Here is a 66,591-nt window from a genome sequence, read left to right on the forward strand (position 1 = left end):
GAGCTCTCTGGGTTGTCCAGTGGGCAGGAGGACACTTGTCCCCAGGGAGTCCCAGTCCCGCCGGGCCCATGGCCTCGTGGGTTGTGATCTCAGGAAGGGGGCGCCTGGGAGGGGCGCTGGGGCTCCGCTCAAGTCCCAGGCAAGGTCGGCGCTCACGGGAGGGAGAGCTGGGGGAGCGGCGTGGGCAGGTCGTGGGCACAAGACTCCACTGGCGGCAGCATCCCTGCCCCTCCTCCGAAGCCGGCCATGGTGCCCCCGGGGAGCAGGCTCGGGCCCTGAGCTCCTTCTCTGCACTCAGAAGCCCTGCCCTGCACAAGGTGGGGCGCAAGTTCTCTCCGGGGAACGTGGGGAGACTCGGTGAGATAGCCAGAGGGGGGGAAACAAGGCGGCCGCACTCCGGAAGCTGAGGGCGCTGTGAGGACGGTTAGTCCGAAGGCTGGTAATGGGGGTCTCAGCCCAGAGGCCTGTGTCCCCCGGAAGGGCTGGGCCGCCTCTCTCAGGACTGAGGAGAAGAGGGTCATCCGGGTCTCTCAGTGCCACGGCTGCTCGTGTGCTTTGGGAGGGTGGGGAGGAGGGGAGCGATGGTGCTTCTGGTGCTAAAGATAAACAGCGGTTTCCCTGGGCCTCCCGAACCCAGTCTCAAGGGACACCTTCACCACAGCGCCGCCACAGCCAAAGCCGCCTCTCTGGGACCGTCGGAAAGAGTTGATTTGTGCGCATGCGCGAGCCTCGAGCCTCCTCCATTTCCCGCCTTTTCCGAGGCTGGCGCCACGCCCTCTCTCCCTCCAGCGAGGCGATGCGCAGCTCGGGACCAATGCGCAGTCATTGATCACTCTTAGGTCCACCATCCACTCACTTCCATTCTCGCCAGAAAGGAGAGGGCAGAGAAAAGAACCCTGAGAAAGAGAATAGGAGAACTAGAGGACAGAAGGCGGAGGAAAGGGCGGGACTTCCCCCTCCAATGGCTCACAGACAGAGCTTTGCCTCAGGCACTGTCGCCCCGCCCGGTTTCCAACTGCCTGAGGACCTGGCGGGCCCCTCGCCCCTAGAAGGAGGCTCAGCAGCAGCCTTGTCTCCTGCTCCAGCGGGTGGGCCGGATGCGTTCTAGATGATTCCTATGTGGCAAGTGCAGTGGGGAAACGACGCTGACAGCCAACACGTGAAAAGACCCAGGCTTCCCCGCTGGAGAGACCCCCGCGGGACTCCCCACTAGTTTGGCCAGAAAGACGCTTTTGCCGCCTCCAGGGCTGCATTTGTTGTTGGTCCGTGGTCTGTTCGATGCGCGTAAGGGGGCGGGGCCAGGCCTCAGTCCTTAGCCATGGGGGGCGGGGCCCCGCAATGGAGTGAAGCCCGGATTGCTCTTGGGGCGCGACCCAGAGAGGAGCAAGTCCGGGACTGGGTGGTGTTGGGGGCCCGATAGCAAGGATTGGCCCTAGGGGCCGGGACTGGCGACTGGATTCGGCCCTGGCCTCTGGAATTAGCCCCGGGATCGGGGACCACATAGGATTGATGGAGTAAGCTAGGGGGACAGAACCGCCTTGGTCCGTGGGGCCCCGACCGCGAAAAGGGCCCAAGAGGGGTCCAAGAGCCGTAGGCGCCGACGGTGGCTAAAAGACAAAGCCAGAGGTGAGCGGGCGGGGGTGGGCAGCAGCCCTGAAGGTACTTTAGACATCCTATGGGAAACTGGGGACCGAGTGGACTGACGTCCTGCCACAGGAAGTAGGGGAGCCCGTAGACTGGCTCATTGCCGCCCTGTGGGGCGGGCGTGCGGGGATAATCCACTGAGAGAAGCGGGTGATGTGAGAGGGAAATACCACACCCAGCAGAGAGACTATCAGACATCCCAGTACCATCTTGGGAGGGGAGTCCAGAATGTGAGTGTCCCGGACCAGGATTCCTCTTCCGGCTCCGGACTCACTGTGTGACCGTGGGCAACTCCTGCCCTCGGTGTTTCTAAGGTGGGAAATGGTTCAAGCGCGATTTTCAGGTATGAGTCACCTTTTTTTTTTGGCCACACTGGGGCATGAGGGAATCTTAGTTCCCCGACCAGGGATCGAACCTGTTCCCCCTGCAGTGGAAGCGCAGAGTCTTACCCACTGGGATGCGTTAAGAAGTCCCAAGTCTCTGACACTCTTGCGACGGTAATGAGGAAAAGGTTTAGAAGCTGTTGTCCAAAAAGGAAGTTTAGGGGTGAGTCAGGGAAAGGAAGGAGGAAGGGGTGCCCCATAGTGGGGAATGCCTGGAGGAGGGGTGCAGTACAGCTCCAAACAGCCCTGTCCCACCATCCTTCATTCAATCCGCTCATCCATTTGTTGTCAGTCCACCTGCCTCAGCCTGACTGCCCTAGGACCTAACTTCTTGACTCCTACTCCTAGGACTAAGGGGCCCTGGGTTGGCTTTGGACAGCCTAACCTTCACTTGGGAGAAGGAAGTGCTGTCACCTGGGTTCCCTAGGGGGTCACATTATTTGCAGATCTCATCAGGCTGGAGAAACACTGACAGACCAACAGAGATGCTACAAGCCTCAGGCAGAGGCACACACGCAGTTCTTTCTGGATTAGGAGTATGTGTCAATCCAAGTGAGGACCTTTGGGAATTTCCTGTGCAGAAAAGAAACTGACATAGCCCCCAGGCCCAGAGACCCCCAAACTCATCATCTTCTCTGCCATAGACATCATCATTAGCCAAGGTTAGAACTGGAGTTGGCTCCAGACACACACAGGAAGGCTCAGACAGGCTCAGAGCTCAGACTGGGCCCAAGACCATTCCCTGTCACACGGCAAGACACAGCCTCACCAACAGGACAGTGTGCCCAGAGGCAGCACACACCATGGTCAAGAACGGGCCTTGGAGGGCTTCCCTGGTGGCGCAGTGGTTGAGAGTCCGCCTGCCGATGCAGGGGACACGGGTTCGTGCCCCTGTCCGGGAAGATCCCACATGCCGCGGAGCGGCTGGGCCCACGAGCCATGGCCGCTGAACCTGCGCGTCCGGAGCCTGTGCTCTGCAACGGGAGAGGCCACAACAGTGAGAGGCCCGCATACCACAAAAAAAAAAAAAAAAAAGTTGAACTCATAGAAACAGAGATTCAAAAAATAGTTGCCAGGGGCTACGGTTGGGGGAAAATAGGGAAAAGTTGGTAAAAGAGTACAAACTTTCAGTTATAAGATGAATAGGGTCTGAGGATCTAATGTATAACATGTTGACTATAGTTGATAATACTGTATTATATAACTGCAATTTGCTAAGAGAATAGAACTTGTGTTCTCATCAGAAGAAAGAAAAGGGTACGTATGTGAGGTGACGAATGTGTTAGCTAACTCAGTGGTAGGAATCCTTTTACGATGTATACATATATCACATCATCATGCTGTACACTTTAACTATATTGCAATTTTGTCAATTATACCTCAGTAAAGCTGGAAAAAAAGTGGCCTTGCAACCTTGAGTCTGGCTGGCTCAGAACATGTCTCACTCACGTACCACATGCCCTTTGTATCCACGTCCATTTTCATTTAATAAATTTTTTGCACCAAAAGCAAAACACAACAAACAAAAAAACCCTAGCCAGATACTACCACAGTATCTGACTCATACCAATGAGCCACGCTTCTAATTCATAAGGCCTTCATTTTATTTTTTTTAATGGAAACAAGTCTTCATTAAGTAACTTTTAATATCAGAAAAATAAAACTCTCATAATTCTCTTTACAGCAAATATATCATATCAGTGTCAGTGCTCTGGCCATCTTAAGTTAAAGGTGCTTTATCATAAAATATATGGTTTTAAACTTCACTCAAATTGAATTTATAATCCCTATGACTTCCCTACAAGGCCTTCATGTTAAAGGGGAGGAAATGGAAGCCCAAAAAGGGAGAAGGTTTGGCCAGGATCTCCAAGTCAATGGCTGAACCCAGGCTAGAACTCACGTCCTCAGGAGGCGGCGGCGAAGGGGAGTGTTTAGGTTTCTCCTGCTTGCTGGGCATGATTCTGTCACTTTGCCAATGATCCTCCTCCCCAAGCCCCCTGCGCACTTCACAGTGAGCACTGCCCATTACCTGCCCCTCCCCTCCGCCTCCCTGGACACGTCTGGCCCTCCTCAGACCTTTCACGCCTCCACAACCCTCATGGACCACAGGACAAGGCAGAAAGGCAACTCCGTAACTTTATTTCACTATGTGAAGGGGTAGGGGTGTTTGGTCCAGCTAGATCGTCAGTCCCTGAAGGCAAACAGAAGGCCTAAGAGGATGCCCCAAGCAGGTCTCCCACTAGAGGGCTCTGCACCAGCAAACTGGGCCTTCTCTAAGATGTTGATGGCCTCAGTCACTCTGATGCTGCCAATATGGTGAAAGTGGGATAAAATATCGGTGTTTTCACGAGCACAGCCCATGAGGAGGAAGGTGGTATTGAGATTCCCTGTAAGGAAGAGAGCAAGGAGTCAGAGACACTTTCAAGACTCAAACATCCTACCCCTCCTTCCAGACACCCCTCACAAACCAGGACCCCTGCTCTCCCACCAAACACTCAGGTACCAGGCACCTTCTCCCCTCCTCCTTGGAATTATGTGCCACAACCCCCATCCCCCAGGACCCAGACACAGGACCATGGGACCTCAGTCCCACCCACCTCCCTCAGAGACGGGAAGGCAGCAGGCCTAGAGCAGGCATCTGAGAAAGAAAGTTTCTCTTCTCTCACCTGCCTGAAATTTTAAGGTGGAACTGTAACACTCAGTAGCATTGTTGGGGCAAGCCTCGGTGGTGACAAAATTTGGGAGGCAGTCCTTGGAGTGCTCGCCCACACAGGTTGGGCAACTATGGGAAGAAGATGCTAAAGTCTTAGGAGCCTTGGCCTTGAGTTTCACAAAAGGATCCATGTTGGTGAGGTTATTGCAGAGGTATGTCCGGCAGACACGGCTATAGGAGGCAATGGACAATCCGGGCGGCGAAACGAGGTAGGAGACTTGCGGGGGGTAAGATGAAGCTGGGCTGCAGCCTTTAAAACCCACAATTCCCCTTCTGGTCCCTGTGGGGCAGAAGATTGGAGAGCTCTGATCAGTGTCGCTGGCCACACTCAGTTCAAGCTCCCAGCCCACGCCCTGCTCTTCCTGCTGCCCCATCACCAACTTTGCCCCTCCCCCACTGTCCTCTCACCACTCAGATTTCCCACGTCTCATCTGTCTCTCCTCACTCTGCTCCCCACAGGAGCCCGTCTGCGCCTCTCTCCCTTGTATCCCAAACTTGTCTTCTCTCCCAGAGTCCCCCTCTCCTCCTGGGATCTGTCCACCTCCATTGTGTCCTCTTATCCAGTCCACACCACAACCAGCTGGGTCCTGCCCCTCTCCTCCCAAACATATAATGGGGTAGATATCTGGAACTCAAGTCCAGAGTCCCTGGGTGCTAGGAATGGAGGTGGGGTCAGAAGACCAAGCAAACAAAATGTCGCAAAGTCACCCCTGTTCACCTGTCTCGATGAACACCAGCGTCTCCTCACAGCCCTCATTCAGTTTACACACCATGCTCCTCATCAGAAGCCATTGCCAGCTATGGAGATCAACAGCTCTGAAGAGGGAAGATGTTGCTTCATAACACAAAAGAGCTCCAGCCCCTAAAGAGAGAATGTTCTTCCAGTCACCTGCCCCTCACATTGCCTTCTCAGCCCCGAACCGCCAATCAAGAGCTCAGCCTCCACAGACCCTGTCTCCCGAGGGACCCAGATATGCAGCTTTCCTTCCCCCAGTGACATGAATCCAGTCCTCCCATCCCAGCCAAGAGGGTCCCTAAGGGTCCAGCCACAAAGGACATACAAGGCAGAGTGGAAATGGCCCCTAGGAGACAGAGCAGCTGCACGGGGCTCAAATGCTGAGGTCCCATGGTCCTGTGTCTGGGTCCTGGATGCTGGGCCTCGGTCTGGAACCAATTTCAATCTAGGTCTCAAGCTCAGTTCTTGTCAGCCTCTGGGTCACTGTTTCTGGAGCAGAAAGTTGATTATCATTTTCATTAACATAGGCTCCCTGAGCCCTTCAGGGACACAGGTCTTCCCATCTCCATAGTCTCTCTTCCAACCTAACCCGAACCCACATTAGCTTCTCAAATCCTGACTCTTCACTCTCCTGCTTAGGTTCTGCCACTGGACATGGTGCTGAGCAGAGGACGCTGGCTTATTCAAAGGATCACTATCATACAGGCTATTCTCCATCCAGAGACAATGAGGTCAGAACAACAAATGTGTGTGTAGGAGTTAACCAACATATTACTAAATAACCCTTGACTCGAGAAAGAAATTAAAAAGTATTTAGAACTGAATAATAGCAAACATACTACATGTCACACACACACACGTGCATGTAAAATCTGATGAAAACTGAATAAGGCCTGTAAGTTAGTTAAGAGTAATATACCAATGTCAATTTCCTGCTCATATACTACAGTTATACAGAATGTCCCTATGGGGAACTGGAAGAAGGGTTTAAGGGACTCTAAAATTTTTGCAACTTCTTGTAAGCCAATAATCATTTCAACATCAAAAGTTTTTTAAAATACACATCAAAATTTGGGACTCTGATTTCTAAATCAATATTCAGAAGTAAATTTATAATTTAAATACATTTATCAGGAAACAAGAAGAATTACAAAATGTTTATGAATTAACTCAAGAAGTTATATGAGACCACAAAGCATCCCCCAAAAAGGGACAGAAATAAAGATGATGACAGAAATCAATGGAATAGAAAACAACAAAAAAGTATTACAAAAGACTAATATTCATTCTTTGACAATATTACTAAGATAATTCTCTGGCAACTCTAATCAAGAAAAAAAGATGCAAATAAAATACAGAATGAAAAATAAAAATTAACAGGCATCACATGTTCTAAGAATAATAAAAGTGTCATTAACAACTCTACATTTATAAACTTGAAAACCCAGATGAAGTGGATAAGTTTCTAAAATAATATGAAGTGCCAAAATTGGCATAAGAGCGCATACAAAGTCTTAAAACGAGAATGGTCAAGGATCTCAGGCAAATTGACAAGAAAAAGAGAGCAACCCCAGCAGGGGAATGGACCAAGCATATGAAGAAGCAATCTCAAAAACAAACCAGGGGGCTTCCCTGGTGGCACAGTGGTTGAGAGTCCGCCTGCCGATGCAGGGGACACGGGTTCGTGCCCCGGTCCGGGAAGATCCCACATACCGCGGAGCGGCTAGGCCCGTGAGCCATGGCTGCTGAGCCTGTGCGTCCGGAGCCTGTGCTCCGCAACAGGAGAGGCCACAACAGTGAGAGGCCTGCGTACCGCAAAACAAAACAAAACAAACAACAACAAAAAAAAAACAAAGTCTAATAAGCATACGAAGAAACACCCCAGCTCGACAATAATCAGAGAAATACAGTGTATCCAAATGTGCATCTATCAGACTGGCGAGGGATCAGAAAGCTGGAAAACTATGAGCATTGGTAGGACTGTGGGGCTACAGAGACCCTTGTGCACTGCTGCTCATGGGGTAGTCGGGGCCAGGGATAGGGTCCTCTTCTGGACCCTGAGGAAGGGAGGAGTTCTGAACAGTGTCTCAGACCCAAAGCATCATTCATTGTGGGGAGGAGTCTGGCAATACTTAGTCAAATTAGGCTTACAAAGAGCCATCTCTGGTATATCCTAGGTACACATAACAGAGATTTCCACCTTCAACTACAAAGGAACACATGAGAATGTAGCATTATTATGGTGACAGTGAGCTGAAGGCAATGTGGGCGTCCCTCCCTGAGACCTAGTGAACATGCGACACGCAGGGGATGCACACCATGGAATAGCATGCAGCAGTTAGAAGCAACTGGTTAGATGTACGCATCACATGCACTGGATGGATCATAAAAACAGTGCTGATTATTTTAAATACTAAATAATGTCATTCGCATAAATTGAAGCATCATGCACATAAAACACCGCACATCTTGCAAGAACACACACAAACTAAAAGATATGCATTAACCACCTGAAATGAGTGCCTATGCAACAGTTAGAGAATAAAAGTGGGGAACTGGGGATTACTGGAAATAACTAAAACACTGTAGGTTGTACAAAGTTGATAGACTTTGGACTCAAAGACAGACCAACGCTGGAATCTTTACCTCTCCATTGTCTAGCTGTGTAATCTTGTGCATCTTATTGAACTCATTTATAAAATATATTAGTAATATATCCCATAGAGTCATTGTTGAAAATTAATAAGATTATTAGTATAAAGTGCCAGGCAAGAGCTAAGCTCTCCAAAAATGTTGGTCCCCCATCTCTCTCTCCACTACCTAAAGGTTTAATGTCAATTGCTTCAGCTGGCATTAAAGCATTCCACACATCCTCACCCTTCCTCCCCCAGACTGGCCCCCAACAATCTTTCCAACTTCGTCTAGTACTGCCCCCCTGCACAGCAGTCCAGCTAGAGGTCACTTCTGCCACACTTCTCTGTCCAGAATACCTGACACAGGATCCGTAATCCAGAAATCTGCGGCAAACTAAGAGGCCAAGACCAGCAGAAAAGATGGGACACAGGAAGGGGAAATGAAGGCTGACAAAGGATCAAACAAAGGAGTTGGACCAAGCAGAGAAGATGGCACACACCTGCCTGGGAACGCAAAACAACGGGACCCAGCAATCTGAGAACAAGCACAGACACAACCAGAAAAGAGTGGAATGAAATCCTCAAGGAAAAAGGGATGGAGTGGTGGTCAGAGGCGATGCTATCCCTACAAAAGAGAAACCACACAGACAAGGAGGAGCAAACTGTTGGAATGGAACTTTGCAGGGAGCAGAGAAAGCACAATCGGGAGCGGCAGAAAAATGAGGAGTGGGGCACAAGGACCGGGTTCTCAGGGGAGAGAGGAGACAATCTTAGAGGCTCAAAGAGAGAAAAGGAGACAGGGCAGAATGCATAGAGAAAAGGGGACACCACAGAGAATGGGGAGGGAAACCGTGAGATGGGTCTAGTAGAGATGCACAGAGAAGGCTACAATTAGAGAGTGGAGCACCGAGAATGGGGTGCAATCCGGGAGGAAGATGAACACAGACGGTGGAAAAGGCTAAAAAGACAGAAAAACCACAGAAGCGTCTCGGGAAGCGAAGAGGAGGATGGGAGGGGCAGGGGTCCAGGCTATGAGGGAATGAGGCACGTGGAGAAAGAGGTTCCGAAAATCAGCAGGATGAACAGGCAGAGAGAGAGAGGCTCTCAGAGACGGAAAATGTCAGAGTTAGGAAAATCAGCACCAGCGCGGACGATAAGAGACACAAGGAATGGGGCTCAGCGTGAGAAGGTGGGACCCAGGAAGGAAACAGGGATATCACAGCACAGGGAACATAAAAGGAGAAAGGTAGATCGGGAGTTGGGCAGCGGGAGAGAAGTGCGAAAGCACGGGCATCCACACAGCAAAGAGTAACCGCCCGCGCAGAGTCGAAGACAAACGCTCAAGAGGCGCCGTCCCTGCAGTGCTGGCCGGAGGGCGAGACTGCGCGTGCGCGGGAGGGCGGGCCGGGCAGCCGTTCCTGGGGGGGCAGGGCCAGCCTCGTCCTGGAAGCGTTACTCGACGCCCCATTGGCCACCTCCCCAAAAAGGGAAAGAACAGTCTGGGAAGGCAAATCACACAAGGAGGGAGAAGTGTCGCGAGACTCAACTCGACGCTCTATTGGCTGGCCTGATAGTCTGGCGCGAGGAGAAGCGGGCCGGAGGTAAAGGGGCGGGCCGTCAGTGAAGGATCTTGAAGCGCACTGGTCGCTCGCCTCGGCGGCAGAAGGCGCCGCTTGAAGCTCATTGGTCCTTGTAAGAAGGGGCGGGAAAAGTGGCGCGAGCGAGGCCATTCCTCACCCCACTGCCCCACCACCTTCTTTCGCCTCATCCTGAGTCTGACTTCGCTCGAGGCTGTGGTAACCGCGGCTGACGACGCGAACGCGACCCCGCCCCTCCCGTCCCTTCCCCTCCCTGTCTTGCGCTGGACTCCCTGCCCCAGACAACGGTCGCCTCCCCACTAACGGTCCTCGCGGCCCCTTCGCCCATCCCCCACCGAGGCTCCTGGGCGCGCTCCCCGAGCCCCGAGCCCTCCCTGGGACCCTGGAGCAGGGCGAGGCCGCGGGGACAGCTGCAGAAGGGGGTGCACGCGAGGAACAGATGCACGGGGAGGTGTGGCGGGCGCGGTTCGAGGCTGCTTGTTGGGAATGGGCGAAGGCGCGTAAAGGCCAGGCGCAGCGACGGCGCGGGATTGCCTTAGTTTGGAAGGCGTGTGGGTGCAAGAGAGGAATTTGGGCCGTGGGGAGGGGGCTTTGGGCCTCGATCAGGGCCTGGCACATGGAAGGGGCTCAGTAAACCTTTGCTGAAGGAATGAAAATAATTCTTGAAAGTGAGGCAAGGGATCCTCACTTTCATGTTACTGAGGTGCAAGGGAGTGGTCTGATTAAAAGGGCTGCGGGGGAGAAATCGAATTGCAGGGCATACGTGAGGCTAAGAATTGAAAGGGGAGCATAAATGTTATGTGTGGGAATTGGATAAATGCAGGAGGGAGGGATGATAATTGTTGAAGAGAATGCCGGGGAAACTGTGGGAATGGGGTGTTGGTGGAAGGCGGGTGTAAGAACTGCTGCAGAGGGCGTGAGAGTGCGCGAGCATGCCCCAAACTGGGATTTCTGCCTGGAAAGGAACATGTGAGCGGAGAATAATGTTTGGATCGAAAGATACACAAGAAAGGAAAGAGAGAGGTTCTTGGGAAAGATGATGCCTGAGGAAAGTGAAGAAGGAGAAAGCCAGGGGAGACTCAAGGGTGACAGCTGAGTCCAGGAGTGAGCGAAATGGAAAAATCCTTCAGGCGTGGCCTCCCAGAGGCAAGAGGGCTGGTCAGGAGAGGGCCCACGTGTCCACCCTGACCCCCCACTCCTGCCCCTAGATACATGGAACCCAATGAAATGCCTGCTGTCCACCACTGCCCCTCAGACTCTGCCACAGGGGGTGAGACTAGAGCCCCCCAGGGCGGGGAGCTCGTCCCCAGGAGAGTTGTCAGTCGCTCTCCAACGTGCGCCCGCTGCCGCAGTCACGGTGTCACTGCCCACCTCAAGGGCCACAAGCGCCTCTGCCTCTTTCAGGCTTGCAAGTGTCACAAATGTGTCCTCGTCTTGTGAGTATGAGATCCAGGGAAGGGAGAGGATGGGCCTCATCCGAAAGGCGGCTGACCTGCCTTCTGACTCGCCACCCCCTCTTTAGGGAGCGCCGAAGAGTCATGGCTGCCCAGGTGGCCCAGCGTAGGCAGGAGGAGGCGCAGCTGAAGCGGCACCTGGCTCGGGGGCAGATGAGGAAAGGGGCGGCTCCTCCCAAAGCTCCCGGCAGTGTCAAGAAGGGAGTCACTCAACCAAGGCTCCACCGTGAGTGTCTCTGGCCAGGGCCAGGGCAGGAATGTGGGCAGGGAAAGCCTAAGTAGGAAAAAGAGTCCCAGTCCTGCCACTGAATTGGTGCGCGACCTGGGGCAAGGTGTTTCTATTCTCTGGGCCTCACCCTCCCCAACTATGAGTAGGGATTAAGTGTTGGGAGGATGCGGTGAGGTCTGTGGGTAGAAATGGGACCGAGAGAGATAATTCAGTTTGGGGTTGGAGTGGGATGGCCCTCAGGAGAAAGAGCTCACCAAAGCTCTCCCTGGTCTCTCACAGCTGCAAAGGAGAACATAGCACCCCAGCCTCAGACTCCCCATAGGGCAGTCCCACTGGCACTGACACCCCCTGAGAAGGTAAGGAAAAACTGGGCCCTGAGGGGACCCCTGTCTTAGCCCCTGCCCAGATCCCTTCCTGTATGCCTTCAGCACCTGGGTTCTAGGTCCAGCCCTGAATTGCTGTGTCATCTTGGGCAAATCACTTCTATTCCATGGACAAAATGAAGCGGTGGGATTTTATGGCCCTTCAAGCTCTAAAGTTTTGGGGTCCTACCTACATCCTGGAACATACCCATTCCTTCTCCAGCCTTGTACCTGACTCCAACCTATGCCCCCTGCAGGAGAACTCCCAGGGGCCTCTGCTGCTCAGCTGTCCCCCAGAAGCCTTGCCTTTGCCCCGGACTCCAGTGCCTCCAGGCCCTTTGGCCACTGGACACTGGCTGCCTCCAGGCCTTTCCGTACCAACCCCAGTGGTGTGCCGCTTGCTGTGCCAAGAACCTGCTGTCCCTCTGCATCCTTTCCCTGGTAAGATGAATTCAACGTTAATTCAAGAGAGATGTGAATGACTAGGTACCACTGTATCAGAAAGACAAGAGGAAAAAGATACAGGGTAGGAAGAGGGAAGACAAGCCATGACTTCTGCATACGCTCTGCATTCTCTTACCCTCGTTAGGCTTTGACCGTGGCACTGCCCTCTGGCTGCCCTCTCATGGGCCCCTCCCAGCCTGCTCAGGATCTCGCCCAATACTGATGGCTCCTCTTTCTGGAGAATCCCAAGGGCCCTCTACCCTGCCCCACACGTGAGTAGGGAGAAAAAGATATGTGTTTATGATGTGCCTAACCCTGTGCTGGATACCGTAGTAGATAAAGAAGAAGAAAAGGTCACAGACTAATGGGTGAGGCAGAGCTCTCCTAGGTCTGCCATTGCCTAGCTGTGAACCTTTGTACAAGTATCTTTACCTCTCTAAGCCTTTTTTTCTGTCAGTAAATCAGAGACACTACTACTTCTTGGTAATAATGAGAATTAGCAATAATATATGGAATACACCTAGCACAAGCCCTGGCCTTAAACAAGTAGTGGCTATTAAATCCACTTAAACAGATAAGATAGGGTTGAACTGCCTGCTGAAGTGGGGGTGGGGTGGGGGGGCGGGGGGGGGGACGACATGCTGCTAAGAGCCTCAGAGGCCTAGAAGAGAGGCCAAAGGCCATTAGAGAAAGCTTCCTAAAGGTGAGCCAAGCTGCTCCTCAAGTTCCATAGCGATTGGGGAACTAGGAGGGAAGGAAACCAGACTCTGGTAGGGCAGGAACAGTCACCTCAATCCCTCTAGATGTTTTGTCAGGTTTTTTTTTTTAGCGGACACCAATTATTTCCCATAATCCTCACAGTAGCCCTGGTAGGAAGAAGCTGACAGATATTTTCATTTTACAGAAAACAAAGCAGGCCATAACAGAGGAAGGGACTTGCCCAAGGCCACAAAGCCTAATGACCCAGCAGGCACTCAGATTCCCAGATCAGAACATAGCAAAATCCTGCCCCTGTTTCCATGTGTACCTGTCTGTCCATGTTTAATCCCCCTGGCATCTTTTCTCCTTATTTCCAGATGCTCGACTCTGAAACTTCAGCCCTGTGGCACCCCAGACCCGCTTCTGCTGCAGCCACAGGTCCTGGGGAAGAATTGGGACCCAGGACCCTGGGAGGAAGTTGAGCTTGGGGAAGGGAAGAGTAGGGGATAATGAAGTAACCAGGGGCAGAGGGAGCACCTGGAGGGTGGGCAGAAGTGGGGATTCCCAGTCTGCTTCTCTCTCTTTCCTTTGCAGGCCCCCAGAGCCTCTCGCCTGGACTGGACCTCTGACCCCTCAGAGTGGCAGCTGCAGTGGGAGGCAGCCGAGGCTCTTATGGGACTGAAAGATTCGTTTCAGGCTCCCCGCCTGACCCCTTCTGGTCCTTCCAACCATGCCTGGATTTCCCTGCGCCACCCCTGTGGCCCACCAGGTAACCTGTTCCTTAAAAGGAGGGGATGGGATAGGCATGACTGAGAAATGGAGGTACTGGAGTAAGCAGGGACTAACCAAATAGATCAGGAAGTTCAAGATCCCAGGCCCAGGCCCCAAGCTTTTCAACCTAGCCCCTGGGATTACAGTTGAGAGTTATTCAGTGAATCTGTTTTATCCTTTTTGTACTCAAAAGCAAATGTCCAGTGCCCTGATGTCAAGGAAAGTGAGGCCCTGAGAGAGGCAGGGACTTGCCTGAGTGCATATAGCAAGACAGTGGCAAAGCCTGTTCTCCTGACTCCAGCCAAGGTTTTTTCTCTGGACCCAAACTGCCTGCTGAAGTCTGGAGAGGGACTGAAGAGGTAACAAGGGTCTGGCCTGGAAGGAGATTTGATAACTGCCTTCAAGGAGCTTCCATTCTATTTGGGAAACCTGGATGCCTTCAGAAAGCTCAGTGACAAACCTGGAGAGAACTAGAGGAATCTTGAGGCATGAGAAACACCTATGGGGACAGAGAGGGAAGGCTGAGATTTCTCTTGTCCAAAATGGTGGATTGGACATGCTGTGTGGGACTGGAGGGACTGCTGGAACAGAAGCAGATGAGTATGGAGGGGCTTCTGATCATGGAGGTCTGGCATGCCAGGCTTGGGCATCTAGACAAGCACCTGTACATGAAGGGGAGCAAGGGAATGTTTCTGAGTAAGGGACATATTCTGAATCCCTGAGCTTTAGAAAGACACGTATGGTGGCTGTGATGGAGGGATTGGATGAGGCAAGACTAGAAGTGGGAAAATCAGTGAGGAGGAAGTGTTTGCTATAATCCAGGTGAAGAAAGATGGGCCTGGATTAGATGGGGTAAAACGAGAGGGTTTGCTGGGAGGGGAAATAGATGTGACCTGGTCCTGCCCCCTTCCTTCCTGTCTGTAGCTCCTGCTGAAGAAGGAGGATTCCAGCCTGTTGTCCCCTCTCTCTGACCCAGTCCAGCCCCCTCCGTGGCTCTACATATTGGGCATCTGGGATCCATCTCCCTCCTGAGCTAGAAGCCCAGAGGTGGAGGCCTCACTGGGGTAGGGGGGCAACAGCCTGCAGGCATTGCATATTTGGTATTTTACTTACAGATTTATGCATGGAATTTAATGTAGCACAAGCTTCAGGCTTGTTTTAAAGCTTTCAGGTGCTTTGTTAGCTTTTGGCTCCTTTTGTAGCATGGCCATTTCCTTGGCTGAAGGGGGATATTCTTTTACCTTCCTCGGATCCTGGGACCTTTTAAAATCCCCAACAAAGAGAAAGTTGTGCAGTTTAAGTTAACCAGTATCTAAATAGATTTTTGCATGAGTTCATGTTCCAGGGTATTTATTTGACGTGTGATTCTGTATATACCTGTGCACTCATGTCTGTCTCCATGCATGTGAAAACAGGAGAGAATTTTCATTTTGTGTCTAGGTTTGTGTGAGTAAGCAAAAAATAAACCTGTATTGTTTTAAGCCACTGAGATGTGGGGATTGTTTGCTACCGCAGCCTAACCTAGTTTATTCTGACTGACAGAAAGGACTTGTTCAATTCACTTCCCAAAGTGAAAATCAGATATTCAGTAACTACCACAAATAACTACAAACTTGGATTTCTTTTTATGGCCAGATAAGAAAGAGTGGTAGGCAGACACGGTAGGTGATTCACTGACTCAATAATTAAGTGACTGCTCTGTGCCAAGCATGGACAGTTTCCAGCTGCCCAGAGGGGCACAAGTGGAAATACCTACAGGGCCAAGCAGATCATATAAATGAGTAAAGAAGGCCAGAGGAGCCCTGGAAAACTGAGAATGCATGCCCTACCTAAGAAGGTAGCTTCCTTTTGGCCCTAGTGGATTGTTGCCAGGCAGGAACGTGGGCTCCGGATTGCCATATCTTCTGATTTTTCAAGAGAAGCTGGAAAACTAGATTTCTTTTTAAAACATCTTAATTTTCAAATGTTGGCTCAGTTTTCTTCTTTAAGTCCTATGTAGGTCAAACAAGACATATCTTTAGGCCAGCTTTAGTCAATGGAATGTCAACTTAATGCTAATCTAACGTAACATTTTTCAAACGGGGAGACTGAGACCAATCAGTACAGGAAGAATCAAGTTAAGTCTTTATCAAGGGTTTTTCCTGAACTAGAGAGATTCATGTATCTAAGTTCTGAAGGACCTATAAAACGTTAGTGACAGTTATTATCATTTATTGAGTACACACTCTATGCAATTCACATATATCCTCACAGCAACTCTGTAAGCTATGCACGATTACTCCAATTTTACAAACAAAGGAACACCTTAGAGAGATAAAGTGACTTGCCCAAGTATTTTAGTGAAAATTTGTAGGCAAATATTGGAGAAAGGTTCCTTCCTTGCCAGGCCCCAAATCAATAGGTAATTTTTATAATACATAGAGTGAAAAATTCAGGACTCCAGGAGACAGACACAAGTCCCGAGGGTTTTTCAAAAAGTCTTTATTTTTCTACTCAAGATAGCAGTAAGTAATAATGTCTTACTCACGTTTGTTTCTTAGTCCTCTGCTGTCAAGTCCTTCTCCTTGAACTGTTCCAAGCACGTGAAGACCTGGTGAGCTATTCCAAAGATATGAAGACTCGGAGACCCCCATCCCCATTTCTACTCTTAGAAGGGCCAAACAGAAAGTTCAAGGGACGTGCCTGATCACTGATTCTTTTTCCTAATGTTACCTACACCTCTTTTTATTCAAGATAATTGATGGTGATGGCATCCAATTACAACTTGCTCTTTTCTAGTTCGGGGCCTTGAGAAGGTGAGCTGCTTCTAATTCTAACATTACAGAGCAACAAATCTCCAACACTTCCCAGGACTCAGTGCAAGATAACCAAAGCCCAAAGTCTGCTTCACACCTTCCTTCCCTGACCTTGTTTTAACTTAGATGTGTGATTGACCCTTAATAGACCTGCCTAAACCTTGCTGTGCCATGCTCTCCCAGTGACAGAAAACCAAGCCCACATAGTCAAGGGGGGAGGGAAGCGTTGCAACATGCAACGTGGCTAAGACCCTGCTACTCAGGGCTGACCAAAGGTCCCCAGTACACCAAGCTCACACAGCTGGGAAGAGTAAAAGAGAAAGTATAATTTGAGGTTAAAGGATGACATGAGAAAAGGGAGGGGAAAAAAAGTGATGGAGACTGGAGGAAGGAGCTGGGGCAGGCCACTCTTCACAGACCATTTCTCTGCAGCCCATCTCCCCTTCTTGTCAGATCTGGCAGGGCTTTTTACACTACTGGCTAGGCCTACTTTGTCTATCAGATTGTCAGGGCTTCCCCATTGGTGCCTGAGGGAGAAGGGTGGAGGCTCTGCAGAGGTCAGCTGTGGGGAAAAGGGCACATTTACAAATTGCTCATGCTCCTCTGGCTGCAGCATCCTTCACCTGTGGTTGTGGGGAGCCAGCGGGCCCTTGGCCTCTGACCAGCCTTTGGAGATTAAAGCCAATAGACTGTGAGCACTGTTTCATGTGTCACTTCCTTTCCCATTACCCACTGCCAGGTGAGGAAAGGTGTTGCCCAGGTCCAATAGGGTACTGAGTAAATCATCCCTCTTCTAAGCTTCCTTCATGTACCATCCTGATGTTCTGCAGAAATAACCGGTGAGGTTCCAAATGTGAAGCACCATCCTGCTCCTCTCTCCAAACAAGTCTCCCCCACAGACACCCATGTTTCACATCAGGAGCTCATTTTACATTCTGCCCTTTGGGAATCCATGCTTCCTTTCATGTCAGCCCTATGTGAACCTGTTCCACTCCAGACCACACTCCTTGAGCAATGTAGAATCAACATCATACCACCCATGCCCATCCAGTTTCTCTACTCAGACCCTCATTGCCTGGGCCATGTAGACCTCATTCTGTATCCCCGTCCCATTGTGTAGCTGGCTCTGCAGCCGCCAATATAGACACATGGACAGTCCTATAACCCATGCCCTGCATAGACCCCCATCCTTTTCATCTGACAATGTCTCTGATAAGCCCCTTAGGTAGACTTCCTTACATTCCTTAGGGGCCCTTGGCCCGCAGTTTGCAGGCCTGATCACCCTGAGCTGTGCCCGTCTCTGTCCAACTATGTCTTCCCTTCCAAGAATAAGTACTCTCAGAGGGCAGGGCCTGCGTGCAACTCCTCTGTGGGTTCTCAGAATAGATGACTAAGTGAACCACGCTGTCTTGATTCCTTAGGAATTTCTTTTTCCTACAGAGTTAATGTACTCTAACGTGGCCTCTCCCCTCATCACAACATAAACAACTTCCTACCCTCGAACCACTTTTTAAGAGGTGGGTTTTTTTTCTTTTGAGTAGTTTTTAAGTTCACAGCAAAATTAAGCAGAAAGTAAGAGTTCTCATAGTCCCCCGGCCCTCCCACAGCCTCCCCCACTACCAGCATCCTACACCAGAGTGGTTCATTTGTTACACCGGCTGAATCTACACTGACACAGTATGGTTTACATTAGGATTCACATTAAATGCTTGCTCCTTGGGCTTCCCTGGTGGCGCAGTGGTTGAGAGTCCGCCTGCCGATGCAGGGGATACGGGTTCTGTGCCCCAGTCCGGGAAGATCCCACATGCCGCGGAGCGGCTGGGCCCGTGAGCCATGGCCGCTGAGCTTGTGCGTCCGGAGCCTGTGCTCCACAACGGGAGAGGCCACAACAGTGAGAGGCCCGCGCACAGCAAAAAAAAAAAAAAAATGTTTTCTCCTTGCAGCAAGTTAGCAACTTTATCAAACCACAGGTGTGTTCTTTGTGTTCTTGGGTGTTGGACCTTAGAAGGATTAAACTAGATAATGCACGTAATACTACATAATGTTTACCTGTGCCTTGCACAGAGTAGGCACACAAAAAGTATTTGTTGATAGAATTAATATGTGTGCACTAACTGCGAAGAGACTCAGGCGCTAGGAGGCAGAGCTGAGCTTCTCGGAAGGTCCCGCCTCTGTCCCTTTGCCCCTGACCTTATCTGCTCCCCGCCTCCACTGCCTCATTCCCACTCCGCTCTCCTGGGCTGTGGTGAAGCAATTTCCGCCCTAAGAAGGGCGCGGCTTCCGTCCCCTTCCGCTCTCGCGAGTACTGCTGGTTGAGGAAGGGTAGGTGGTGGCCACATTTCTTCGCTGCCCTTCCCCTGCTCTCCCGGTCACAGTTCCGCCCTTACTAGCCCCACTTCCGGCCAGAAAAGCCACTTCCACCCGGAAAAGTGGTCGTCCCGCTGGTGGCGCCAGGAGTAGCCAGGTCTCTTTATTTCCTGCCCACCCATAACTTCCGCCAGGAGATACAGTCTCCGCCGCTGTTTGTTCCATGCATGATCAACGCAAACGAAGCTAGATTCCCTCCAACTCAAGACGAGAGCTCCTCAAGCTGCAGGAGAAGGAAGGGCGGGGAGGAAACAAGCCTCCGCCCTCACGCCACACCCTCCCACGTTCACGGAGGGGAAGCCACATTTGCCCTGAGAGAGGCGCGGCCGCTTTTTTCCTAACCCCGTTCTCGCGAGTTCTCGGAACTCTCGCGATAACCAACGCCCGACTTGTGCGCCCGGGAAACCCCGTTGCTCCCTTTTCCCTGGCTGGCAGCTTGGAGGCCGCACGGTAAGCTGAGTGCTCCGGTCCGAACCGGGTGCGGGGTGCCGGGGCCCGATTCGCGATCCCGGAGCGTGTGCTTGGGAGCTCCGGGGTACCCGCGCGGGGCCGCCCCGCCCCCTGGAGTTGAGGCCACGTGCGAGCTGCAGGCCCGGGCATGTCTGGTTCGCGCTCTCCGGGAACCGAGGCTGGGCTTGGTGGGCAGCGGGGAGTGCGGGGGACCCCAGAATCAGGGGTTGGGGTCATACAGCGTCTTCACAAACGGGGGCAGGTAGTGTTCGTGCGACCCGGAGAGACCATGGGCGTCAGTGAGTTCTGTAGGACCCACAGGCGCAGGGGTCTTTAAAGCGGGGAATTGAAGTAGGGCCTTCGGAAGTAAGGAGAGTGCGACGGTTTAGATCGCGTTGGGGCTGGCCCCCGACCCTTGTTAGTCGTCTTCATCAATCCTGTGTTCACATGCTCGACTTTTCCCGTAGATGCCTGGAGTTACTGTAAAGGACGTGAACCAGCAGGAGTTCGTCAGAGCTCTGGCAGCCTTCCTCAAAAAGTGAGTGTGGGGATTGCGGTCCGAGTGGGTGGAGGCTGTCGCCTTTGCCTGATCCCTCAGCGCCCGCAGGCTTTCAGTCTGGGGAGGCTTGTTGGAGGTCTCTGTGGGATCCATCCTTTCTACATGAGGCCTGAGTTGTGTTTGAGTTTCAGTCTCTTTGTATTTTGGGACACATTGGGCTCTTCTTGATCTACAGTTGTGTTGAGGGGAGCGAATTGGGATGGAGTTTGTGGAGACTCCTGAATTGTGCCTTTCTCGCTGTCTTGGTCCCAGGTCCGGGAAGCTGAAAGTCCCTGAATGGGTGGACACTGTCAAGCTGGCCAAGCATAAAGAGCTCGCTCCCTATGATGAGAATTGGTTCTACACACGAGCTGGTGAGGAACTGGGGCCTTTGGCTGGGGCGTGGGGGGCTGGGTGTCCCCTTTGTGAGCTCTTACTTGCCCCCAGAAATAACAAGAGAGAAATCTTTGACTTTATCACTGCATGTTTTTTGTGACATTCAATTATTTTGTACTCTGAATCTGTTTCTTCATTTGTAAGAGATTCACGTGAGGACCTGTGCTTTCCTCTGAGTCTTGTGGGGGACCCAGGGACAAATGAGTAGGGTGTTCGTATTTTGCCTGGAGGTGGTTCATTTTAGAGAGAGGCATTGTCCTTTTAATGCCTATGGGTCTGTTTTATTGTTCAGATCGTCACACTAGACTGTCTCGTTAAATGAGTTGTTCGTAACTAAGGGGCTGGAGATCTGATCAGGTCACTCGTTGCTCTAGATCTTGGCAAGCCTCAAGTGTCCTGAAGAAAACCTTATGGTCACCCTGTACTGGTCCCTTTTTTTATCTTCTTATTAATCCTTTAGTAATGACTTTGAAGGACTGATTTTTTTTTTTGCGGTACGGGGGCCTCTCACTGCCATGGCCTCTCGTGTTGCGGAGCACGGGCTCCGGACGCGCAGGCTCAGCGGCCATGGCTCACGGGCCTAGCTGCTCCGCGGCATGTGGGATCTTTCCAGACCGGGGCACGAACCCATGTCCCCTGCATCGGCAGGCGAACTCCCAACCACTGCGCCACCAGGGAAGCCCCTGAAGGGCTGATTTTAAGTGTAGCCCCTGATTGCATAGTGCTAGTGCTAGTGTTGCCTCATCTGTCTTTAATGTTTCAAGTTTCTCCAGTCACCCCCATGGAGGCTTACCTTGGGAGTAGGGGATGGGGTTCAAGGCTGGATTGTGCCAAGGTGGCAGCCTCTGCACAGGGCTTTCACTAAAGGCTCTCGGCCTCTCTTGTCTTCAGCCATCCTGTGTGACGTGGGGGCTCTGTCCTGACCAGAGCTTGTCTGTAGGTGGGAAGCAGAGTTTGGACAAAACTCCAGAATAACCTTGAGAAGAGTTGGCCTTGGTATAAGGTGCCCAGCACCTCGGAGCATGAAGTATTTTGTAGATGGTGGGCCAATCTTTCAGGCCCTAGACTGGGCATAGGGGCCAGCATGCTCAGCTACAGTCTCTGACCCCTGAGGACTAAAAGGTCAAGTCTGTGAGATGAGTGGGATGGGTAGCATATCTGGGCAGAAAAATGGGTCTGGTGAAGGGGAGCTGACTTGACCTCCCGGGCACACAATCAGTGGTGGCGGGGCCTGGACGAGACCACCACTACCTCTGTCATCCACCCATCTTGGGAAGCAAGGCATGCCTGGTCCTGACTGCTCTTTGGTGATGCTTCAAGAGCCGATAGGTCAAGCAAGGCAACTTTGGATCTAAGATGAGGAGAAAGAATCTCATAGCTTTTCCCATTTGATGAGGTGAATACGCATATTTTGTATAACCTGTACCTAACAAAAACTTCCCAAGTAGGTCTGGTGGTTGCCGATTTGCAGTTGATGTCAGGGAGGTTAACATGCTTGTGGTCTGCCAGCTGCTGATGCCACAGTCTGCCCGACTCTTGTCATGATTGGAGGTGGGGGCAGCTCTGTCCCCTTGGCAGCGTTTTGTACTTTATTTTTTAGGTGGGGAGAGATTACGGGGAAATGGGGAAAGGACCCTGGGTAACACACACCGAGTTGAGCCTGCTGGCCGTCTCTACAGTTGCTGCGGCCCCTTTCTGCCCACTGCGCGCCTTCGCCAACACATCACGCTGGGTGTGCGTCCTCTGCCTGCCCTGCTGCTCTCCCTTGGCATTTCCAACGCTCGCTTTTGACTTCAGTTCCCCGGCTGCCCTAGTGGCACAGTGTAAGGGTTCTAGACCAGGGTGTGTTGTGTGCGCGTTGTTGGGGCACAGCCATGCCTGTTTGTATAAAATCATGACAGGCGAGAGTTGCCGATGCCACAGGCTACATGGTCTGCTCTCCGACCCTTTACAGGAAAAGTCTGCCGACCTCTGTTGGAGTCGAGAGTGCTCCCACTTGGTTTGGTCAGTCCATACTCTGGACAGGTGGAGTCATAGGAGATAGTCATTTATCCAGGAGAAAAGTGAGATACAGACCGGTGACGGCCGTGGGAGGGTGTGGCAGGCTGACTCCAAAACCACAGTCTGCCGTATTTGCTTTTCCTCCTCTGGATCGTGGGCCCCCTCGGGGGTTTGGGGCTGAAGCCAGTGGGATAGCGACCTGTCCTGGGAGGCTGAGCTCTGGCAGTGAGGGCAACAGGGCAGTGGGGGTCAAATGCTGGAGACATAAGAGCCAGCACGGTGTGGACAGCTATTGACCTCAGGTATGGGGGATACAGAGGGCAGAGGGAGATGGCAGGGCCTTGAGGGTGGTCCGCAAGAGCTGCAGACCTGTAGGGGAGAGCACTCACCAGGCAGTGGTGTAGGGGGCAGTGTGTGTGAGGGGTGAGGTGTAGAGATAGAAAGAGCGTGTTTCAGGGGAGTGGGGAGAGTGCTCTGAGGGGAGGAGCAGTGTCAAGGGGGGACCACTGCAGGGCTTTGAAAGGGAGTGGTGCAGTGTGGCCCTAGACAGGCTTCTTGACCTCAGTTCTCAGAAGGGTCTGCTTGGGGGGAGGTAAGAATAAGAACACAGTGTGTGTCTCAGTAGGTGTCCAGCGGTGAGTGAGCAGCTGTGGGACTGGGGCGCCTGAGTGCTGTGTCTGTGTCTGTGTGTGTGTGTGTCGTGCTGCTCAGCTTGCAAGATCTTAGTTCCCCAACCAGGGATTGAACCCAGGCCCCTGCAGTGAAAGGGTAGAGTCCTAACCGCTGGACCACCAGGGAATTCTCCTGCACCAGATAATTTTATGCGTCATTAAGAAAGACGTGACGCTCCCCCTGGGAGAAACTAAGGTTGAGCTTTATTGGAGTTTGTTCCTTGCCAGTCACTGCTCAGGGTTGAAGTAAGTTGTTCCCCTTAGTACCATGGCGCAGACCACTTGAAGGGGGTGGACTCTGTCGCAGCTCACAGGGAGCAGTGTTGGGGTTCAGACCCCATGTACCAGACAGCCCGCCCCTTTCCGTGCTGAGATTGGGCTGAGCGCTGGTCCTGGTTCAGCAAGATTCACTTCTAGTGTGCAGCCTCTTCCGGGCGTTCATGAAATTAGGAGTGTTCATCTCAGCCCCTTCGTAAGGCTCTTAACGCCTTCCCCAGCCCAAGTGGGAGAGCAGATCTCCACCTAGAGCCAGGGCGTGAGCAGACAGGTGCAGGGGGGTGGCCGTAGCCGTTGGGCATTTGCACTGGTCTTCAAGGCGAGTTTCCGTGAGGTCACTCCTGGCAGAAAGATTGTGGGGGGTGGCTTGTAACAGGTGACTCTTGATCCTGGCAGTGGGTGGGCTGCTTGGTGCCTGGAAGAGGGACAGATCCCTGATCTGGGGGGTGGGGTGAGGACTAAAAGAACCAAGGAGAGTGGTTTTAAAGTGAGTGGAGGACAAAGGCAGTGGTATCAGGGAGAGGCTGCACAGTGGTCCTGGAGAAGTGGCCATGGTTTGTGCTGCACTGTTGGCCCCTGAAGCCTGTGGCTGTATCCGGAGACGGTCTTAGAGGGCAGGAGAGAGGCTGAGAAAAAGTTGTGCGCAGGAACTGCTCTGGGAGGGGCAGCTGGAGGGAAGGAGGAGCCTACCTCACCTGGCCACTTCCCCCTCCCCCCAGCTCAGGACGCTGGCGGGTCATGGAGATGGCCCAGCGCCCCCTGACTCTTGGCGCAAGTCATTATTGAAGGAATGAGTCCTCGGCTCCCCCGTTCATCTTCAGGACTAAGGGGGATCTAACGTGCTGGTCTCTGCGGTGACCTGAATCCCTACCTTTGAGCTTTCAGCCAGGCAGGGCTGTGTGATGGCCAGCACCTGGGCCCCAGTTCTTCAAACCTCAGTGGCCCCCTGAGGTAGAAGAGCAGAACCTTCTGGAGGGGCTGTCCCTACGGAGCTTGTGGCGTGAGCCCAGGAGTACTCTGTGGAGTTTAACCTTTTCCATACAGGAAAGTAGCACCTGACGCGTTCATGGCATCTTCACAGTAGCGCTCAATGAGGTACTTTTTGTCCCGGTTCTCAGGTGAGGAGGGTAGGTGACTTGCCAAGGCCACAGTATCGGGCGGGCTGCTAAGGCCATGTTACTGCCTCAGGAGAGAGTGAAAAGCAGATGGCATAGGGCTTGGCAGGCACGTGTTCCAGTTGAACAGAAGAGGATTTCCAAGGAGGCTGGCCAGGGTGGGTGAGGGACTTGCCCAAGCCCGTCAAGGGACCAGAATCCCAGTCCACAGAGTGGGTGACGCACCTTCCAGGTTGGGAACATCCGCTGCATAGGATGTCAGCTCTGCTACCACTGTTACCTAAGCTCTCCAGCGCTGGGGTGTGGGAGGATCAGTAGGTCTCTTCTCCAGCTCTGCTGCCCTTCAGAGCTCCCAGGCAGATGAAGGGGGACAGTCACGGCTTAAACATTTGCTAGACTCTCCCCACAGAACCTCAGGTCCACCTCGCAGCGCAGCTGGGCACTAACAGCTAAGCAAGTCCCTGCGGGGGTGGGTTGCCTGCCTGGTCACGTGGCTACGGCAGTCCCTCCACTGCCTGTGCACGCCAGTCTCCTGAACTGGGGGGTGGTCAGGTACGGGGGCTTGGTGTGCATTCTCACGTTTCAGTTTCCCTGACTGTAAAACGGTAAGGTGAGAATCTGCTGCCGCACACAACTAGATTTGTGACCTTGAGCAAGGCCCTTTCCTAAGGCTGCCTCAGCTGTGGAGAAGCGTCTTCTCTGCCTGAGAAGGGTTCTCAAGTCTCCCTTGCCTCCCACCCAGCTTCCACAGCACGGCACCTGTACCTCCGGGGCGGCGCTGGGGTTGGTTCCATGACCAAGATCTACGGGGGGCGTCAGAGGAATGGTGTCATGCCCAGCCACTTCAGCAGAGGCTCCAAGAGCGTGGCCCGGCGGGTCCTCCAGGCCCTGGAGGGGCTGAAAATGGTGGAAAAGGACCAAGATGGGTAAGTGGGGGGGGGGGCGGTGCACCTGCCCCCCAGCCAGGCAGGGGATTCTTCAGAATCCTGCACGGCGCGGGGCCTCCCCTCGACCTCTCTGGCTAACTACTCCAGGCTCCAGGAAGGTAATTTAGCGACTGTCCGCTTTCATTAGCCTGCTCGTTAGCTTTTCCCAATTGATTTTTCGGGGCTTTTGATCTAATGCTTGCACAAACGGCACCCCATCAGCTCCCAGGGGAGCTCCCACTCCAGCCTCCAGCTTGTTGGAATGCAGCCGGCTAGGGACCTCAGTGGGACTTGGCTGGTGTCATGTGGTCCTGTGGCCAGGTGCCTTCTTGGAAAGCCTGGCTCGTGTCCAGGAGAGGCCTGGCAGGGATCAGGGATGCTGGTGGGAGCCTGCACTCACCTGGGGCTATATGACCCTTCTCTCCCACAGGGGCCGCAAACTAACACCTCAGGGACAGAGAGATCTGGACAGAATCGCTGGACAGGTGAGGGCTGGGTACCTCAGTCACCACCTGGGTGTTTCTGGAGCCTGGGTTTTGTCAGATGGGAGTTTCCTCCCCTGGAGGGCACAGCCAAGGGGAGGAGGGTGCAGGAGAAAGAACGTTTCTGACAGACTTCCTGTGGGGGCTGGTTGAAAATGCAGGTGCCTGGGTGAAGGGAGGCCCAGGGTGCGGCTCGCCGGGCTGGCTTCTGCAGGGCACGCTCCCGCACACGCGACTCCCTCTTCCTGGTCAGCCTTCTGATCCCGGCTGCAGTGTTTTCTTCCTTAGTCTTCATGCTTACTGAGTGTTGGGGTGCCTGAGAACCCCGGTCTCCATCCAGATGCTGACTGACTATAGACACCCTGGGCCAGAGTCCCTTCACCTGGAGCCAGGCTCCCCGTCTGTAGAGAGATCTGCTTTTGCCTACCTCGGAGGGAGGTGGTGACGATTCCATGAGCTACGGCAACAGAGGCCCCCGGGGTCTGGCATGACCTCTTGACTCAGGCCTCCTGGGAGTCTTGGACTGTTGAGTCACTTAAGTGTCAGAAGAGAACGGAGGTGTCAGCCCTCTGGGGATTGGGGTGGCCTGGAATGAGAAGGTGGCTCTTCAGGGCAGAGCAGGGCCTGGCACAAACAGCAGTGTGGAGTGATGGGCAGATTGGAAACACACGACAACGCTCTCTTTCCTTGAGAGTCCCAGTTCTATCCTTCTGTAAAATGGGGAGGTACCCAAGATTGTGAGGATCGGATGAGATGAATACATGTAAACCACGAATCAGGGTGCCTGGCATCCCATAGCTACTGGGGAGCTACTGTGACGTGCTTGAACACAGACCCCACAGCTGATCTTAACTGTTTGTCCATCTTTCCCACAGGTGGCAGCTGCCAACAAGAAGCATTAGAACAAACGATGCTGGGTTAATAAACTGCCTCGTTCGTAGTCCTGGTCTGGGTCTCTTGATTGGGGGGTGGCCGGGCAAGAGGAAGGAGTGCTGCACTGCACTTCCCTTCCCTTGAGAAAGAGGGGGGCCAGGGCCTTTCCTGGATGGCTGTGGTACTCAACAGCCTCGGAAACCTGAGGCCTGGCCTTCCAGGTTCACACGGTTCTGCCCCAAGTGGGCGAGACGGTGGTGCAAGACCCAGGGGGCCCTTGCTCCTCTCCCACACCTTGCCTTTGCGGGTCTCAGAAAAAGAAACGGAAAGTTCAAGCAGTGGCCCCACGTGGAGCCTTGGACCCTGCTGGAACAAAACAGGAGGGCCCTGGGGCTCAGGTGCTGCTTCTCTGGAAGGAAGTGGACAGGGAAAGCCGTCACTCGGGGCGGTCCTTCGTGTGCTTCCAGCCCAAGGTGACCTGCCTGGTATACACGTCCTTTTCCTGACCTACACGGGAGCCTTCACTTTGGGGATCTCTGGCCTGGGCCCTGCTGTAAGATGGAGCTAGCTGTACCTGCCCCAAGAATTGGGATGCAGTGCTGAAGCTGCAGCAGGGACCCAGCCGGCAGGGGGCTGCTACTTCCCTCCTAAAGGGAGGGGCATGGCCCCTGCATAGAGGCCAAGTTCCCAGGGCCCTCGTGGTGTCGCCCCCCCCACCACAGTTCTGCATGGTGATTGGCTCTTTGCACTAATGGGACGGGAGCCCCACCTGTGATTGGTCTCCTGGCCCAGGTGGGAGGTGCAAAGGGCTTCCAGTAGGCAGGTGCTAAGCTTTGGAAGGGTCCCCTTACCACGCTTTGAGACCTGGCCCACCTCCCATTTGGGGAAAACTAAGATGCTGGGCCTGAGCTGGCTAGGCCAAGACCCCTGAGGTTCCCGCATCCCAAGTTACTCCTCAGATCAAACCCATTTCCTTCCAGTGCCAAGCCTGGCTTTGAACTCCCAATGACTTGGGTTCAAATTCCAACACTGCCCAAAATTCTGTGCGACCTTGAGCAAACTTACCCTCGGCCTTGTGCTCCTGCCTGTAAAGCTGCTTACCCCTACCTGAGGGATTCGGGGAGGTGCCGAGTCTTGGCTCAAAGGCACACCTGATGCACCGAGATGTCCAAAATGGAAAGTATCAAACCAAAGAGTCCCTGCACCCAGTGGGGGATGGAGGTGTCATTTCCCCCAGCCTGGAAGTTGTCAGGACTGGAAGATTTGATCTGAATAAACACTGGACTAGAGCCTGCCACGTGCAAGGTGCTTTATAAATATATCACTTAATACGCTGTGAAATAGGTACCAAAAGGCGCAGTTTGGAGGTGGGGAAGATCAGTCACGGGTTGGGTAATTTGCCTGATGTCCCACAGCCAGGAGGTGGCAAAGCCAGCATTTGGACCCGGGCTCTAGCCACTACAGGGCACTGTCCCTTAGAAGTGGGGAAAATGAGGCCCAAAGGCTTACACTCCTGGGCATGGCCTTCAGCCAGTCCTTGTTTGGGGCCTAAGTTTCCTCTTTTGCTGATTGAGGATGAAGATATTTCCCAGGGTCGTCCTGGGAATGCAATGCCAAGCGTCTGGTTTGCTCACAGTGCCAGATACCAGGGTGCTGGGTAAGCGGGAGGTGGAGGTGCCCAGGCAGGCCAGCGAGCCTGAGAGGGCCTACAGTGCGGCGGCTTCAGCCACTGGGAGGCAGTCGAGGGCCTGGAAACCGGCTCAGCCAGGAAGGATGCTGAAGGAGGTGAATTCCTAAGGGCTGCAGCGTCTGGATCCAGACGTCTTCCTACATGGGGGTTACAGGAAGAACTTTAGTACAGAGGGGCTAATGACCTGCTGTACAGAGAGGGAGCCAACAGAACACCTGGGTCCCTGGAGGGAAGGAGGGAAGGCCCGAGGGCCAGAGAAGAGGAACTGTGTCCTAGGAACTGTGCTAAGCACACTGTGATATTCTTACAGCCTCACAGGTAGGGAGGTTATGCCCAGATTACAGGAAGAGAAACTGAGGCTCAGATGACCAGAGCTGAGATTCAAACCCAGGAGGTGTGAAGTCTTGAGGCCCATGTTCTTCTGTGTGGGTGACAGTTGCACCTTTTTTTAAAAAAAAAAATACTTCAAGCATGCAAAACAGTATATATACATAATAGTGTAACAAAGACCCATGGGACTTCCCTGGTGGCGCAGTGGTTAAGAATCCACCTGCCAATGCAGGGGACACGGGTTCGAGCCCTGGTCCGGGAAGATCCCACGTGCCATGGAGCAACTAAGCCCATGCACAACTACTGAGCCTGTGCTCTAGAGCCCACGAGCCACAACTACTGAAGCCCGCGTGCCTAGAGCCCGTGCTCCGCAACAAGAGAAGCCACCGCAATGAGAAGCCCATGCGCCGCAACGAAGAGTAGCCCCTGCTCGCCGCAACTAGAGAAAGCCTGCGCGCAGCAACGAAGACCCCGCGCAGCCAAAAATAAATAAATAAATAAGACCCATGAACCCACCACCCAGCTTAAAAAGTAAAGCAAGGCATAAAACTAAGACAGACAAAGCCCTCTGTGTACCCTTCCCAGTCGCAACCTCCTTGCTTCCCCCAGAGGTAACCCCTCTCGGGAGTGGGGTATCACTCCCCTGCATGCGTTTACACCTTTACTGTAGACACATGTGTCCCTAACAGCACACGCTGTTGTTTTGCCTTTTGAAAACAAGCCAGCCGGATCCTGTCATAGTACATTTCTTCTCATTTTCTTGTTGTTTCTGAGATGCAGCCATGTTGACGAGCAAAGCTCGGCCTCTTCTGCTGTGTGCTACGCCATTGACTGACTATACCTCAATTTATGCATCCCTTCTCCTGTAAATGGGCTTTTCGTCTGTTCCCAGTTTTTGCTACCAAAAATCTCCCTGCCGTGAATTTTTTCATGGGGTCTCCTTGTGTGTGTGTGTGTGCGCGCGCATGTATGAGATGGTCCCCTAACTGCTCACAAACATCTAAACAACCTCATGTCATTCCCCCACCCCCCCCACCCCTCAGGCCTCGTTTTCCTCCCACTTGACCTACAATAATGCTCAAAGGAAGCTGGTCACACATAAGTGACTTGGAATCCCTGCTCCACCACCAGACTGTACAAACTGGGCAAGTAACAGTGATGGTGTTCCCTCTCTGTGATGGCCTCAGCTTCCTCCACTGTAAAATGGGGGGTGGCCTACCTTGCCCACTTGTGGAGAGGCTGAAAGAACACCAAGAAAGAGCCCATCGTGGCCCTTTGGGTGTCGGGAACATCAACTTATGTCACAACATCAGGGAGATATTTTTATCCTTATCTCTTGAATTAAAAATGCCAAATCTTGGAAAGGGAAGCCACCACCTAGTCACGGAGCTGGTGGGCCTGCCTCATGTATTCCTCATGAGCATTAACAGTAACTAACATTTACTGAGCACCTACTACGTGCCAGGCCCTGTGTTCAGTGCTGTGCATGCACAACCTCTTTAAATCCTCTTTTCCAACCCCAAGGAGGGAGGACACGGAGGCTCAGAGAGGGGACACGTTTTGCCCAAGGCCAGTGAGAGGAAAGACCAGGCTCGGAGCCACCCACGTCCCCTGACCACCTGTGCGCAGCAGGCACCCCGAACTCTGGCTCCCTCGGGCTTCCTTTGCAGTGACGAGCCAGGCCTTAAACCAACCTCTTCCCCCACCCAAGCAGCCTCCTCTCGGGGGAGTTGTGGCGGCCACAGGTGCAGGGAGCAGTTCCTCCCCACTCACGGCCTGAAGCCTCCCGGCAGGGGCTGCCCCCAACCTGACAACCAAAGGACGCAGCAGCGGGGCCAGTGGAGCCCATCTCCGAAGGGCTGGGCAGGAAGTGGGGCGGGGTTTGGGGCTCGGCCGAGGTGGGATCTGGTACCCCAGGGCCGCTGCTACCCAGACAAAACAACCCACTGGGAGAAGATGCCTGGGGGTCCCCGAGCCCGCCAAACCCCGCATGCCACCATCTTTCTCCTCTTGATCTTCGCTGCTAGCATGGGTACGTGGTCAACAGGCAGGTGCTGGGGGCAGGTGGGGGGGGGAACTGGGAGACTGTTGAGAGGGCCCAGGCAGTGGGGACGGGAGAGGAGCTGGCAGGAGGGGTCTAGAAAAGACCCCGTAGAAACTGCATCTGCTTGACCGTCCCAAGCAGGCCAACGGGAGGCTGGAGGGGGGCTCAGCGAAATTGAAGGGGCATCCCCCGTGGGGGAGGCAGGGCGAGAGACACCTTCCGCACCTCCTCGTCCCCCCAGATCAAAATAAGGAACTAAGGCTGCCCTTGACTGAGCTCCAGAGCTGGGGGCAGGGAGGGGACTGTGGGTAGTGCTCAGTTTCAGGGGAGAAAAAGCTTTTCTCCTTCTCTGCCTTGAATCCCGGTCACCATCCCCTAGGTAGGGAACCCCTTCTCAGTGCTGGGGGAGCCGGTGACCTTCCCCCTTCCTCTCTCACGCAAGGCCAGCTGGCAGGGCTGTGAGCACCCCATTTGACGGAGTTTAGAGAGGTGGCCAGTCACCCCAAATTTCCACTGGGAGCTGAGTTTGGAGTCCGTGACCCTCAGGTTGCTGCCTCTGCCGCCACCTCTCTCCTCCTCCCGCCACAGACAGCCATGTGGACTGGCCCGAGGGCAGCGAGGGGGCAGAGGGGGGGGATAGTGGCACAAGAACTGGGGCTTCCCCAGCCTGGGCCACCCAGCCCCCTCCCGCCAACCACCTAGCTGAGGCCCTCCCCTAACGCCCAGCCCAGCCCAAACACTGAACTCACCCCTGGCACCCAGCTTGACACACACAAAGTTACGCAAACGGAGGACAAGGGGCAGGCCCAGGGTCACAGGGCAGGACAGACTCACAAACCGGCAGGAAGCAGCCCAGGGCCAGGGGGCCTGGGTTCGAACCCCTGAGCCACTCCTGCCGCCCTGGGCCTCAGCTGTCACACTTGTAAAATGGGATAATGAGAGAACCGACGTCTAAGGGTTCTGTGACAGTTATACACAATATATAAAGCGCCAGGTGTGTGGCCAGGCTGGGGCTGGGGTGAGAAAATAATCTAGGAAGGCCTGCAGGAGGAGGTGATGCCCAAACTGATTCTAGAAGGAGCTGCCTGGGGGGCACTGCTAGCACTGGGGACCCGACTATCCAAGTGCCAGTGAGCTCAGTGGGGCCGAAGCTCGGAGCAGGTACGGAGAGGGTGGCAGGAGCTGGCTCTGGAGAGGCGAGTGGGGACCCCCCAGCAGTGTGTCACTCACACTCTTCTGCACACACCCCCACCACTCACACATGCACACACACAGCCAGGAGCGCTGTAGAAGCAGGGGCCGGGCTGGGCCTGTGTCTCCATTCACGGTCCCTCACGCATTTGCCTCTCCGCAGGCCCCAGGTGCCAGGCCCTGTGGGTGGACTGGGGCCCACCATCGGTGACGGTGAGCATTGGGGACGACGTCCGCCTCCTGTGCAGACACAACGGCAGCAACCCCAACATCACATGGTGGCGCATCCTCCAGGGCAACTCCACGTGGCCCCCGATGATGGAGCTCTCAAGCCCGGGCCCCAAGGGCGAGCTGGTCATCCAGCAGGTGACCAAGAGCCACAGGGGCATGTACAGGTGCCAGGTCAAGGAAGGCCAGAAGGTCCAGCGCTCCTGTGGGACCTACCTCCGCGTGCGTGGTGAGTGCACAGCTCCCCACAGCTGGGGCCATACCTCCGCGTGCGCGTGCGTGGTGAGCGCACACCACTCCGCCGCTAGGGCCGCTGGCTTCCTCACCTGTGACAGGGGCGGGGGTGGGGGGGGTGGGGGGGGTGGAGCCAGTGCCTGAGCTCCTGCATCTCGGGCATCCTCACTCCCCGGCTCACACACGGTGGCTGATTGATTTTCTCACCTGCAAGGTGGGGACTTCAGTGGTCTTGGGCCTCGATGCGAGTGTGGCCGGGAGGCGAGGGGAGGACTCGAGGCGCTGGGCTCTGAGCGGCACTCCCTCCTCACAGAGCCACTCCCCAGGCCCTTCCTGGACATGGGCGAGGGCACCAAGAACAACATTATCACAGCCGAGGGCATCATCCTACTCATCTGCGCCGTGGTGCCTGGGACGCTGCTGCTGTTCAGGGTGAGCCGCGCCGGGGACCAGGGTCCCGCCTAAAACTTGACAGAATGGCAGCCCCCCCCCATAGGGGCTGTGAGGGGGTCAGGAATTTAATATAAGGAAAGCATTTTACATGGCGCTGGGCCCGGAGGGGCGTCCTGGCTCAGTCTCCCCCCAGGGGTGTCCTCACATTCCCCGCCCCCCACAGAGATGTCCAACTCTCCCCGTCTACCCAGGAGTGCTGTCGCCTCCAGATGTAGCCAAGGCCAGGGAAGATGGGGGCTGGTGTCCTCCCAGAGTCTCTGGCCAGCACCAGTCTATCTTTAGGGCGCGGGGCAACTACAGCCATTTACTATTATTGTTGTTGTTATTCGTGGAGAAGAACAGGCAGTGGCGACAGCCCAAAGGGCACTGGCTTGGACCCAGAGAGACCTGCCATTTACAGGACATGTGGCTCTGGGCATGTCCCTTACCCTTTCTGGTAAAGCACCTCCTGGCCTCCATGAGGGTCTGAAAACACATTCTCTCCCCCATTCACGGAGGCTCCCAATTCCCCAACAGAAACGGTGGCAGAACATGAAATTCGGGGCAGATGTCCAGGATGACTATGAAGATGAAAATCTTTATGAGGTGAGTGGAAGGTGGGGACAGGTGCGTGTCTGTGGGCGGGGCTCTTACGGGGTTCCTCCCTGAGGTTGGCCGGGAAGCAGGGACCCAGGCGTCCGGGCCCTGAGGCTCACCACCCCATTTCCACCCCAGGGCCTGAACCTCGATGACTGCTCCATGTATGAGGACATCTCCCGGGGCCTCCAGGGCACCTACCAGGATGTGGGTAGCCTCCACATCGGAGACGTTCAGCTAGAGAAGCCGTGACCCAGCCGGGCTGCCCCCCCAGCTGGGCACCCAAACCGTGTCTCACCCCACTTCCTTGGGACCCGCTCTCTTTTCACAATCTTTCCTGGGAGTATCCTGACTCAACTTCCCCCTTGGGAGTGGCCACTCTTCTTCCCTCTAGACCGTCCTCATCCCCTCCCCACACCCTAACTCAATCCTCCCCTTACTGCCTTTCCCAGGCTCCCCCCCACCCAGCGGGTAATGAGCCCTTAGTCGCTGCTTCTAGGGGAGCTGATTGTAGCAGCCTCATTAGTGTCACCTCCCCCCTCCCTGCTCTGTCATGGCCACTTAGTGATAATAAATCCTTCCCAACTGCAGACCTTCGCAGGAGTCACGGATCTCATGGGGACCACTTCCCCCCCTCCTCTGGGACCCAGAGGTCCAGGACCTCAGCCCCCTCCTCCCCCAGCTCCTGACCACTCCCCACACCTGGGACCAGGTAGCCAGTCTTGGCTGTCCCCTGGAAGAACCAGGAAGTGTCTTGGGAAGGTCCCCAACCCAGGCCATGTGCCTGAGCAGAGGGGGACACAGAGGGGACCCAGGTAACCATATTCATTTATGCGTATTTAAGTCCCAAAGACACAGTGGACTGTCTGGTGAGACGGGTACCAAATTCTGACCATGGCCACACCTGTTCTCTGGGAGTGGACTTGTAGAAGTGGGATTTGGAGAGTTTGTGGCCCTAAACTGGGGATGGTGGGGAAATCCGGAGGCGGTTGACAGAGAGGGACAGAGATAGAGTTTCTGAGCTAGATAGGGGAGGGAAATCGAGACAAGGATAATGATGGAGAGACAGAGCAAGTGAATTGAAAGACACTGAGGAGAAAGGGCATCAGAGAGAGACAGAGAGACAGCTGGAAGAGACGGGAAGGAAAGAAGGGTCCATAGAAAAATGGACATCGAGAGGCTGACCCTTGAGACTCTAGGGTAAGCAACAGTTGGGGAAATGACTGATGGCGATGCAGAAAGATCCAGACCCAGAGATGGGGAGAGAAGGCTCTGAGGAAGAAAGTGACAAAGAGTTGAAAAGACAACGGGGAGAAGCAGGGGCCTGGGAGCGGGAGGGAAAGACCTCAACGGAAAAAGAGAGACAGACACAAAGAGAGGAACACGGACAGACACACACAGAGGCAAAAAAAAAAAGAGAGGAAGACCAAGAGACACACAGAGACGGAAAGCAGGGGCGGCCGCTGCGCGGACTGAGGCGGACGCAGGGCCCCCCGCCTCGCCAGGGAGGTGATGGCCGACGCCAGACATATATGAGAAAGGTGAAACCCGCGCCCCGCGGACGGGCAGGCGGACTAAGCCGGCGGAGGTCGGGCGGGTCCCGGGCGGAGCGGGGAAAGGAGGGGCGGGGCTGGCGGCGAGAAGGGGAAGGAGGCGGAGGTGCCGGGCGGGCCCGGGGCGCGGGCAGGAAGCGGGGAGGGGCGGCGGGGCGGGGGCCTCCGGAAAAACGCCCCAACTTCCTGCCCCGCCAGAGCCAGGAAGCGGGAGCCGGGACACCGGGCCCGGGATCGCCGAGCCCGACCTCGGGCGCCCCGCCGGTCACCTCCCCGCGCGGACACCAGGTACACCGTCCCTGGCCCCGCCCGGCCTCTCTCCCCTCGGCTGCTAGGGGAAGTGGGGAGGAGGAGGGAGGGGGCTGGGCGCTGCCGGCAGTGAAGGGGCCTCCTCCCGGCCCCGCTGAGCCAGCAGGCGCCCCTCCCTGGGCCTCAGTTTTTCCATCTGTCAAAGGGGACAAAGAGAGGAGAACTAATACTTGTTCAGTGCCCAGTAGGTGAGATGAGGGCTGCGAGCCGGGGGTCAAGGCTTCCCAACTGTCTGGCGGAGGACGGATGATCACTCCCATTGCACAGGTGGGGAAACTGAGGCCCAGGGAGTAAAACCGACTTGCCCCAGGTCACATACATCGTGAGACCGAGTGGAGTTGGGATTTGAACTCGCAGGTGCTTTCAGCTAAGCGCCGTCCTCCAACCCCGCATGCTTAGAGCCACCCAAAAGGAAAAACGACAATAACAGGGTCATAGGCCGTTGTGAAGCTGAAAGTTGCAGAACGCGTTTGAAAGCATTTTTTGGAAAGGTCTTTTTCTGGGTCATGAGTTATACCCTGGGAGATGGGTTGCAGGGGCACAGAACTGGGGATCTTTTCCCATTGTACAGATGGGAAGACTGAGGCCCAGGGAGAGTTAATTACTTTTTCCAGGTTCCACTGCACGTCAGATGGGAAGGTATGCTCAAACCCAGGATTTTTGCTTTGCGGCCCCAGCGGAAAGTGTGAGGCGGGGTGGGGGGCAGTGCGGGGAGAATTAATGTACGAGCATTGGGAATTCAAACGGTCCCAAGTTAGGGCGGAAAGATAGGGTAGGGATCCCAGTCTAGGGGCGAAGGGCCGGGGCGACTCGGTGTTCTCGTATTGAGCACTGGTCTGGGGGCTGGAACCATCCCCACCTCTGGCCTGGGGGCGGGGGGCAGGGGGTAGGGGGCGGGGCCCAGGAGAGTGACGGGGGCAGTCGAGATACGGAAACGCCAGCCCTCCAAGGCAGGCCAGAGCGGCCCTATCTGGCCAGCGTGGCTCAGTGGAGAGCTAGAGCGGCCGACAGGAGGAGTAGAGTCTCCTGGGCTGGAGCCTGGCAGGAGCGGGCTAGAGCGGCTGGCGGGAGGAGTGGAGCTGGAAGCAAAGGTGGACTCTGGGGTGGCTAGAGCGACTCGGAGGCGGGGGTAGGGGAGCCCAGAGCCGGCGTGCGGAGGCTTCGGTTCTGGCAGCAGCGGTGCTTCTCCTCCGACCCGGAGCAGGTGAGGGACGCGGCCCCCGGCGGGCGTCACACCCTGACTCCACACGTCCTCCCCAGCATCCCTGACCATGCACATTGCCACGTTCCCTGTAGGATTTGGGGCCGTGTACACCCGCCACGTCCTACATATGATTTGGGGCTCGTGTAGACCCGCCACGCTCCATGTAAATTACAAGGTCCTACAGACCCTCCAGGTTCCTGCTGCCCCCGCCCCCCGCCCCATGGAGGTCCGGCTCCTTACAGAATGTGGGGTTTCCATGGATCAATAGCATCCGCTAGAATCCGGGGCCCTGTAGATCCTGGGTCTCGGGGACCACCACACTCCCCTATAGAATTCTGGTCCCCTTTTAAGTCTCCAGAGATCCCGTAAACTGGCTTCTTCCCCTTAAGGACTATGATCCTGTGTGATCCAAGGATCCTTGTAGATCCATCATATGTCAGATAGAATCTGGGTCCTTATGCATTCCGAGGGCTCACCTTGACTACTCAGTGTTTTAGGTTCTTTAAGGCTCCTAGAGGTTCATCCACTCAATATCTTATAGGTTGGAGACGAGGCTCATCCACTCAATATCTTATAGACCCTGAGCCCTGCAGAGAACCCAGGCACCCATGTAGTCCTCACACATGCCCGCTTTGCTCTAGGACCCCCACCCTTAAGGACCTTCTGAACCTGCCCTCATCTCCACAGCCCCATGCACATAGCACCCCCTCTGCTGGACCCCAGGGCTTGTCAGTTGCCTTTAGATCCATCTGACCCATCATTCTCTAGCCTTTGTGGGACCCCATCTTCTAAGCAACCACCCCCCTCCCCAATCCTCTCTGAGCCCCAGGCCTCTGTGGGGCAGCTGAGTCCAATCTGTACTCCTGCCCAGGCCACAGTGCCCACATAACCCCTGACTCCCAGACACCATAGGGAAACCTGATGTGTCTCAGCTTTGGTTCAGATTTCAGTTTCCTAAGGTCGGGGTGGGGATTCCCCATGCTCCAAAGCCGCACAGTCTGGGAGTTAAATGCATAAATTCTGGAGCCAGACTGCCTGGGTCGGAATCCTGGCTCTGCCTCTTATGAGCTGTGTTGCAGTTTCCTCCTCTGTAAGATGGGGATAATAATAAGAAGAAGACTGATTTCACAGGGTCACTGAAAGGATTGAGTTAATATCTGTCAAGCATTAATACTGTTCCTGGCACGTATTTCATGGCACTTAGTGTACATTTACTGTTAACTATTATTTCCTATCATTGTGATGAGGAATAAAAAGAGATAATACACATCAAATGCATGTTCCGGGGCCTGCCTGGCACGTAAGCATTTGCTCAGATAACGTGTGTGTCCTCACCTTTGCCCTTTTGGAATCTTCCCTGCCTCTGTCAAACTTTTCCACCCCTGAGTGGGATGAGCAGGGACCCTCCATGTCCATGGTCATGCTTTCCAGCCCAGAAGTTGCAGCTGATGACCTGGTGAAGGTTTTCTTTTTCTTTCTTTCTTTCTTTTTTTTAAAAATATTTATTTATTTGGCTGTGCCAGGTCTTAGTTGCAGCATGCGGGATCTAGTTCCCTGACCAGGGATCGAACCCAGGCCCCCTGCATTGGGAGCACGGAGTCTTAACCGCTGGACCACCAGGGAAGTCCCCAGTGAAGGTTTTCTATCTCGGATGGGAGTAATAATAGCATGGGGGTGCTTGCGGTTTTGAGGGTTCAGTGATTTACTCTGTGAGAAGCACTTAGGGCAGTGCCTAGCACACTGAGTGTGATGTAAGTTCAGCTCTCATAATAAATCACTATTATTTTTCTGCCTTGTTTTGCAAATTTATTTATGTGAACGTTTAACAATGCTCAGATCCAAGCTTGGATGTTGAACAAATACACTTTATGGAAAAGAATAAAAATGAGGCCTGCTTGGGTGAACCCATAGGATGGCATTTGGACACTCCAGAAAGCATCATTGTTTAATGATCATAATCAGAATCCCAGTGCTAGGGAGGAGGCCTGTGGAAGAGGGAGAAGGGTGGGTCTCCAACGACTAGGGTTATAAATAGCTTTGGGCTGTGGGGAGAACCCCCCCGCACTGGTCCACCCCACCCCTGTTTCCACAGCGCCTTCCCACCTGACACGGGCTCGAGTGGCATTAGTCAGACTAATTAAGGACACAGAAAACGTCAGTGGGAAGACGCGGGGAGAAGTGGAGATTCTAAGGGAGACAAGATGGGAGAGACAGCGAGAGATGGGAGGGAGAGAGACGAGAGACAGCAAATGAGACAGTGACGCAGACAGGTGCGGGGACAGTGGCTGCAGGAACCAGATGTGGGGAGACAGGCAGAGGCTGAGGGGAAAGACAGGTAGCAAGAGAAGCAGGGGTGGGGCCTAGCGGAGGGGAGGCAGGGACAGTGGGAAAATGAGACAGGTCTGAAGGAAAGGCGAGAGAAAATGAAGACACAGGGAGAAGAGAGTCAAAGGCATGAGGCAGTTTCAGTGGAGAGGCAGCTGGGGAGAGGCAAGCCGGCAGACACACAGACAGACCGGACAGGTGGACATAGGGTGAGAGAGATGGACACCCCTTGGGATGAGCTCTCTGAGGACCGTCCCTTGTTTTCTGGGATGGAAGCCGGAAAGATGCCAGGTCCCTGAGGGGAAGAAGTGGGGTCGAGGACTCTTGGTCCTGAGGGAGGAGGGTTCACAGTTTGGTTTTCTCATGTGGAGGGAGTTGGGGGTTGGGGGATTTGCCATTGTGACTTCCTGTCACAGGAAGCAGGGCTGGTGGGTTCCGAGGCAGCACCCTGCCCCAAGCCTGTCACAGGGCAGAGCAGAGCCCCTAGGCCCCAGTTACCTCCCTCCCAGCCCCCCTTTAGCCTTTCCACCTCTGCCCGCCCGCCGGCCCTGCCTCCTCAGGACCCAGCCCCCAGCGCCTCGTCCATCGGGGACCCGAAATCGCAGGCTCTCACGGCCGCAGCTCTCTCACGGACCCAGGCTCCTGGCCTCCAGCTCCCCCCCCCCCCACAAGGCTCCCTGTCCTTGGGCTCCCTGCCCTGGCTGGCCTCTGAAGGGCTCTTTGTCGCCACACAGAGGCCCCATTGAGCTGTGGAGGCCGCGATGGGGGTGGAGGCTGTTTACTCACCTTGGCACCTGGGCCAGGAATCTGTGAGTAACCGCCCTGGGCCGCCCTCTGCCACCCCTCTAACCGCGGCCCCTCCTCTTCCCCCAGCCCTGCAGAGCCCATGGAGGCCGAAGACGTCGCCCGAGGGGCGGTGAGTGGAGAGAGCGGAGAGAGCCGGGGGGTGAGGGGACTGGGGGCTGTGCGGTGGGGAGCACTGTGGGCTGAAGCCATCCTTCCCCTTCCACAGGCCCCAGGGCCCCCCCGGCCTGGCCTGGTGCCCATCAGCATCATCGGGGCTGAGGACGAGGATTTTGAGAATGAGCTGAAGACGGTGAGAGGGAGGGGGGGTGGGAAAGTTTCTGTCCCAGGCTCCCTGGGGCCCCAGCCCTCAAGTCCCAACCTCAGTGTCCCCTCTCCCACCTTGGGTCCTGTTCTCTGTCTTCAGATGCTGTCACTCGGCCTCCTCTCACTGCCCATCTCTCTTTCTTTAATCTTACTGGTACCTCCTTCCTCATCCCCTCACCTCATCCTCAATGCCCCCCCATTACAGCACAGTCTCTCACCCTGTTTAACCCCAGTTTTTATCACTGCCCCGCCCCCTAATTACAGCACAAATCCTCATTCCATCTCTCCTGATTTCTGTCCTCTTCACCCACCATTGTAACATTAGATCTCATCCATTCTCCCCAACCCCTGACTGGCCACCATCAGCACCCCACCTGCCAGCTTGGATCCATCGGGAAGTACCAGGGAAGAGGGAGGGTCAAGCCCCAAGCCCCTCCTCTGCTCCCCACTGTCTCACTCCCATCCCCACCCCCAGAACCCCGAGGAGCAAAACAACCAGTACCAGAGCCTGGATCAGGTGAAGCGGCGCCCGGCCCACCTCATGGCCCTCCTGCAGCACGTGGCCATGCAGTTCGAGCCAGGACCCCTGGTGAGGGCGGGGCTGGGCAGGCACGGGGCGGGGCGGGGCGGGGCGGGGACCAGCCGCAGTGCTCAGTGCGTTAGACCAGCGAGGATGATCCAGAGCGCACAGCTTGAGAGCCAAGAAGCCCACCACGGGATGCAGACAAGGTTGCAGGTGCCCCGTGTAAATTTCTGAGCAGTGGGCGCAGCCCGGGAGAGTAGGCACGGCAGAGTCTCGGAGAGCAACGGAGAATCCAGCAGCCTGGCGGAAACCATGCCCCCGGCCGCCTTCCGTGCCCACGGCAGCATCACCCATCAGTGACAGCGCCTTTTCACAGACTCTGGAAATCAAATTCTCTGCACGTGCCACCAGTCAGTCCTTCAGAGCTGGTGGTTGGGAGAAAACCGTTAGCCTCCTCGGGTCTAGGCGGCACAGTAGGCTCTGGTCCAGAAACAAGGAAACTGCTACAAGCAGCCCGCGAAGCAGAGGGCATGTAACGGATGACCCGGAAAACTTGTTATAGGGCAGAAGATACCGGGGAGGTGTGCATGCAGAGCCATGCCATCTGGGAGACACCTGCAGAGTCTAGAGAACCCAGCAGGTGGCTTGGGGAGGGAGAAGCCGCAACACTGGCTGGAGGGGGCTCTGTGGACCAGGGTCCCGTCCCAAGAAGACCCCGTGCAGCCCAGCACAGGCTGGGAGCTGGGCTTAGCCTAGGGCACTGCTCTGTACTGGAAATGCGTGGTAGATCCCTCCAGAAAACAAGGAGACTGATGGAAGTGGCAGGGAGGGAGGCCTGGGGGGTGCAGAGAGAAGAGCGTATCGACTGACACCAAAGCTTCAGAAGCTGGCAGGCCATCAGGAAATTGCCAGAAAAGTGGCTGCCCCCGCCCCGGGGCATGGAGGCTCTGGCCCTCTGGCAAGGGAGTTCCCCTGCCGAGCCTGAGGGTTTCTAGAACTTGAACTCCTGGAATTTAGCCCAGGGATTGTGCTGACTGCTCTGTCCCTTTTTTTTTTTTTAAAAGAAGATGTTGGGGGTAGGAGTTTAGTAAGCTATTTATTTATTTTTGCTGTGTTGGGTCTTCGTTTCTGCACGAGGGCTTTCTCTAGTTGTGGTAAGCGGGGGCCGCTCTTCATCGCGGTGCGCGGGCCTCTCACTATAGCGGCCTCTCTTGCTGCGGAGCACAGGCTCCAGACGCGCAGGCTCAGTAGTTGTGGCTCACGGGCCTAGTTGCTCCGCGGCATGTGGGATCCTCCCAGACCTGGGCTCGAACCCGTGTCCCCTGCATGAGCAGGCAGATTCTCAACCACTGCGCCACCAGGGAAGCCCTGCCGTGTCCCTTTACAGATGAGGAAACTGAGGCCTGGCCAGGGCCAGAGGTTCGGCTCAGGTGACCCAGATGGCCTTCGGCACATTGAGATTTGTCCTCACGCTGTTTCCTCACCTGCTTGGCTGGGGGAGGGGCCGGGAGATAGTTGTGGTCCCTTGGGCTGCTTCCTGTGGGCCTCTGATGGAGTTTTGCCTTATGGGGGTGTGGGGAGGGGGTAGGCATAGATTACTGGGGCGAGTCCTTAGCACACTGAGACCATGTCCCTTACCTGATGACAGTCCCCCAGGAGCCAGGACAGGTTGGAGGCCCCACAGCATTGCCAGTGTCACCCAGCATAGGGCTGCCACGTAGGCGACCTCAAGGCGTGCTTGATGAGTGAGTGAGTGAGTGAGTGCCCTTGTCCTCCTGTTTATGTGCTCAGTGCCGCTGTGTACTAGGCCCTGTCTGGGATACAGATGAATCAGAACGTCCCCCCCTGCCACAGACACACACACACACACACACACACACACACACACGCCCTCAAGTAACTCACGGTATTGCTAGGCAATGGGGAGCAGTAGAGACAGGCTGCCTGAGATCCAGTCCCAACTTCGTCACTTACTAGCTGTTTTCTCATCTGTAAAATGGGATAACGGTAGTCCTCCCCGTGACTAAGCAGGTTAATGTGGCTAAAGAGTTTGCACAGCGTCAGGGACACACCGAGCCCGCTTACTGTAGCTGGGGGAGGCGTTAGCAGCAGCAGCAGCAGAGAGAAGACAGACCAAAGAACCATTTCACAGGAGAGAAAATGAACGAAAGCCGCGGTGGCCTGGGGAGGCAGGCGGGGGCCTGGGACGGGGATGGGGGACGTCAGGGAGCGCTTCGCAGAGGGTTTGTGCCCTGAGGCGTTCCGGGGGCAGTGCGGTTTGGGTGGGGTGGGAGGAGGATACGTCATGCTTCGTCTCCCCCAGCTCTGCTGCCTGCACGCGGACATGCTGGGCTCACTGGGCCCCAAGGAGGCCAAGAAGGCCTTCGGCGACTTCTGCCACAGCTTCCTGGATAAGTGTGCGGTGAGAGACACCTTCGGGGGGCCCCATCCCCCGTCCCCTTCACCCTGGGCAGCCAGCCTGCTGAGGGCAAGGTGAAGGGCGGCCTGGTCTGGGGAGACCCTGTGCCAGCCTGACCCCCCCTCCACTGCTCCCTCCCCTCAGAGCATCGTACCCACTGGTACCTGGGCTGCCATCCCATTGATCCCAACACTGCCCCCTTCACTGCCCAGTCCTCCCCTTCACTCCGTTCTCTCCCCTGAGCAGATTCTGCGGGTGACGGTCCCTCCCACCGTGGCCTTTGAACTTGGTAAGGACAGGAGAGGGGATCTGGGGATGAGGACGTGTTCTCTAGCAGGGACCAGGAGACCCCCGGGAGGGAGGCCACACTCTCATGCTCCCAGGACAGGGGCTTGTCCTTCCTTCTTCATGGCCCCCACAGCCCAAGGAAGCATAGCTGTCAGAGTCGAAGGGTGGGTGGGGAGTCGCAGCCCCTGGAACTGGCCGCTGTCCCTGCAGACCGCACGCGGCCCGATCTCCTCTCCGAGGATGTCCAGCGGCATTTCGTGCAGGAGGTGGTGCAGACCCAGCAGGCAGCTGTCAGCCGGCAGCTGGAGGACTTCCGCTCCAAGAAGCTCATGGGCATGACACCCTGGGAGCAGGAGCTGATCCAGCTGGGGGCCTGGGTTGGGCGGGACCGCGCCACCTATGAGGCCCGGGAGCGGCACCTGGCTGAGCGGCAGCTGGCCCACCTGGAGGACATGCAGTGAGTGGGACCAGCCCCTCCGCAGCCCAGAGGGCGCCCCCTGCTGCCCCGTTCCTTCCGCTCCCCGGCTCCCTCTGCAGCTGCAGCGTTTATTTCCCAGCGTTTGGGTTCCTCCCCTGACTTCTGGGGCCCAGCCCTGGCATTTTAGTCCATCTGGTTTTGCATCTTCCCTTCCCAGCTTTGGGGTCCCTCCTAGTTTCCGGGTCTTGTCCACGGTCTTGCATTCAGGCCTGGGCTTTGGGTCCTGTCCTTGCAACTCTCACGACCCCGGGTGAGAGTCTGGCCTTCAGTGATTGTCCTTCGCAGATGTGTCAGCAGCAGCCCCCCCCCCCGCCCCCGTCTGCCTCTCCTCTCTCCCTGTGCCAGCTTTGGAGGGGACAGGAACCTGGACAATTGTGCTGGGTGGACAGGGACCCCAGGCTTAGCAAACTTGTTACAAACTTCTTTCTTTTTCTTGCAGACACACCATCTCTAACGATGAGGAAAAGAGGTGATGGAAGGAGAGAGGCCGGCGGGGAGTTTGGTTTTCTGGGCCCGAGGGAGGAGGGCCTGCCGCCTAGGAGCCTGGGCGTTGGGCAACACCTCTGGCTCCATCCTCTAAAACCCTCTCTCTCCCCCCTTTCCTCAGATACTCAGCAGGAAGTGGTCATGGGGCTGGTGTGGGAAGCGAGCGGAGGGGGAGCTGTGAGGGTAGCAGGGTACCTGCATCCGTGGGAGTGCACGTGGCAGTGTGTGTGTCTGTGTGCCCTCACCGTCCCCTCCCCACAGTGCTGCTGTGGTCAGTGCCATCACCCTGTACATGCGCCACCTCGGGGTGCGGACCAAGAGTGGAGACAAGAAGTCGGGGAGGAATTTCTTCCGGAAAAAGGTGCTTCCCCGAGCGCCCAAACCTGGCCCTTACCTCCCCAGAGACCCCCAGGGAGCCTCGAGGCTCTGCACCGCTGGGGTCGGATCCCTCTTTGTTGGCATCGGCCCAGAAATGCCCAGCCCCCTCCTCCCCCCACCTTCCATAGGTGATGGGGAACCGGCGGTCAGAAGAGCCGACCAAGACCAAGAAAGGACTGAGCAGCTTCCTGGATGCCGCCCGCTGGAACCGGGGAGAACCCCAGGGTGAGGTGCCCAGCCTCAGCCCCGCCCCGACTTCCCCATGCTGCCCCCACCTCATGATCCCATCTCTCGTTTCAGCCCCAGATTTTCGACACCTCAAAGTTGAGGCTGATGGTAATAGTCCTGAAGCTAGAGCATCCGTCCTGGGGACCTGAGAGAGGAGGGCAGGGGACCTACTAGGTCTGAGGGAGGAGGGGCGAGGGGCTGGGACTCCTGGCTCTGAGGGTGGAGTAGGGGTCTCCTGGGTGATGGGACAGCATCTTGGACCCCAGGCCTTTGTGAATTAGAGTCGCTGGACTCTCATATTCCCCTTTGTCCTTCGCTGTCTCCCCAGGTGAGAAGCCAGGCCTTACAGAACGTAAGGGAGGTCTGGGGGTGCCCTCCCGGGACCGGAATGCCGGAGCCCCTGGGCAGGACACCCCCGGAGTTTCTCTGCACCCTCTGTCTGGGGACAGCCCTGACCGGGAACCAGGTGAGAGTTTCCTGGGCCCCGCAGCAGAACAGCCCCTTGGTTCTCTGCCCTCCCTGCCCCTGGTCACCAGGGTTATTGATAACCCACCCCTTCCCTCGGTTTACCCTTTCCACGGCTTTCTTCGCAAGCTCGCACCTCTGTTCCGGTGACAGGTTTCCCCACTTCCCTGGACTACGTTTCCCATCAGCCCCCACGGCTTCATTTCCCAGAACCCTCTCTGAGTACATTACCAGTCAGCCTCCCTTAGATGGTGAGCCCGGCTGCTCCATGAACTTAAGGTCTCACGCTCCTTGGGTGGCTCTCAGCCCGCTGGATCTCAGACTGCTACTTGGCCAGGCATGGGTTCAGACCCTGGCTCTGCGCTTGACTTGTGTTAGATCTTGGAAGTCACTCCCCACTCTTCGAACCTCAGTCCCCTCACCTCTGAACGGGTACATTCTCTTCCCACAAGTCCCAGTTGAGTGTTGGGAGAATGCATGGATGTGGAGGCATCCAGTCTCCTCCCCGAGTGCGACGCTGGCACCCTAGTTTTGCAGCATCTGCACCCACTGAGCCCCACCTGCCCATGACCCTGTTCTCAGAGGTCTTTCCATCTGTCCGTCTCCCACTGAAGTATAGAGCAGCCACTTGGTGTCGGCCAGGCACTGGATGGCTTTAGAGGAACGGAGGCCCCCAGGGTGTGGGTCTCACCGTGGCAGGGACCTTCCAGCCAGCCTTGCTTTCCCCACCCCCATTATCCCCACAGGTGTTGACGCCCTCCCGGAGCTGGGGGACCCGCCCCCGCAGGGCCCAGCCAGCCTGGAGCCTGCAGCGCCCCTGGAGAGCACAGAGGAGGGTGCTGACACGGAGAGGTGCCCAGGGCCGGGTGCAGGGGAGGTGCCGGGCGCAGGACCGGGCTTATGCAGTGCAGGGAGGGTGTGTGTTGGGGGTCGCACTGCCACTTGCACCTGCCTGTCCCTGAGCCAAGCCGTCTCCACTCTGCCCCGCTCCTCCCTCTTTCCGTCTTCTCCCTTTTTCTTCCGCTCTGTCTTTCCTCGTCTCCCCTTTCCTTCTCTTCTGCCTCTCCTTCCTTTTTCACTGATTTTCTCCCTCCCCCTCCCCCCTCTCTTTCTCTCCTTTCCTCCCACTTCCTCTGCTTTCCCTCCCCTCAGCTCCTCCTGGCCCCTCTCCCTCTGCCCCCACCCTCCGCCCTGCACTTTTCCATCTTTTCCCCCTTCTCTCTTTTTTTCCCCCCCTTCTCTTTTAAGCCTCCAGCCCAGCTGCCTTGCTCCTGCCTCCCAGTGCCCCTTCCCTCCATCCCCCAGCCCTCTGTGCTCTGTGCCTGGGGGCCCTGTCCCCCTCACAGTTGGGGGGCAGGCTCTGCCCCCTGCCTGTCCTTGTGCCGCTGCTTTGGGGACCCTTTGGCGGGTGGGGGAGGTGAGTTGGGTTCCATCTGGGTCCACCTCTGACCCTGTGCCCCTCTCTCCCCAGAAGGTGGAAGAGGTGGGTGCCTGGGCCCTGGGTGGGGGGAGGGCTAGCCCCTCCCCCATTTCTCCCCTTCTCCCCATGGGCCACCCCCTCCCCTTCACCCCTGTGAGGGGTGGGTGGGCACGCCACCCTCAAGCCGAAGAGCTAAGTATTGGAATCCCCCTTCCCTCCCTCAACTCCTGCCTCTGTCCCCATCCCCCTGCCTCAGGGAAGGGAGGGGTCAGTTTTGTGCTCCGTACTGGGTTCCCATCCCCTCCTCCACCAATTTCAGTATCCCTTCTGGCCACCCCCCTCACTGCCCCAGCACCCCAAAGTCACACTGGTCCTTCTGACTCTCTCCTCTCTTCTGTTGCATGTTTGATCTCTGTCCTGGTCTCTCCCTGTCTCTGTCCCTGTCCTGGTCTCTCCCCATCTGTCCCTGTCCCGGTCTCTCCCCGTCTCTGTCCCCGTCTTGGTCTCTCCCCGTCTCTGTCCTGGTCTCTCCCCACCTGTCCCTGTCTATCTCTGTCCTGGTCTCTCCCCGTCTCTGTCCCTGTCTTGGTCTCTCCTTATCTCTGTCCTGGCCTCTGTCTGACTCTGTCCTTGGCCTCGGGGTCCAGGCTGTCGGGGCGTCTGGGGCGCTCGGAGAGCCTGCGGGTGAGTGACCGCCGCCGGCCTTCCCGGGGCAGCCTCGGGGCTAAGGGCCGGGGTGGGGGCCGCTCCCGGAGCGACGTGGACATGGACCCCAGCTCCGCCACGGCCGTGCTTGGCCCTGCCCGACGAGCCACGTACGTCCCTCCTTCCCCCCATCCACTGAGGCAGCCTGGAGAGTCAGGGAGGCCAGGGTGGGGGATCTTTGCCAGAATCACCAAGAGCTGGGTATCAGATGCTGAGGTCACTGAGGGCCTCCAGTGGTCCCAGGAGAGGGGTAAGAGGCTTCTTTCCAGATCTGGGGGCTGGTCTGCGGCCCTGGGGGATGGGGTTGGACACTATAAAGAGTTGAAGGCTCTTCTCTGGGATGCCCTGCGCTGGGGCCCTAATGAGGCCTCTGTCCCACAGCCCCGAGCCTGGAGACGAGGGGGAGCCGGGCCGATTGGGACTAGAGCTGGAACCAGAAGAGCCCCCCGGCTGGCGGGAGCTCGTCCCCCCGGGCACCCTGCACAGCCTTCCCAAGAGCCAGGTGAAGCGGCAGGAGGTCATCAGCGGTGAGTCACCTCCTCCAAGCCACTGCGGCCGAGGACACAGCCCAGCTCCAGCAAAGTCAGACAGACGCAGGGAGATGTCCATCTCGGTGTTACTTACACCGGGCAGAGCTTGAAGGCAGCCCGCTTCTGACAGAGCACCGTTTGTTAAGTAAATTGTGGAATATTCCATGGAACGGGAATGCGGCCATCGTTGAAGTGACATTTCCGAAGAATTTTTTGTAGTGCAGGACAGTGTTGATGTTAGGAGCCAGACACGGTCTATAAAATTGTATTTCTAGCGTGAGCCTTTGTTTCCTCATTTGGGAAACGTGGGCAGTGATAGTTCCTACCTCACGAGACTGTCACAAAGATGAAGGTGAGATGATTAGTGTGAAACGCTCAGCAGTGGTGGGCCCAGGGTAAGAGCATTCGGATGCAGCCGCTGTTAGGACTGGTCTTCAGCGCTCGGGGGACAAAAAGGTTCCCACCCAGAAAAGTTTGGGAAGATAATCAATACGTTAGCAGTGCTTACTTCTGAGCAGACAGATGATGGGAGTATCGTTTTTGTCTCGATCCTGTGCTGTGATTTCAACTCATTTGTGTGTTGAGGGGAGTTTGGCAAACGTACAGTCCTTTTGGAAGCTCATTTGGAAGTTAATTTACAGATTACTTAATAGTAAGAAGGGTTCTCATTCAGAACTTTTAGGGCAGCAGATAACTGCTTTTTGGGTCACAGATCCTTCTGAGGATCTGATCAAAACATTAGCAGTGCTATCCGATAGAATTTTCTGGAATGACGGTCACAGGCAATATCTGTGCTTTCCAGCATGGTAACCACCAGCCATATGATGGCGGTTGAGTGCCTAAAGTGTGGTGAGTACAGCTAAGAACTGAATTTTGCATTGCATTGCATTTTAATTAAGCAGTATTTGAAGAGCTGTGTGTGGCTCGTGGCTACCACGTCGGACAGCATAGCGGTTTCTCTCACCAGAAAAACATACATACGTAACACACAAAATGGTACCTTTAGTCTCCGGGGACTTTTGGGGCCCCTGGAACTCGGGCCATCAACCTGTGCAGAGAGGGGGTCATTGTGCCAGAAACGGAGCCTGAGAAAACTTGCTGGACGGTTAGACATAAAACACAGCTGCAGGCAGTGAGGAGACCGACTTGTCTCGGTTTGCCTGGGACTGTCCCAGTTTTAGCACTGAAAATCCCATGTCCCGGGAAAACCATGGTGCGGGGCAAACCGGGACCATCGGTCGCCTTGCCTGGCTGCCCCAGCCGGAACAGAAAGGCAGTGGGGCTGAGGAATTTGGCTATTTCAGGGGCACGTGACTCCACCCAGGGAGAATCATCCCTGTCCCGTCCCCTCCTCACTCCCCAGCCTGCCTCTGAGAGTGCCCCCCCCTAGTTTGCACGCTCCCCAACCATGCCTCCTGCTCGGTGGCCCTGCAGAGCTGCTGGTGACAGAGGCGGCCCACGTGCGCATGCTCCGGGTGCTCTATGACCTCTTCTACCAGCCCATGGCGGATGGGGGCTTCTTCTCCCTGGAGGAGCTACAGAACATCTTCCCCAGCCTGGACGAGCTCATCGAGGTGCATTGTGAGTGCAGGGCTGTGGCCCTACGTCCCACTGCCAGCTCTCTCCTTCGTTGCCTCAACGACAAACCCTGGAGCCTGGTCTCACGGGCAGCCTCTGTTCCAGCTCTGGGGACGACCCCACCCCAGAACCCCAGAGCTCACATTCTAGGGACACATCCTCCACAAGCATGTGGTGGGGAGTGAGGGAGGGACAGGCCCACCGGCCCCATGGATCAGACACACCCACCTGCAGCCCGACCCCACCCCCACCCCCGCCACCAGCTCCCGACCAGCTCTGCATCCGGTCTCACGGGCCCTGACAGCACCCCCTTTCCTCTCTGCTCTCCACAGCCCTGTTCCTTGATCGCCTGATGAAGCGGAGGCAGGACAGTGGCTACCTCATTGAGGAGATCGGAGATGTGCTGCTGGCCCAGGTGAGGGTGCCCAGCCTAGGCCCAGGTGAGGGTGCCCCCCCTTCCCCTCACCCCGCCCCCTCCTCCTGGCTGGGGACCTGAAATGCAGGCCCCAGGAGACCAGGTCTCAAGCTTTCAACCCCTTTAAGACCCAGGGGTCTGGGCCCCTAACCTGTCCTCCTGTCTAGGCTGCCATCCCCATGTGAGGCCCCGCTCCCCCCAATCCCCCCTGAGACACCCTCCCTGGCCTGAATCTTGCTGTAGTTTGATGGTACCGAGGGCTCCTGGTTCCAGAAAATCTCCTCCCGCTTCTGCAGCCGCCAGTCGTTTGCCTTAGAGCAGCTCAAAGCCAAACAGCGCAAGGAGCCTCGGTTCTGTGCCTTCGTGCAGGTGAGGCAGGGGTCTGGGCCCCAGGGTCCCAGGGGAGGGGGGCCGGCGTCCCGGTCCCCAAGGCCAGCCTCAGCAGAGCCGCCTCAGCACTGCCGTCCCCGCAGGAGGCCGAGAGCCGCCCCCGGTGCCGCCGCCTGCAGCTGAAGGACATGATCCCCACGGAGATGCAGCGTCTGACCAAGTACCCGCTGCTGCTGCAGAGCATCGGGCAGAACACAGGTAGCCGCAGGCCCTGCCCCATGCTGCTGGGCTCCGCCCGCTTGTCTCTAATCTTGGCCTAGGGACTGGGAGCTTCCAGGGTTGGGGTTCACCGGGGCTGGTCTCCTCCTTGCCTGCAGAAGAGCCTGCGGAACGGGAGAAAGTGGAGCTGGCGGCTGAGTGCTGCAGGGAAATTCTGCACCACGTCAACCAAGCCGTGCGCGACATGGAGGACCTGCTGGTGAGCCTGGGCGGGGCCCCGGGCCGGGGCAGGGGGTGCGCGTGGGCAGGACCCCCGGCTTGCCCCCGTCGGGGTCACTGTGGGCCGGCCCCAACTCTTGGCTTGTCCCAGTGACACTCCCTTCCCTTCCCCACCCCAGCGGCTCAAGGATTATCAGAGGCGCCTGGATTTGTCCCACCTGCGGCAGAGCAGCGACCCCATGCTGAGCGAGTTCAAGGTGGCCCCGCCCCCGCCCCACCTGCCCTCCCCTCTCCTCCCCTCCGCCCCGCCCTGGGGATTCTCTGATAACACACCCAGGAAGCAAGAGGGGCCCCTCAACCCTGACGCCCTTCTTTCTCATTCCCAGCGGGGCAGCCCCTCCTGACCCCATGGTCATCCCCACCTTCCCCTGCCCCGCCCTCACCTTCACTGACCATCACTCCTTCCTGCCTTCAGAACCTGGATATCACCAAGAAGAAGCTGGTCCATGAGGGCCCGCTGACGTGGCGGGTGACTAAGGACAAGGCTGTGGGTGAGCGCCAGGGCCGCGAGCGGGGGGCCGCGGGGCAGGGCTGTCCAGGGAGCGTGCTGAGCACGGGCCTCGCCCCCTGCAGAGGTCCACGTCCTGCTGCTGGACGACCTGCTGCTGCTGCTGCAGCGCCAGGATGAGCGGCTGCTGCTCAAATCGCACAGCCGGACGCTGACGCCCACACCCGACGGCAAGACCATGCTGCGGCCAGTGCTGCGGCTCACCTCCGCCATGACCCGAGAGGTGGCCACCGGTGAGGCCCCAGGCACAGCTGTCCCCAAGGCAGGGGAGGAGCCCTCCAGGGAGCCCGGCACGCACGTTCTGGCCAAGGGGAGGCCTGGCAGCCCAAGGCCGAGGCTGTGAGAGGGGGGCCCTGGGCTGGGCACGGCGGGGCCCCAGGCCGGTTGTGGCTTTACCGAGTGAGCTGGGGAACTGCCCCAGGTTTTTGCACAGATGAGCAGCCAGTTCTAACTGGTGTTTTGAAAAGACACCCTGGCTGCCTCTTGGGGGTTGTAGGCAGCAGGGGTGGGAGCTGGGAGCCCAGTGAGGGGCCGTGGTGGTGGGAGTGGTTCCAGGGGTCTCACAGGTAGAGCCAGACTGGGGGCTTGTTTCCTGGTTAGGTGAGGGAGGGCTCCGGAGGGAGGCACCGGGGGCGGGGCGGGGGGTGAGTTGAGTCGTGGGAGCCACCAGGTGCCACCGTGATGGGGGCCTTCCCCAGGTGCATGTTGGGATGGCCCTGGCTTTGAGCCTCACCTCTCCCTCCCCCTGCAGATCACAAAGCCTTCTATGTCATTTTTACCTGGGACCAGGAGGCCCAGATATACGAGCTGGTGGCCCAGACCGTGTCGGAGCGGAAGAAGTGAGCAGCTCTGGGTTCCAAGAGCGGGGGGAGGGGGAGGAGGCCCAGGCCCCCGGATCTCTGGGGACAGGGGGTGGGTGGGAGGTCCTGGCACAGGGTCTGGGGGCTCTGACTGCCCAGGGGCTGCCCTGTCTCCCCAGCTGGTGTGCCCTCATCACTGAGACCGCTGGATCCCTGAAGGTCCCTGCCCGCACCTCCCGACCCAAACACCGGCCCAGCCCCAGCAGGTGAGGGGGCCAGGGAGGCAAGTGGAGGGCAGGGGGCAGCTTCCCTGTGTGTCCCCAGAACCTGAGCTCCAGCCCAGTCTCCACGTGTATGTGTGTGTGTGTGTGTGTGTGTGTGTGCGTGCACGCGCGTGCCTGTGAAGGTGTGTACATGTGTGCACCGACCCCACCATGGTCCATCTGTCTCCTATCCAGGCCTCTCTGTCTTCCACCAGCCGGGCCTGTCTGTCTCCCTGTCTCCCAGCCTTGACCTCTGTCTCTGTCTCCGGACCTCCCTGCCTCCCCACCTCTAGTTCTCTGTCTCCCTGCCCCTGCTGCCCACCAGGGCCAGGGTGGCGGGGTCACCCAGCACTTGCTCCCCCCAGCACCCGTGAACCCCTGCTCAGCACCTCTGAGAACGGCAACGGTGGCCGAGAGATGCCTCCGGCTGACGGTAAGCCTAGATGGAGGGGTGCCGAGTGGGGGTGGGGTGTCCACAGGAAGCCCAGCAGGATCTGAGTCCCCTGCCTGCTCCCCGACCCAGGCCGGATGGAGAGAATCTTCAGCGCCCTCCTGCCCTTCTGCAGACCAGGCCCTGAGGGCCAGCTCGCCGCCAAGGCCCTTCAGAAAGGTAGCTCAGCCCCACCCCCGCAGGGCTGCCGCCAGCCGGAACAGTGCTTTCCAACCTGCCATGTGGCCAGCCGCCAGAAACAAATGAACCAAATCCACCTGCTGCACGGCCCCGACCCTGCACCACTGTCCTTCCTTGGCGGCCCCAAGTCCCTCTTCCTTTTGCAGTCCCGTCCCTTCCTTAACCTTCAGTTTAGCCTCTCCCTGGACCCATCTCTGTCCTCGGTGCCCTCCGCCCCGCCCCACCCTAGCCCCAGCCTCACCTCTGCACCCCCTTTTGCAGCCTCCAGCCCCTTCTGCAGGTCTGGCCAACCGGAAGCTCACTCCCACCCGCAGGCCCCTGGCCTCTTTCCCACCCCTCACCTCCCACCCATCCCAGCCCGAGCCCTGCCTCTGACTCTGTTCCCTTGCCCCTGTCCAGTGCTGTCCCTGAAGCAGCTCCTGCTTCCCTCGGAGGAAGACAGCGGGGTGGGGCCTCCGCTCGAAGGCGATGGAGTCCCAGGGGGCGGCCCCCCAAGCCCAGCACAGCCCCAGGAAATTCGGGAGGAGCTGCTCAGCCTGGAGGAGACCATTAAACAGCTGGAGGTGGTGGCCTTGGGGGGGGGGAGGAAGGGGGCTGACTCAGTGGAGGGACCCTTCTCATTGAGGATCCCCAACCAGGAGGTGGAGGAGGAGTTTTGCCGCCTGAGACTCCTCCTGTCTCCGCTCGGGGAGAACACTGTCCCCCAGTCTGGCTGTACCTGAGGACCCCTGCCCCAGGCAGGTGAGTGGGGGACTGGGGGAGCCAGGCACTGCCTGGAGAGGAGGGACCAGAGTGGCTACCTCAGGCACTCGCCGCTGCACAGCCCCATCCATCTCTCTCCCTCTGTCTTTGACTTTCGCATCTCCCCACTCTGCCTCCTGCCTCCATCTGTCCCTCTCTGTCAGTTTCTGTTTCCCTGGCTCGTTTGTGCTCCTTCCGCACCCTCCCTTTCTCCCTGTCTGTTTCTCTCTCCATCTCGCTCCCCTTTCTCTCCATCTCTCTTCCCATCTCCATCTCCCTTCTTCTCCTACATCTCCCCCTCCCCCCAGGCCTTTTCGCAAGAAGGAGAGGGCCACCCGCCACTGCACAGCTGCTGCAGCATCTCCAACCCCAAGGGCCTGAGGAGAGGGAGCCAGGCTGCCAGGGCCATGCCTAGGGGGGCCCAGCTGGGATCACTGCCCCCCCGAACCTCCCGCTGGCCTCGGCCTTCTCTCCCTCCTGCTTGGGGGACTCAGGGCTTCATTCCATGGGGGCACTATCTGGCCCCCATTCCCGGGCCATCTCAGTATTGCCCGGGGTGGGGGGGCAGCCCCCACCCCCAAGTGCCTTTGCTCTGTTTTTATACCCTGAATTGGAGGTTTATTTTTTAATATATATTATCTAAGGAGAGGTCTGTGTTTGTGAGGGCGGGCAAGGGCCCCAGCGTGGTGTCTGGAACCCTCCACAACTGTCTGGCATCACTTCCTGCGTCTGTCCTACCCCGTCGCCTCTGTGCCTTTTGCCTTTCTCCAGTTGTTCATTCATTCGTCCCTGTGCCTTGACAGTGACTCCCCAGGCCCCCCCCAACACCCCTCCCAGCTCCCACCCCCGAGCCCACTGGTCACGCACGACAACGCTCGGTGCCCTGCATCTCACACTTCTTTCTGTTCTTTTATTTTTGTAGTAAACTCTCTGGAGGTCGCTGGTGGGGGTCATGGGGTGGGGAGGGGGCCCTCCTGGGTGGGGGCTGGGGGCGGGGTTATTGCTCTGAGCTCCCTGTCCCCAGGGGGCCTGTGATGGAGGCGGGGGGCATCAGGACTGGGGCCGGCACAGGGGGAGACACGGCCACACGAACACTTAGGTCACAGCACAGGGGCAGGTGGGCAGGGAAGGCTGGGCGCCGTATTGCACTTTGGGAGTGGGCCAGGCGGGGACCCCCTCAAACTGGAGCCTGGGGAGGAAGCTGGAGGCCATCGTGTCCCCTCCCTTCTCTGGAGGGGGAGATGAGACCCCCCCCCCAGTCTGGGGCTGGGGAAGAAGACTGGGGCCGCCGTGGGCCTGGGCCTGGGAGGGGCCGAAGGCTGTTCCCCGGCCTCAGGCAGGACATCGAGAGCAGACCAGACAACAGAAGAGGCTGTGCGAGCGGCCACCCCGGTCCCCGCCCTGGCAGAATCCATCACCCGGGCTCAGCTGCCGACACCCCCTTTGCCCGCCTTGGCCTTGGAGGGCACGGGGAGGCCCTCCTCTCCCTCGCTGTCAGAGCTGCAGCCGCTGACGTCGGTAATCTCCAGCTCCGAGTCGCTGTCCTTGCCCCCCAGCGCGGCCTCTGGGCCCCCAGCCCTCGGCAGTGCCAGGCGAGGGGCTGCTGCCAGGCCCGAGGGGCGCTCGGGGCCCAGGCCCTCCGCGGCGGCAGCCAGCAGGGGCGCAGCGCTGGGGCTTCCCCCTGCCCCTGCTGCGGGCAGGTGGCCCAGGGAACCGGCCAGAGGGTTGGGGTAGAAGTGGGGGGGGTAGAGAGGCGGGGGCAGCTTGGGGAAGGGGCCGGTGAGGTACGGGCTAAAGTTCCAGGGGTGCTCTGGGAAGGCGCGGCCGAAGGGACCCAGCAGGCCGGGGGGCTTGGAATAGCCGGTGGCACCTGGTGGGGTGGCGGGACGGGGGTGGCGTTCAGGCTGGGCCTCTCTGCCCCACTATCGGGGCTGGCGGCCGGGGCCTTAGTGAAGGGTGCCACCTCCCTGCCATATTCCACCTGATTCTCCCATTGTCCTCCCACACGGGATCTCCCCACCCTCACGTGGCTTCCCCCCATCTCCACCTCCCCACCCGCCTCCCATTCATTTAGCGCCCCCAGAAAACCCTTCTCTCGGCCTGTTCCCCTTTCCAGCTTCCCTCCTCCCTGCCTCACCTCGCATCCTCTGACTTTTAAACACACGCTCACACATACACACACACAGAGCCTCGACACGTGCGCGCACGCACACACACACACACACAGCCTCGCCTGGAGCCTCCTTCCTGCATCCTGTCTCCTCCCCCATCTTTGCCCTCACACAGCCCTCCCCGGCACGCCTGGACCCCAGGCCCTTACCAGAGCCCAGGAACGGGAAAGGGCTGTCCAGACGCAGTTTGTCTGTCTCGGGGGTGAACAGGGGTGCCCGGGCCGCCGGCTCTCCCAGGCGTGGGGCAGAGAACAGGGTCTGCAGGGTCTGGAGAGGGAGGGGAGGGAGTGGGTGCCACTCAGACTGGTTGCCCCTCCCCAGGGGGTTCATGGCACTAAGCACCTCGCTCTGGGATCCCAGGATCCTAACTCACCTCGGGGGTGAGGGGAGGAGCATCTGGCCCAGGGGCTCCCCCAAAGGGACCCGGGGTCAGCAAGAGTGGAGAGCCCGTGGTGGCTGCCGCCACGTCCAACAGTGGGTAATTGACAAGCACGACTTTGCTGAAGTTGAACTTGTAGGTGAACCGCTTCCCTTTGGTCTTGTGGAGAATCCGCTTGTTGTAGTAGTAACTGTGGGCAGAAGGAGGATGCTGATGCTGGGGGCGGGGCCCAGGGAGGTGAAGGCAGAGCCCCTAACACGTGCTCTGCGCCCAGCACAGAGCACAACAACTTGGGGAAACTGAGGCGCGCAGAAATCCTTTGGCCAAGGTCACGGGGCAAGGAAGGGGTGAGGCAGGGGCTGGGATCCTGGCCTGTGTGGCTCCAAAGCCCTGGGCTCCGGTCCTTCCTTCGTGCCTTCCTTTCACTCACAAGTAGGTACTTAACAGTAGCTCCATGTGCAGAGCCCTGTGTGCTGGGATCCCACAGGATTCTGCCCCAGGAAGCTGAGGGAAAGCCCCCAGGGGGCAGGGGCCCAGAGGGGCAGTGAGGGGAGAGGGGCGAGGTGGGAGTGGGAGTCCCGGCCCCCAGCCCCCCCTCACCGCAGGGCCCGGCTCAGCTTGTCATAGTTCATGTGGGGCTTGCACTTCCGGATGCCCCAGAGCCGAGCCACCTCGTCGGGGTCCTTGATGACGAATTCCCCGTAGTCCCCCTGCCAGGCGATGACACCCTGGTACTCCTCCTTCTGCAGCAGCTCCAGGATAAAGTGCCACAGCTGGATCTGCCTCGAGCCGGGGGACGACTCCGGCTTGTACGCCCAATCCGGGAAGGCAAACCCTGGGGACGGGAGGCAGGGGTGCGGCCCCGGGTCAGGGCGCCGAGTCCGGGGCTCTGGGTCCTCCTTGGATTCAGGAACCAGGAGGCATCCAGCTCTCCCCTGACTCCTGGTCTCTGATGAGCAGTCGCCCAGCCTCACGCATGTTTAGGGACCCGATTCCCGCTCTTCACGCCCCAGTTGGTGTCTAGTCCCCAAACTGTCCAAATAGAGGGAGAGAACTCGGCGTCCAGGGATGCTGGGTTGGCAGTTCCAGCCTGGTCCCCTACCTTTGCACAACGTGGGCAGAGGGTGGGAGGGAGGGGCCAGCTTCCTGCATTCTCCCCACAGCCCCCCAGGCTGGCCCTGCCCCCGGAGGGCTCTGGTCTGAGAGACCCTGATTCCTGCTGTCCCCCCGTCCCTCCGTGTCTCCTGTCCGTCTCTCCCTGAACTTCCCTCCCCCTTACAGCCCCAGCTGACCTCACCCTGGCACGTCCAGGCTGGGCCTGTGTACATGTGTGTCTCTGCACCTGTCCATGAATTTATCTTTCACGTCCCTGTGTCCCCTCCCTGCATCCATGCTACATTGGTCTGAGAGCAGTGAGTGTCTGCGGATGCCCACGGCACACAGCCTATCTCACAGACGTCCACTCACCCTCGAGGGACCCCCAGCTGTACCATGGGACACAGGTGCACCAGAGTGCCACACTCCTGCTGGGGCATGACACACCACGCACCATGTGCTACCAAGGCAGACACACCGGATACGGAGCATCGCACACCCATCCCAACACACGCAACAGCACATCTCAGGCCCCTCAGCGCTGGGATCCACTAACAGCAGGACCCCAAAGGCCCAGATGAAACACTGTGGTGGAGACAGTGAGTGCAGCATCGAGACGCGTGTGTCAACCTGACAGGCACACCCTGGGTGGCCCCATGACAGTAGAACAGCCTCCCAACCCCCAGCCCCCCAGGCACCCAACTCTTAACACCCACAGCTCAGTGCTGTATGTCTCACGCTCAGGTGGGCGTCCCGTGCCCCATGTCCAGACACCCAGATGCTGTTGGCCACCCCTAAATCTCACCTCCCATCCACAAGGCCCCAGGCCCTGGGTCCTGCTTCTCCTATGCCACATTCTCTGTCCCCTTCCCCCTCCTCAGAGACCCCAGAACCAGGCATGAAAACAGGAGGCATGATTAGCCTATAAGAAGCTGACAACCATGCAGGAAAGGGAAGGAGGCTGGTGAGGGAGGGGACTCCGAGCCGGCAGACCATCTGTGTCTACTTGCTGTGTGGTCCTGGGCAGTTCCTTGCCCTCTCTGGCTTATCAAAATTTCAGGGATGTGAGGCAAAGAGGAGCAGGGTTGCATCAAGGCTGCCTGGTATCTAAAAATGGGAAATACTGCCTCCCTGCCTGAGGCTGGAGAAGGCCAGGTAGTTTCCTCCCTGAAGGGAGAATTTTTCTCTCAACTCCATCTGGGGTCTTTCTCACCTAAGAAAACAGGGACACGCGGCCTCTGGCCCATTCCACACCCAGAACACATCCCGGGGGGAAGTGGCTGTATCACAGACACACCCACACGACCCCAAAGGTGACAACGCACAACTGGCCACACACGTAGACACAGCACAGCCCGGAACGCTACCTGTCCAACGCACGTCCTGGGATGTGCTGTACATGCTGACACGCACACACACAAGAGGGAGGACCTGCAACCTCGGCACACAGACACATACACGCCAAGACACACAGACACATACACGTCAAGACACACACACACATCAAGAGACACAGCCCCCAACATCCAGCTACACTCAGTGACACACAGATGCAAGAACCACCTCCACACACCCCAAACACAGACACAGCCCCCAACACAGAGGCCTGGGGAGCACCCAGCCCTGCAGCCCGAAATGCACCAAGATTAGCCGTCCACTCGGTTCGGAGTGCCACACACCACGAAAGCGGTCAGAGGCCCTTCAGCCACCGCGGCAGGAACACACATGGCGGCGAGCTGGCGGACACCCCCAGTCCTGAGATGTAGCCACTCAAAGTCCCAAAGACACACAACACACCCAGCCCAGAGACACTCGGGTAGCCTCGGAGGTACACAGACAAGCGGGCACACCGGCTCAACAAAGAGACGAACGCACACTTTTCCAGGGTGACCCCTTCTTCCAGAAACACCGAAGGGTGACACAGAGACACACTCCAAGACCCCAAGTAACCAGGCACCAAGTCCCGTCTCTTCCTCTCTCTCTCCTCTCTCTCTCTGTCTCTGTCTTTCTCTCTCTCTCTCTCTCCTCTCTCTCTCTCTCTGTCTGTCTCTCTCTCTGTCTCTCTCTGTCTCTCTGTCTCTCTCTCTCTCTCTCTCTCTCTCTCTCTCTCTCTCTCCTCTCTCTCTCTCTCTCTCTCTCTCTCTCTGTCTCTCTGTCTCTCTCTCTGTCTCTCTCTCTCTCTCCTCTCTCTCTCTCTCTCTCTCTGTCTCTCTCATTGTGGGGCGCGCCCACATCCCCGCTCTGGTGATCCACTTCCAAGCAAGCCGTCCTCTTTCCCAGGCTCCGGCTGGTTTGGCCACGTCTCCATGTCCCCCTGCCTGGGTCATCCAGTCTGTCCACTCGTCCACCAGCGCCTAGCCTAGTGCCCCCTCTCGTCCCCGTCCCTGCCCCATCCGTGCCCACCTCTCTCCAGTCTCCCTGCTTCTCTTTGACCGCAGGTCCTGGGTGGGAGCAGACTGCAGCCGGCCGAGACCCCAGGTCCTCAGGCCCCAGGTTCCTTGTCCCTCTCCAACCTCCACACCTCACCTGCCATCCAAAAGACGCTCGCGTCCCAGCAGGCAGGTGGCAGGGACATCTAGCTGTGAAGTTTTTAGCCAAGTTTTTCAGGAAGGGGTTGGATTCAGGCGACTCTGACTAAGACCCGGGGAGGTGGAAGGAAGACAGTGAGAGATGCAGAAAGGTGGGGCCGGCTTGCTGGGAAGGCCCGAGGGCTGGGGAAGGGGTGGGGGAGGTCCGGGCCAGTTACCAGGGGTCCAGAGAGCCGGCAGGGCAGGCGGGGCGAAGAGAAGGTCGGAGACGCAGCTACAGTCCATGGTGGAGCTGGCCCTGCAGAGAGGCCAGACAGACAGACGGATGAGGACGGGATGGAGCAGGCGGGAGAGACAGACGGGGGTCATGGGGGCTGGCACTGCCCCTCCACCCAGGTCCCAGCCAGCCTGGTGCCCACGGCCCTTGCCCCCTACATCCCGCCCCGCCTGCCTCCTCCAGCGGGCACCCTTCTGCCTGCTGGTCCCCCGGGCTCCCGGTCCCTCTCCCGGCCCTGTGCCCTGTCCTTCCCTCCCAGCCAGTCCTCCCGGCAGCCTCCCCTTCCTCTGCGCCCCATCACGAACCAGGGGCTCCCAGCCTCCCTCCTCGCTCCTCACTCACTCACTCACTCACACTCTGGCTCCCGCTGCCCGCCCACCCCGCATCGTCTCTGCCGCGGTCTCTCCATCCCTCGCCTCTCGCCAGACCTCTCAGGGTCCGTCTCTGCGTCTCTGGGTCTCCCTCTGTCTCTGTGGCTGCCCCAAGTCTCTCCCACTGCCAACCTCCTGGCCCCACCCCGCCCCTCCCGGCTGACCCCCGGGCTGCCGCATCCAGCTCCCACGCTGCCCGGAGCTCTCATCTGTCGGCCCAGAGCCGGCCAGCACCAGGCGGGCGGCCGTCCCGACGACAGGCTGGGAGGGGGCAGGCCCAGCCCCCGCCCGCCCTGCCCTCCGCCTCACCACCCCGCAGAGCGGGCCCCCAGCGCCCGCATAAGTGCTCCCGCAGAGGCCCCTCCTTCGGCCTGCTGCTCCCCTCAGACCCCCACCACTTGGGCCTGCTTCCCCGCAGGCAGGCAGCCCTCCTCAGACACCCCTTCCCCTTAGACCTGCCTCCCCCTTAGACCTGCCTCCCCCCAGACACCCCTTCCCCTTAGACCTGCCTCCCCCTTAGACCTGCCTCCCCCCGACACCCCTTCCCCTTAGACCTCCCTCCCCCGCAGACACCCCTTCCCCTTAGACCTGCCTCCCCCTTAGACCTGCCTCCCCCCCAGACACCCCTTCCCCTTAGACCTGCCTCCCCCACCAGACACCCCTTCCCCTTAGACCTGCCTCCCCCCCAGACACCCCTTCCCCTTAGACCTGCCTCCCCCACCAGACACCCCTTCCCCACCAGACACCCCTTCCCCTTAGACCTGCCTCCCCCCAGACACCCCTTCCCCTTAAACCTCCCTCCCCCACCAGACACCCCTTCCCCTTAGACCTCCCTCCCCCCCAGACACCCCTTCCCCTTAGACCTGCCTCCCCCCCAGACACCCCTTCCCCTTAGACCTGCCTCCCCCCCATACAGCCCCCCTCAGACACCCCTTGTATCTGGCTTCCCCCCACCGCAACAGGTCCCCCCTTTCAGATCCCCACTCCCTCGGACACCCCTCTCCTCAGTTACCTAATTCTCCTGAGACACTCCATCCCCTGCCCATCCCTGTCTCTCAGACCCTTTCCCCTTTCTGTCAGCCCTCTGCCTCAGATACCCCACCACCCAGACCTCACCCTAGGTCACCCACACCCTCAGACATCTGCTCCTGTCAGAGGCCCATCCCAGACACCCCAACCCCCAGATCCTTCTGCCTCTCACCACTCCACCCCGCCAGTCCCCACCTCTCAGAGGGCGCGCTGTCCTCAGCCTCCCTCCTTTAGACGCAAGTCCCTCAGATACCCCCGCACCCCTCCCCGTCACACACTCTTATACACACTGTCCCTGTCACACGCCCGGCTGCTCAGAAGATCCCACACACACTGTCCCCCGTAAGCCCCACCCCACCCCTTGGGCACCAGAGCGGACTTGGCAGCCCACTTGCCCTCACACTTGTCCGGTCTCCCACGGCCACCCTCACCCCAGCCCCCAGCCCCGCGTCTACAGAGGCTCCTCCCCCTCGCTCCCTCCAGCACTCAGACCCTCCTGGGGGCAGCCCCTCCGCCCTCGCTCCCACACCCCCATCTCACCCCAGCTCCCCAACTTTCTCTGTTTATCTCCCTCCCTGTCTCTCTCTCCCTCTTTGTCTCTCTTTTCCCTTCTCTGTCTCCTCCCACTATCTCTTTTCCATTTTTCTGTCTCCTCCCTCCTTCCTTGTCTCCCCTCAACCTGGGGTGTCTCTCCCCACCTTTCTCCACTCAGCTCTCTCCCCCTGTCTGTCTCTCTCTGTCTCTCTCCCTCCATCATTCAGTCTTTCCCTACTTCTCCGTCCTCCACGTCTGCTCCCCCATCTCTTTCCAGGTCTGTCCCTCCCCGTCCCCCATCCCTTCTCTTGTCTCTTTCCCCCGGTCTCCCCAGGTCCTGCATCTCTCGCTCTCTCTGCACCATCTGTCTCTTTTCCCCCCTCCTCTCCCCTCTCTAACTCTCTCCGTCTCTCTGCCCCCACCTCCCTCCCCATCTCCCTCTGTCCCCCGACTCCCCGCACCTCGCCCCGTCCACCTCTCTCCCACCTCCCCAGCTCTCCCTGCCTCTCTGGGCCCCCCTCCCTCCTGCCTCCGCACCCCCCCACCCCCACCCCCTATTGGCCCCTCTCATTTCCGTGTTGGTTTTGATTTCTCTTCCCGACGCTTTCAACTCCCCGCCGCCTCCTCCGGACACGTTATAACGAGGAGCCGTGGGATCGGCGCTCCGGGGCCTGCTCCCACGCTCCCCCCTCATCTCTCTCCCGCTCGCATCTCTGCCATCTCGAGGTCTCTGCCTGCCTCTTCTCCCGTCTCTGTCCCCCTCCCGTGTCCTGTCAGGCCCACAGGGACCGGCCCACACCCCCTCTGGTTCTGTCCCCTTCCCTGCATGTCTGCCCTGACTGTCCGGGGTGCAGTGCCGCATCTCTGGGTCCCCATGTCTCTCCGTCCCTGGGTCCTCACGTCTCTGCGTCTCCACACCACCCTGTTTTTATGTCTCTGGGTCCCCACATCTCTCCTCCCAACGTCCCTGTCTCCATGTCTCTCTGTCTCTGTCTCCCCATCTCCGAATCTCTGTTTCTGTCCCAGCATCCGTCTCTTGGGGCCCCTTTGATCTCGCCCTGCCCCTGGCGCCCCCCTGGCCCCATTGATCGCAGATCGACCGATGGGGGGAGCAGGGCCTGCGGGGCTGGGGCTGCGGCCCTGGCAGGGGCCTGGCAGGACACCGGACACAAGGACGGACACACAGCCCCAGTGACTGCAGAGGGGGAGCTGCCTGCCGCAACCCCGACCCTCCCAGTCAGTCCGTGCGGGGCGGATGGGGACTCCGGGCAAGCTTTAATTTTTAATTTTATTTTGCTTCCTCCACACCCCCCGCCCCCCATCTCCACCGCCCGCAGCCATGGTACCGAATATGTGTGTGTGCGCGTGTGCGTGTGCGCGCAGCAGTGTGGAGAGGGGCTGGGTAGGCGAGAGCGGCCCTTCCTCCTCTCCCTGCAAAGCAGCTACACAGACCCACACGCCGACCCGGGCACACGCACCACACTGCCACAGCTCAACAAAGTGACACACGCCACACTGGCACACACAACACACAGCACAAAGATGTGTGAGGCACGTGTCCACACACTCGTACACATCAAGACTGTCACAACTGACACACATCACATAGACCCACACAGCAACCCAGGCACACATACCACCATGTTTCACACAACAGACAGACATGCGTGTCAAAATAGTCACACACACACCATCCTGGTCATAGACATCAGCCCAGAGACAGACACACAGTTATACACAGATATGCACGAGACACACAGCCATTCAGTCCCATACAGAAACAAAGACACAACCATAAAGCACAGACAGACACACACTAACAGGCACACTCTCCTACACCAAGGCTCACAATCAAATACAGACACAGACCTACAATCACACGCTGACACAGTGCCACACAGAAACAGAGACACACCCAGGCACGCACAGCAGCACAGCCAAGCCAGTCACACACAAGTGACACGAGAGCACCCGAGTCACACAGACAAGCACCAGAGGCCCTGCGTGCACACGTGCTCCGTCACACAAGGAGACGGGTGCACACACCACACAACACAGCCAGCCACCGCCAGGCCACAAACACACACACACACACAGAGCCACGCTCACACCCACAGCCCAACTGGGTGTGCTGGGCACTCAGAGATAACCCCACCCTGGGGTCCTGATGCTCCTGCCATCATCTGTCCAGCTGTCTGTCCATCCACCCATCCATCTGTGGATGTCCCAAGCCAGCCCCTGCCCCTGCGTGTGCACGTGTGTGAGGCGCGCGCTGGCCCAGGCCTGCCTCTGCTGCTGTCTCACTAGAGACAGATCCCAGCCTCTCTCAGGCCTGCTGGGTGTCAGTGTCTCTCCTCTCTCTGTCTCTCTCTCTCTCAGGGTCTTTGTGGCCCCATCTCTCTGTCTGCCTCTCTCTCCAAATATCTCCATCTCTGAGTGTCTCTGTTTCTTGTCTCTGTCTCTGGGTGTCTCTGTCTCTCCCTGTCTCTGTCCCTCTCTGTCTCTCCCCATCTCTCTTTGCCTCTGTCTCCTCAGGCCCCCATCACCCCGGCCCCCTGGGCTGGGGTTTAACCAGTTGTTTTGATTTCTCTAAGCTGCTCCGGCTGCCTCGGGAGCCGCCTCGGGCCTCACACCCTCACCCCAGCCCCTTCATCCCTCACCCAGCCCCCCCCACCGCCGCCTCCCCTTAACACGATCTGCACAAGTGGAATGAAAATTGATTTTTTTTTTAAATTTCATATCTTCTCTGGGGCTCTGTCTAAAGAGGAGAGCGATGCGGCCCAAGACCCTTCTCCCTTGGCCCCCTGCACGCACACGTGCACACACCCCGACAGGCACACACATCACACCCGGACACACACACACACACACCCCCCAACACTCCATCTGCACCCACCCTGGGGACACACACCTCCCTACACCACACACCCGTGTAGCACACACCTGTGCACACAGTTGAGACACACAGCAGGCCCCGGTGCACGCACACACTCTCTCTGGACACACACCACTAGACGCGCTTCACACACCACACACAGTGTCCCATCTGGGTGTGCACAGCCGGATGCCTGCCGTCACACACTATATTAGCACGTGCTCACCGCACACCTGACCGTACAGATTATGCCACGTCCATGCCACGTCCAAACCTAGGCTCAAGGACCTCCCATCACTGGCACCAATGAGACCCCATGGCTGTCCCGGGGAGGACGGGGTCAGGAGGGTGACAGGGGCTCTCCTGCCCGGACTTGCCCCACACTCCCCAGGTCACCCTCTCCTACCCGTGCCCACATCCACCAAATGCTCTGGCCTGACCCTGGGCAGGGGTGTCTCTGTGTGTACACACGTACACACACACACACACACACACACACACACACACACACACCCCTTACATGTCTGATCCCAGACTCAGACACAAGCCCACAGGCCCAGACACACAACAGCACCCCCTTAACAACAAGGTATTGCCCCACACGCTCACACAGCCAATCTGCGATACAGAGATTTGCAGGGATTTCTGGGACCATGTCCACAGCTAGTCCTTTGCGTGTTCCTCACACGCACACTCACCAGCCTGGCCCCTGGGGTCCCACCTGGGTGGCACTCTCGGTCCTTCCACCCCGTCTCCCTTGGGCTATTAAGCCTTCTCATCTCCTGGCCCTCAGAGATGTGGGCTGTCCTGTCCTGGTCACTCAGACACACCGTGTGGCCACCTGACTTGGAAACTCCAGACACGGCAACAGCCCTAAAGTTTCGGGGCTGTCACACACCAGACAGCTGAGCATCACACCCAAGTCACACACATGCTCACAAACATGACACGTGTGGCTTAATTCAATTCCAAGTTCTCACGCACGCACAGTCACTGTGCCCAGGAACACACACATCTCCACACATCACATTTACACGTGCTGCAACACAAGTCCCACAGTCCCACAAAAGGACAGCCAAGCCCCCCCCACCACACTGTCACACACCACAGACACACACAGTCCAGATAGCTTGCACACATGCACAATGTGCACACGCACATACACACACACACACACACACACGGGAACCTCTGCCCAGGCTGACTGTGCAAGACAGACAGAGGGGTAGTTTGTCAGACAGATGGGGCACCAGCTTCCAGCCTGGAGGTGTGTTTGTGGCACCGGGTATGGGGTGCTTGGAAGGCATGAAGCCAGGGAGGGATGGAGACCTCACACCCACTCTCACCCTGTCTCTCCCTCTAGCTGGCGTCTCTGTCTGGGGCGGTGTGTATCTCTGTGGGTCTCTGTCTCTCTCCCTGAGCCCCAGCCTCTGCACGGATGTCCCTGGGGCTGTGGCCAGCGCGCGGAACGGTGTCATTGGGGGGGGCTGGCGAGGGAGCGTCCCCGGGGAGGTGGGAGCCGCAGTGCCACGCACCCCGCCTACCAAACAGCGCTGGGGGAAGGGAGAGGGAGGGAGGCGCAGCAACCGCAGACGGACCCGGAGCCCAGGCTGCTCCCCCACGCCTGCCCCTCCCCTGGGAGACCCAGAGAGATGGAGGAAGCGCAGGGGTGGGGGGAGACAGAGAGGGAGAGACACCCACAGAGGGAGAGAGACAGAGACAGAGAGACAGCGTGATGGCGAGAGAGAGACAGAGAAGAGGGAAGCAGCACAGAGCAGGAAATAGATTGGAACAGAGATGGGAGAGACCCAGAGAAAAGATGGGAGGCCAGAGAGAGTCCCACAA

The 66,591-nt window shown here is 57.4% G+C and overlaps 6 protein-coding genes across 11 annotated transcripts; 4 read left to right on the forward strand and 2 right to left on the reverse strand.

Annotated features, from left to right (window-relative positions):
• Window positions 1-4,211: 4,211 nt before the first annotated feature.
• On the reverse strand, window positions 4,212-5,868 carry LYPD4 (LY6/PLAUR domain containing 4). 2 transcript variants are annotated; one of them, XM_059999889.1, is made up of 4 exons: window positions 5,802-5,868; window positions 5,459-5,602; window positions 4,694-5,020; window positions 4,212-4,414 (listed from the first exon to the last, which is right to left on the reverse strand). In XM_059999889.1, exons 1-4 carry the CDS (start codon window positions 5,866-5,868, stop codon window positions 4,212-4,214), a joined length of 741 nt encoding a protein of 246 aa, XP_059855872.1. The 2 variants fall into 2 exon arrangements, with proteins under 2 accessions (XP_059855872.1, XP_059855873.1); XM_059999890.1 differs by lacking the exon at window positions 5,459-5,602 and having other exon boundaries at window positions 4,694-5,045; window positions 5,791-5,868.
• A 5,051-nt stretch (window positions 5,869-10,919) lies between these two features.
• Window positions 10,920-14,637, forward strand: DMRTC2 (DMRT like family C2). Its single transcript, XM_059999335.1, has 8 exons — window positions 10,920-11,143; window positions 11,230-11,387; window positions 11,670-11,746; window positions 12,013-12,193; window positions 12,342-12,468; window positions 13,273-13,333; window positions 13,490-13,664; window positions 14,591-14,637. The coding sequence occupies exons 1-8, from the start codon at window positions 10,920-10,922 to the stop codon at window positions 14,635-14,637; spliced, it is 1,050 nt and encodes a 349-aa protein (XP_059855318.1).
• Window positions 14,638-19,193: 4,556 nt separating this feature from the next.
• On the forward strand, window positions 19,194-26,623 carry RPS19 (ribosomal protein S19). The gene is made up of 6 exons (XM_059998852.1): window positions 19,194-19,278; window positions 19,746-19,816; window positions 20,090-20,190; window positions 25,018-25,201; window positions 25,632-25,686; window positions 26,559-26,623. The coding sequence occupies exons 2-6, from the start codon at window positions 19,746-19,748 to the stop codon at window positions 26,583-26,585; spliced, it is 438 nt and encodes a 145-aa protein (XP_059854835.1). The 5' UTR covers window positions 19,194-19,278; the 3' UTR covers window positions 26,586-26,623.
• Window positions 26,624-30,497: 3,874 nt separating this feature from the next.
• On the forward strand, window positions 30,498-33,886 carry CD79A (CD79a molecule). The gene is made up of 5 exons (XM_059998853.1): window positions 30,498-30,608; window positions 31,975-32,268; window positions 32,587-32,705; window positions 33,243-33,311; window positions 33,441-33,886. The coding sequence occupies exons 1-5, from the start codon at window positions 30,533-30,535 to the stop codon at window positions 33,552-33,554; spliced, it is 672 nt and encodes a 223-aa protein (XP_059854836.1). The 5' UTR covers window positions 30,498-30,532; the 3' UTR covers window positions 33,555-33,886.
• Window positions 33,887-35,054: 1,168 nt separating this feature from the next.
• Window positions 35,055-54,135, forward strand: ARHGEF1 (Rho guanine nucleotide exchange factor 1). Of its 5 annotated transcripts, XM_060000548.1 has the most exons (30): window positions 35,055-35,143; window positions 39,567-39,609; window positions 39,706-39,789; window positions 40,279-40,392; window positions 42,650-42,748; window positions 42,992-43,034; window positions 43,244-43,490; window positions 43,951-43,980; window positions 44,259-44,358; window positions 44,504-44,600; window positions 44,676-44,711; window positions 44,932-45,069; window positions 45,815-45,920; window positions 47,136-47,303; window positions 47,575-47,720; window positions 49,158-49,304; window positions 49,634-49,716; window positions 49,960-50,085; window positions 50,190-50,304; window positions 50,424-50,524; window positions 50,664-50,741; window positions 50,960-51,035; window positions 51,118-51,285; window positions 51,804-51,891; window positions 52,032-52,118; window positions 52,481-52,548; window positions 52,639-52,725; window positions 53,146-53,309; window positions 53,385-53,487; window positions 53,796-54,135. In XM_060000548.1, exons 2-29 carry the CDS (start codon window positions 39,580-39,582, stop codon window positions 53,466-53,468), a joined length of 2,910 nt encoding a protein of 969 aa, XP_059856531.1. In that variant the 5' UTR covers window positions 35,055-35,143; window positions 39,567-39,579; the 3' UTR covers window positions 53,469-53,487; window positions 53,796-54,135. The 5 variants fall into 5 exon arrangements, with proteins under 5 accessions (XP_059856531.1, XP_059856533.1, XP_059856534.1 ...); XM_060000550.2 differs by having other exon boundaries at window positions 44,504-44,711; XM_060000551.2 differs by lacking the exon at window positions 47,136-47,303.
• Window positions 54,136-54,911: 776 nt separating this feature from the next.
• ERFL (ETS repressor factor like) lies at window positions 54,912-59,945 on the reverse strand. The gene is made up of 5 exons (XM_060000552.1): window positions 59,879-59,945; window positions 56,638-56,872; window positions 56,032-56,227; window positions 55,808-55,925; window positions 54,912-55,357 (listed from the first exon to the last, which is right to left on the reverse strand). Exons 1-5 carry the CDS (start codon window positions 59,943-59,945, stop codon window positions 54,912-54,914), a joined length of 1,062 nt encoding a protein of 353 aa, XP_059856535.1.
• Window positions 59,946-66,591: the final 6,646 nt, after the last annotated feature.

The sequence above is a fragment of the Delphinus delphis genome, chromosome 20, assembly GCF_949987515.2.
Source record: "Delphinus delphis chromosome 20, mDelDel1.2, whole genome shotgun sequence".
NCBI classification, from domain to species: domain Eukaryota; kingdom Metazoa; phylum Chordata; class Mammalia; order Artiodactyla; family Delphinidae; genus Delphinus; species Delphinus delphis.

Coding starts and splice junctions, on each gene's coding strand:
- RPS19 (XM_059998852.1), top strand. CDS start 19,746: ATGCCTGGAGTTACTGTAAAGGACGTGAACCAGCAGGAGTTCGTCAGA. Junction 19,817..20,089: donor CTGGCAGCCTTCCTCAAAAA/GTGAGTGTGGGG, acceptor TCTTGGTCCCAG/GTCCGGGAAGCTGAAAGTCC. Junction 25,687..26,558: donor TGGACAGAATCGCTGGACAG/GTGAGGGCTGGG, acceptor TCTTTCCCACAG/GTGGCAGCTGCCAACAAGAA.
- ARHGEF1 (XM_060000550.2), top strand. CDS start 39,580: ATGGAGGCCGAAGACGTCGCCCGAGGGGCG. Junction 43,035..43,243: donor CACCGTGGCCTTTGAACTTG/GTAAGGACAGGA, acceptor CTGTCCCTGCAG/ACCGCACGCGGCCCGATCTC. Junction 43,491..43,950: donor GCCCACCTGGAGGACATGCA/GTGAGTGGGACC, acceptor TTTTTCTTGCAG/ACACACCATCTCTAACGATG.
- ERFL (XM_060000552.1), bottom strand. CDS start 59,945: ATGGACTGTAGCTGCGTCTCCGACCTTCTCTTCGCCCCGCCTGCCCTG. Junction 56,228..56,637: donor AAGCTGAGCCGGGCCCTGCG/GTGAGGGGGGGC, acceptor TTCTGCCCACAG/TTACTACTACAACAAGCGGA. Junction 55,358..55,807: donor TTTCCCGTTCCTGGGCTCTG/GTAAGGGCCTGG, acceptor CCACCCCACCAG/GTGCCACCGGCTATTCCAAG.
- CD79A (XM_059998853.1), top strand. CDS start 30,533: ATGCCTGGGGGTCCCCGAGCCCGCCAAACCCCGCATGCCACCATCTTT. Junction 32,269..32,586: donor GACCTACCTCCGCGTGCGTG/GTGAGTGCACAG, acceptor CCCTCCTCACAG/AGCCACTCCCCAGGCCCTTC. Junction 32,706..33,242: donor GGACGCTGCTGCTGTTCAGG/GTGAGCCGCGCC, acceptor ATTCCCCAACAG/AAACGGTGGCAGAACATGAA.
- DMRTC2 (XM_059999335.1), top strand. CDS start 10,920: ATGGAACCCAATGAAATGCCTGCTGTCCACCACTGCCCCTCAGACTCT. Junction 12,469..13,272: donor CCCTCTACCCTGCCCCACAC/GTGAGTAGGGAG, acceptor CCTTATTTCCAG/ATGCTCGACTCTGAAACTTC. Junction 13,665..14,590: donor CCACCCCTGTGGCCCACCAG/GTAACCTGTTCC, acceptor TCCTGTCTGTAG/CTCCTGCTGAAGAAGGAGGA.
- LYPD4 (XM_059999889.1), bottom strand. CDS start 5,868: ATGGGACCTCAGCATTTGAGCCCCGTGCAGCTGCTCTGTCTCCTAGGG. Junction 5,603..5,801: donor GGCCATTTCCACTCTGCCTT/GTATGTCCTTTG, acceptor TTCTCTCTTTAG/GGGCTGGAGCTCTTTTGTGT. Junction 5,021..5,458: donor GCTGGTGTTCATCGAGACAG/GTGAACAGGGGT, acceptor TCTGCCCCACAG/GGACCAGAAGGGGAATTGTG.